Source organism: Saccopteryx bilineata, chromosome 1 (assembly GCF_036850765.1).
Source record: "Saccopteryx bilineata isolate mSacBil1 chromosome 1, mSacBil1_pri_phased_curated, whole genome shotgun sequence".
NCBI classification, from domain to species: Eukaryota; Metazoa; Chordata; class Mammalia; order Chiroptera; family Emballonuridae; genus Saccopteryx; species Saccopteryx bilineata.
Genome location: NC_089490.1, coordinates 110,395,504 through 110,455,367, shown reverse-complemented (window position 1 = coordinate 110,455,367; position 59,864 = coordinate 110,395,504). Strand labels below are relative to the sequence as shown.

At 34.2% G+C, this 59,864-nt stretch overlaps 1 protein-coding gene, 1 long non-coding RNA gene and 1 pseudogene across 2 annotated transcripts; 1 reads left to right on the top strand and 2 right to left on the bottom strand.

Moving 5' to 3' along the window:
* Positions 1-16,484: 16,484 nt before the first annotated feature.
* Positions 16,485-28,817, bottom strand: LOC136320025 (uncharacterized). Its single transcript, XR_010728253.1, has 7 exons — positions 28,728-28,817; positions 26,278-26,445; positions 24,784-24,858; positions 24,383-24,476; positions 23,452-23,529; positions 17,964-18,077; positions 16,485-16,607 (listed from the first exon to the last, which is right to left on the bottom strand). It is a non-coding gene; the product is annotated as an uncharacterized lncRNA (long non-coding RNA).
* Positions 28,818-33,829: 5,012 nt separating this feature from the next.
* Positions 33,830-34,155, bottom strand: LOC136320024 (transcription initiation factor IIA subunit 2 pseudogene; annotated as a pseudogene).
* Positions 34,156-41,190: 7,035 nt separating this feature from the next.
* On the top strand, positions 41,191-49,125 carry LOC136320023 (C-type lectin domain family 9 member A-like). The gene is made up of 8 exons (XM_066253173.1): positions 41,191-41,342; positions 41,724-41,846; positions 43,672-43,770; positions 44,877-44,996; positions 46,043-46,114; positions 46,257-46,408; positions 47,218-47,321; positions 48,744-49,125. The coding sequence occupies exons 1-8, from the start codon at positions 41,309-41,311 to the stop codon at positions 48,862-48,864; spliced, it is 825 nt and encodes a 274-aa protein (XP_066109270.1). The 5' UTR covers positions 41,191-41,308; the 3' UTR covers positions 48,865-49,125.
* The last annotated feature ends 10,739 nt before the right edge of the window (positions 49,126-59,864 follow it).

The following is a 59,864-nucleotide window of genomic DNA, read 5'->3' as shown; positions in this document are numbered from 1 at the left end:
ATTCTGTTCCTCACGTCACATTGTTTATTGGATTCCTCAAATGAGTGAAGTCAGGCCCTGGCCGGTTGGCTCAGTGGTAGAGCGTCGGCCTGGTGTGCAGAAGTCCCAGGTTCGATTCCCGGCCAGGGCACATAGGAGAAGCGCCCATCTGCTTCTCCACCCCTCCCTCTCTCCTTCCTCTCTGTCTCTCTCTTCCCCTCCTGCAGCGAGGCTCCATTGGAGCAAAGATGACCCGGGCACTGGAGATGGCTCCTTGGCCTCTGCCCCAGGCGCTAGCGTGGCTCTGGTCGCAGCAGAGCGAAGCCTGGAGGGGCAGAGCATCGCCCCCTGGTGGGCAGAGCGTCGACCCCTGGTGGGCGTGCAGGCTGGATCCCCCTTGGGTGCATGCGGGAGTCTGTCTGACTGTCTCTCCCAGTGTCCAGCTTCAGAAAAAAAAAAAAATGAGTGAGGTCATATGATATTTTTCTTTCTCTGCCTGGCTTATTTCACTTAACATAATAGTTTCCAGGTCTATCCTTGTTGTCACAAAAGATAAGATTTCCTTCTTTTTCATGGCCCCATAGTTTTCCATTTTATATATGTACCACTGCTTCTTAATCCACTCGTCCATTGATGGATACTAGGGCTGTTTCCAGATCTTTGCTATTGTAAACAATGCTGCCATAATCATGGGGGTGCATTTCTTCTTTTGAATCAGTGATATGGTGTTTTTGGAATACATTCCTAAAAATGGGATGGCTGGGTCAAAAGGCAGTTTCACTTTTAATTTTTTGAGGAATCTCCATACTCTTTTCCACAGTGGCTGCACCAGTCTGCATTCCCACCAGCAATGCAGGAAGGTTCCCTTTTCCCCACACTCTCTCCAGCACTTATTATGTGTTGTTTTGTTAATGAGTGCCATTCTGAGTGGTGTGAGATGATATCTCATTGTGGTTTTAATTTTCATTTCTCTAAATGTTAGTGATGTTGAACATTTTTTCATCTGCCTATTGGCCATCTGTATGTCCTCTTTGGAGAAGTGTCTATTCATTACTTCTGCCCGTTTTTTGATTGGATTGTTTATCATCCTGGTGTTAAGTTTTACAAGTTCTTTATAAATTTTGGTTATTAACCCCTTATCAGACATATTTTCAAATATGTTCTCCTATTGTGTGTTTTGTCTTTTTACTCTGTTCAAATTGTCTTTAGCTGTGCAAAAGATTTTTATTTTGATATAGTCTCATTTGTTTATCCTGTCTTTTATTTCATTTACCCATGGAAATAAATCAGCAAATATATTGCTGCAAGAGATGTCAGAGCGCTTACTGCCTATGTTTTCTTCTAAGATGCTTATGGTTTCACAGCTTACATGTAAGTCTTTTATCCAATTTGAGTTTTGTTTTGTTTTTCGAGGATGGTATAAGTTGGTGGTCTAGTTTCATTTTTTTACAGGTAGCTGTCCAATTTTTCCAATACCATTTTTCAAAAGGCTGTCTTTACTCCATTATATGCTCTTACCTCCTTTGTCAAATATCAATTGTCCATAATAGTGTGGGTTTCTTTCTAGATTCTCTGTTCTGTTTCATTGATCTATATGCTTGTTCTTATGCCAGTACAAAGTATTTTGAGTACAATGGCCTTGTAGTATGACTTGATATCAGGTAGTGTGATACCTCCCACTTTATTCTTTCTTTTTTCAGGATTGTTGATGCTATTCGTGTTCTTTTTCGTTCCATATAAATTTTTGCAATATTTGTTCTATATCTTTCACATATGCCATTGGTATTTTAGTAGAAATTGCATTGAATTTATAGATTGCCTTGGGTAATATAGACATTTTAATGAGGTATATTCTTCCTATCCATGAACAAGGTATATTCTTCTAATTGTTTATATCTTCCTTGTATTCTTTGATAGATGCTTTATAATTTTCCAAGTTCAAATGCTCTACCTCTTTGGTTAAATTTACACCTAGGTACTGTATTTTTTTGTGTGTTGCAATGGTGAAGGGGATTGTTTCCTTAATTCATTTTTCAGACAGTTTATTTTTGGTGTATAAAAATGGCACTGATTTCTGAATATTAATGTTTTATCTTGCCACCTTGCTTAATTCATTTATCATATCTAGTCATTTTTTGACTGAGACTTTAGGATTTTCTATGTACAGTATCATATCATCAGCAAATAGATAGTTTTACTTTTTCTTTTCCAAGTTTGATGCCTTTTATTTATTCTTCTTGTCTTTGTGCTGTGGCTAGGACTTCCAGAACTATGTTGAATAAGAGTGCCTTGTTCCTGATCTTAAGGGGATTGCTTTTAATTTTTGCCCATTGAGTATAATGTTGTCCCTGGGTTTGTCATTGATGGCCTTTATCATGTTGAGGTATGTTCCTTGTATTCCTACTTTGCTGAGAATTTTTATCATAAATGGGTGCTGGATTTTATCAAATGCTTTTTCTGCATCTATTGATATTATCATGTGATTTTTCTTCTTTCTTCTGTTTATATGATGAATCACATTGATTGATTTTCGAATATTGTACCAGCCTTACCAACCCAGAATAAATCCCACTTGATCATAATGTATGATTTTTTCATGTATGACTGCATCTAGTTTGCTAATATTTTGTTGAGAATTTGAGCATCTAAGTTCATCAGGGATATTGGCCTATAGTTTTCTTTCTTTGTAGTGTTTTTACCTGGTTATGGAATGAGGATTATGTTTGCCTCATAAAAGGAACTAGGAAGTCTTCCCTCTTCTTGCATTTTTTGAAATAGCTTGAGAAGGATTGGTGTTAGGTTTTCTTTGAATATTTGAAAAAATTTGCCTGTGAAGACATCTGGTCCAGGACTTTTGTTTGCTGAGAGTTTTTTGTTAAATGTTTCAATTTCATTTGTTGTAATTGGTCTGTTTAGGTTTTCTCATTTTTCCAGATTGAGTTTTAGAAGATTATATGTTTCTAGAAATTTATCCATTTTGCCTTGGTTGTCCAATTTTTTGGCATACAGATCTTTGTAGTATTTTGTTAAAATCCTTTGTATTTCTGTGGTGTCAGTTGTTACTTCTCCACTTTCATTTCTAATTTATTTTTTGAATCCTCTCTCTTTTTTTTCTTGATGTGTCTGGTTAAAGATTCATCAATCTTGTTTACCTTTTCAACGTACCAGCTCTTGGTTTCATTGATCTTCTGTATTGTTTTTTTAGCCTCTATGGCATTTATTTTTTTGCTCTGATCTTTATTATTTCCTTCTCCATCCTCTGGGCTTTATTGTTGTTTGTTTTTCTAGTTCTTTTAGATGCAGGGTTCAGTTGTTTATTTGAGCTTTTTGTTGCTTCTTGACATATTCCTGTAATGCTATAAACTTCCATCAGGACTGCTTTTGCTGTGTCCCATAAATTTTGAATTGTTTTATGTTCATTTTCATTTGTTTCAAGACAATTTTTTATTTTTTCCTTGATCTCATTGTTAACCCATTTGTTATTTAATAACATGCTATTTAGCCTCCAAGTGATTGAATGTTTTTCAGTTTTTCTATTGTAGTTGATTTCTAGTTTCATTCTATTGTGATCAGAGAAAACGCTTGATATGATTTCAAACTTCTTAAATTTATTGAGACTCATTTTGTGTCCTAATATGTGGTCTATCCTAGAGATTATACCATGAGCACTTGAATGTTTTTCTTCTTCTTTGGGGTGAAAGGTTCTAAAGATATCTATTAAATCCAGTTGATCTAGTGTGTCATTTTAAGCTGCTGTTTCTTTGTTAATATTTTTATCTGGAGGATCTACCTATTGATGTCAGTGGGTTATTAAAATCCCATACTATTATAGTATTATTGTTGATCTCACCCTTTATGTCCATCAAAATCTGCTTTATATATTTAGGTGCTCCTATGTTAGGCGCATAAATATTTACAATGGTTATATCCTCCTATTGTATTGCTCCATTTATCATAACGTAGTGACCTTCTTTATACCTTACCCGAGCCTTTGTTTTAAAGTCTATTCTGTCAGATAAGAAGTATTGCAACACCAGCTTTTTTTTTATTTCTATTTGTATGAAATACTGTTTTATATCCCTTCACTTTTAGTTTATATGTATCTTTTTATTCTGAGTTAGGTCTCTTGTAGACAGCATATGTATGGGTTCTGTTTTCTTATCCATGCAGCTACCCGTTGTCTTTTGATTGGAGCATTTAATCTTTTTACATTTAAGGTTATTATTGATATGGAGTTGTTTATTGCTATTTTATTCTTTAAGTCAACAATCATCTTTTTCTCGTTTTTTTTTTTTTTTTTATTTGCTCTCTTAACAGTATGCCCCTTAACATTTCTTGCAGTACATTTTTGGTTGTAGTAAATTCTTTGATTGTTTTTTCTGTCTGGAAAGCTTTTTATTTTTTCTTCAATTTTTAATGATAGCTTTGCTGGATAAAGAAGTTTTGATTGTAGGTTCTTGCTTTGCATCACTTTAAATATTTCTTTCCAATCACTCAATATTTCTTAAGGCCCTTCTGGCCTCAAGTGTTTCTGTTGAGAAGTAGGATGTCATCCTTATGGGGGCCCCTCTGTAGGTAATTAACTGCTTTTCTCTTGCAACTTTTAGAATTGTTTCTTGGTCTCTTAATTCTGACACTTTAATTATGATGTGTCTCACTATAGGCCTCCTTCGGTTCCTCTTTAATGGAACTCTCTGTGCTTTTTGAACTTGTGTGACTTTTCATTCATCAATTTAGAGAAATTTTCAGCTATAATTTCTTCAAACAGGTTCTTTATTTCTTGTTCTTTCTCTTCTCCTTCAGGAACCGCTATGATGTGGATGTTGTTTCTCTTCATGTTGTCACAGAGCTCTCTTAGTTTCCTCAGACTTTTTGAGCCTGTTTTCTTTCTGCTGCTTTGCTTCCATACTTTTGTTTATCTTGTCCTCTAAATCACTGATTTGACACTTGCTTCATTCAGCTTGCTATTAATTCCTTCTAGTGCAGTCTTCATTTCTGATATTGTATTTGTCATGTCTGACTGTTTTTTTTTTTAATGATTTCAATGTCCTTTTTAATGCTTGCTGTCTCTTTATTTAGGTGCTCATATGGCCATACATTGTTGCTCTAAGATCCTTGAGCATCCTAAAAATCATTGTTTTAAACTCTGCACCTTGTAATTTGGTTTCTTCCATCTCATTCAGTTCTTTTTCTGGGAATTATTTTGTTGATTCATTTGGATTATATTTCTATGTCAGCCCATTTTGTCTGTATTAGGTAGTGCTTTCTGACTTTGAAATTTTTGTGTGGTCTTTATCAAGAAGATGGGCTGAGTGGTACTGTCCACCAGGCCACTTGTTTTTCTTCTTTTAGGAATGCTTCTTGAAGGTACTATTTTCCCTCTTGTTTTATGTTAGTATTAGATGCAGTTGGTCATTTCATGAGTACATTTATCCCTCCAGGCTGGCTGAGTCTAAAGGCCAACTTAAATTATGCGTATTACACACTGTGCACTATCTGTCCTATGGGTCGTATTTATTCTCCACAATGTCTGGTGCTTGCTAGACTCCACCTTTGAGTATGTTACTTGTGTAGGTAGTGTTGTCTGTCACCCACTACCAGTAGTGTTGACTCTAATTCCTCTTGGTTGGTTTCAGCTGTTGTTGGTAACCCACTGTGGGCTACAAGTCTGCAGCTACTGCACATTTTGGTGTTTGTGTATGATTTTCTGTATCTGGGTACTGTGGGAGCAACCGACCTTTGTATAAGGATCAGCTTTCTCCTACTTAGGGATGATAACAGCTTCTTAAAAGCCCCATGCTCTGTGAGATTTGTCTCCACTGTTCAGCTCATCCTTCCTTTCTTGCAGCTGCCTGATATTCCCAGAGATTCTTTCTAGTAGGATTGTAGTGTGGGCTTAGATTGGCCTCACTCAAACAACTCCTCTAAAGATTGCATGCTTAGTTGTTTTAAGGCAGCTCAGGTTGTAAATAAAACATTTGTGGTCCCATATTTCAGGAGTCTCTTTGTCAGGAGCTCAGTAATGAGAATGTGGTCCTCACTCCAGATCTTTATCTCTCAACCACTGCTGGACACTCAAATTTTATTTCTCACCAATAAGGTGAGCAGCAGGTTCAGACTGAGTGTGGCTCACAACCCATTATGCAGAAGTTTTTTTAGCTGTTGAGACCCCAGTCTCAGGGAGAAGCCTGAGAAAGTCCTTTCCTGGGGCTAACTCTGCCCCTCCCAAAGGTGCCTAAGCTCTTTGACCTGATCCATCAGTAGACTCATAGGAACCTACACTTTAAATGTCCAAACTTGAAGCCTCTCTTCCTTCCCCTTGAGGACTCTAGCCTTAGAGGACAGAATATCCAGTGCCCAGGATGGTTGAGTATGAAGCTCTTCCCTTTCCAATGCACATGAGCCACTGTGCTGGTGCTGATAGGAGAGAGTGGAACTCTCCTTAGCTGGACCTGGTGTGAGGAGCTTTTCCTTAGCATACCTCTCTAGTAAGGGTTGTTACGTCCTGTACCAATGCTTTTTACAGCTGGTCTCTATATGTACCAGCCCTGGGCCTCCTAAGCAGGAACCCAGTGCAGACCAGTGGGAAAAACTGCCTGTGATGGGCCTTCAGCAACGTTCTTGGAGCACAGTCAATTCAGAGTTTGTGGCTGCTTCTGCTGTACCCAGATGTACATGGAAGTACTAAACTGCAGTCCTTGGATGACTTTTACCCACTTTGGTCCTTAGGGAAATTCCGATCAAACGGCCAAGTTTCCCTGAGTCTCATCACCTGCAGCCTGTCTGCTGGCTGCTTGTTGGGCTCATTCACTGAAAAAAACCTGTGGGAGAGTCTAGAGTCTGCAGCAATTCTGGGATTAAGAAGGGTGGTGGGTGTGATCTGCCCCTTGGCCCCAGGTGTCAGTCTGTCTAGACTTTTCTCAGACCCTAGTAAAGTGTGGCTCCAGGAGTCCAGTTGATATGGCCTCTGAGACCCAGAAGTATACTCTGTCCCTTCTCTGGACAGTTTCAGCTGAGTTTCTTGTGAGATGGAAGCACCAGTCATAGATTCAGGAGAGTATGGTGGGAAGATCCAGTCTCAACACCAGAAAACTAAGTCACTGATGCCACCCCCTGTTTCCTGGCCTCTCAGAACAACCTGTCACTATCCCCGGGGTAGGAGAAACTCCCGAGGGCAAAGCAGCTGCTGTTCCCTAGGCTGATGCCACACAAAGGGGATGCTGCCCAAGAAAGATGGTCACTGGAGTACTGGAGAATGATTCAGCATAGGGGTTCTTGTGGCCATCCCCACATGTCTCTCCCTAGGCCTCCCACTTTACACTCTCCTTCTGCAACTCCAGTCCTCTCAGCTTTCTCTCACCAGAGCCCTGGGTATGTGTCTTAGAACGAGGTTTTATGTGCAGTCCCTTTAAACAGAGTCCGCATCAGAGAGGTGTGTCTCTTTCTCCCAGACAGAAATCCTGTTCTTTTCTCAGGTAAATGCTGTCTGGACACCTCTTCTTGGCTCTGGGGCTCTAGGGTGGGCCTATGGGTCAGGAGCTGAGGACCCACACCTCTCATGGCAATCCATCCTGCCGTGAGAGTCCCTCCGGGCTTTCTACTAATTTCGGTGTGGCTTCTTCAGTGATCCTTGGTTATAGATTCCTCTCAGTTTAGTCCAAAGTTGGTTTTTCAAGATGACTCTTCTTAAAGTAAATTGTAATACAACTGTTAGGATTTGGTAGTTGGAACATCCACCTACTTCATCGCCATCTTTCTTCTCTAATCAACTGATTTTCCACAAGGGTATTAACAGTAAATGATGGAATGCTTTTCTCAGGGGAATGTAATCAAGTTGTGTGCCCCTTAGAGCAGCTTAGGTCTAGTAGTCCTCTCTCCTTCCTCCTCCAGCCTCTGGTTGGTGAAGTAGTCCACAATCTTAAGAGTTATTATCACAAACAAAACATATATATACATATACATATTTGGTCTCTATGTGACATGACAACTGTTACCAAATTTATTGTGGTAATCATTTCACAATATTAGGTCATTATTCTGTACACCTTAAACTTGTAAAGTTTTGTATGTCAATTATATCACAATGAAACGGGGGGAAAAAAAGGAGAACAATTGAAACCATCAAAGCAAAAATATCTCAGAAAGTAATGAGTCTTGAAAATGATGTGGAGAAATTGAAACCAGTGTGTAATGCTAGTGAAGGGTGGGGTGTTACAGCTGCTGTGAAAAACAGTATGGTTGTTCCTCAAAAAAGAGCTACCATATGATTCAACAATTTCTTTATTCATATGTATTCAAAGGAATTTAAATCCTGAACTGATGTTTGTACATCATGTTTATAGCAGCATTGTTCACATTAGGCAAAAAGTGGAATCAATCCAGGTCTCCATTTGTAAATGAATGGGTAAGCAAAAAGTAGTATGTACATACAATGAAATATTTATCCTTATATAGAATGGAAATTCAGACATATGCTAGAATGTGGATGAAACTTTAGGACATTATGTTATTTGAAATAGGCCAATCAAAGACAAACATAATTTATTTTCACTTCCATGAAGTGTCTGCAGTAGTCAAATTCAGTGAGAGAGAAAGTAGAACGGTAGTTTCTGAGGACTCTGGCAAAAGGTTAAGTGGGAATTATTGCAGTTTCAGTTTTGCAAGATAATATTGGAGATTAATTGCACAATAATGTGAATATAGGTAACACTAATGAACTTTTTACTTAAAAGTATTAAAGATGCTAAATTTTCTGTTATGCCTGTTTTACAATGACTAAAAATTAAACAAACAAAACTAATAAAATCTAAGTAATAGGTCCATTGATTGTTCTAATGGTAATTTCCTAGTCTTTATATTATCGCACATTTTATATGTAAGTGTCATGCAAATGTTCAAAGTTATATATGATATTACCTTTGTGGAAATCTAGGTGTAAGATACAGGGGATTTCTCTGTCCTATATTTACAAAATCTTGTGAGTCTATGATATTTCAAAACAAATAAACAGAGAAAGCTCAAAAAAACACTAAAAAATTAAGGGAGATATTTAAATTATATATAACAAAAACAACAATAAAAGGACTGTATTTAGATTTTTTTTTGTATTTCTCTGAAGCTGGAAATGGGGAGAGACAGTCAGACTCCTGCATGCGCCGGACCAGGATCCATCCGGCACGCCCACCAGAGGGCGACACTCTGCCCACCAGGGGACGACGCTCTGCCCCTCCGGGGCGTCGCTCTGTCTCGACCAGAGCCACTCTAGCGCCTGGGGCAAAGGCCAAGGAGCCATCCCCAGCGCCCAGGCCATCTTTGCTCCAAGGGAGCCTCGGCTGCGGGAGGGGAAGAGAGAGACAGAGAGGAAGGTGGGGGGGGTGGAGAAACAGATGGGCGCTTCTCCTGTGTGCCCTGGCCGGGAATTGAAGCCGGGACTTCTGCACGCCAGGCCAACGCTCTACCACTGAGCCAACCGTCCAAGGCCTGTATTTAGATTTTTAAGAAACTTTTTAAATGTAATAATATAAAAGACAACTTGAATGCTAAAAAAACCCCAGACCAATTGTAAGGATAAGCAATTTCACCTATTGACAGAGATGTTTATTGCAGCAGTATTGGTAGAGAAAAATCAGAAATACTTGAGATGTCTCAGAGCAGAGAAACAAATGAACTCTTTTGAATTTCATACAAAGGAACTCTGAATTGAGCTTAAAATGAAGTTCTAAATTCACTTGCATCAATATGGGTAGAAGTTGGGAGACATAATGCTGAATAAAATAACAACACAGATAGTGCGTAGTGATAATGATCATTTAGATATTCTTCTATTGAATATCGCTCATTCATAATTATGTCATATAATTCAATACATAGTAGTACACATGTAGTCTGGAATATATGAGTTCTTAATATGTATTCAAATATGAAATCATGAACAAAGATACATATAAACTTCAAGATACAAGTTGTACATGTATCAGAAAGTGAATGGGCTTGGAGAGGAGTACAGTGTCCTTCTTAATGATATCTGGATCTGAAGCAAATAGATAAAATATCAGTATTTATTATATTTTTAAAGTTAGTTCCTTGTGTCTGTTATAATGTTTTATGTACTTTAGAACTATTTTTAAAATAAAATATAACCTTGATAGAACTGAAAAGAAAAATTGAGAAATCCACAATAGTAGAAGACTTAAACCCTCTTTTAGTAACCAATAGCATATATAGTCATAAATTACTAAGGATATTGAAGAGTTGAACAAATCAATTATCTCAGCTTCCACCCTGAATAACTAGAAAAAGAAAAAACAACAACCAAATCATGCAAAGTGAGGAAATAACAAAATTAAGAAGAAAAAATAGTAAAATTGGAAATAAAAAGATAAAAAAACTAAATGTAAAATAAGTGTTTAAGGCAGTGATTCTCAAAGTGTGCGCGAGGGCACACTGGTGCACCCTAGAAGATTTCTAGGTGCTCCATATGGTATTCCAGAAATATGTGCCTGTTGGGGACCAAAAAACCAACAAGGCTTTTGGAGTTTAGATTTTTGGGGACATAGGTGTGGGGAATTGGCTGTAAGCTGACAGTCTTCCTAACAGCTCACCTCACTTGCCTGATTAGGTTGCAAAAGGCTGTTAAGCTGTGATGCTGGATTGTTTACACTAACCCCATATTCCACGGAAAGACTGGATGGAGGCAAGTTTCTTCTATCCTATGTTTGGTGTCAAGTTAAGATGATATATATGGTGAGGGTTTTCTGTACTCAACACAATTAAGAGTAAAAAAGAGAGGAAATCTTTAATGTATTTATGAGAAAATGAGAGTTTGCCTTTCAAATATATGCCCAAACATTAAGGAAATCATTAGGACACATCAATTTCATGTTTCTCATAACACAAGAATGAAAAAACTTAACACATTCTCACTGGGACCTGCTGAATTTACTAAATCTTACTAAGAATGTGTGTGTGTGTGTGTGTGTGTATATATATATATATATATATATATAACATTTTTGTCATTTAAAAATTTTTTAACCCCTTTTTTTGAATTTTAAAAAGCGTAACTCAAAAAATGTAACATAAAAATGTTTTTTAATGTCAGAATAATTTTAATTTTGTCATATTTATTTTGTTTAATTACCATAAAAGCACACTTGGACTTATATTTTTTCTTTAATATTTGACTTATGATAACATATTTCTCAGAAATTTGTATATAGTGTGCCTACAATTATTTGTAGGATTTTAAATGTGCCCCGACTTCAAAGTGTTTGAGAACAACTGGTTTAAGGAGTGAGGTGTCCAGCTCCACTTTCTTGAAGCATGAGTAACTACCTGATGAAGAATTTTTCAGCACAAGAGATTTGTCTCATCTCCCTTATTTATTTATTTATTTATTTATTTATTTATTTATTTATTTATCAATCATTATATACTCTTATGGATTCACTGAAACTTTTTTATTTTGAGTTAGAATTCAATGATGCATTATTTGTTGCTCAAATTGTTTTAGCTTTGGCTACGGGAAATTTTTACCTGCTTGTCATATCTTTTTTTTTTTTTTTACAGAGTCAGATTGAGTCAGAGAGAGGGACAGACAGACAGGAAGGGTGAAAGATGAGAAGTATCAATCATCAGTTTTTTTGTTGTGACACCTTAGTTGTTCATTGCCTGCTTTCTCATATGTGCCTTGACTGTGGACCTTCAGCAGACCAAGTAACCCCTTGCTCAAGCCAGTGTCCTTGGGTCCAAGCTGGTGAGCTTTGCTCCAACCAGATGAGCCCATGCTCAATCTGGTGACCTCGGGGTCTTGAACCTTGGTCCTCCGCATCCCAGTCCGACATTCTATCCACTGCGCCACCACCTGGTCAGGCGCCATATCCCTTTGACACAGGCCGTCACGTTAGGCACTTCCTATTGTCTAGCACCACAGAATACTCCAGGCTCACCTTGTACGTTTCCTACCCCCATCTTAAAATCAGCCATTTCTCCAGCAGCCCTTGTTACTTTTACTAGGGATTGGAATTATAATCAAAATATGGCCTCTAGGGAAACTTTACTTTTTTGGGAAAAAAATTAAAACACTTTTGAGAAAACACGAAGTACTGTATTGTAGTTCAACTTACTATAAAATATGCTGTACACCTGAATCTAATACAAGATAATATTGTATGTAAACTCTACTTGAAAAAAGATTAAAAAAATCAAATAGACCCAGACTCATAGAGAACAGGTTTGTTGTTGTTGGTGGTGGCTGGGTGAGGGAGGTAAAGGTATTGAGAAAAAGGAAAAAAAAAGAGAAAAAACTCACAAACACTGACAACTGTGTGCTGACTGCTGGAGAGAGGTGGAGTTGAGGTCAGTGGAGGAGGTACGGGGTGATAAGTGGTGATTGATGAACTGAGGCTAGACTTGCGGTGGTGCACATACAATACTGTATACAGATGATGTGTTGTAGAATTGTGCACCTGAAACCTGCATAATTTTGTTAACGCAATAAATTCAATGAAAAGGGAAATATTTTTTAGTACAAAATTTTTAAAAGATTTTTACACGCAGCACCCACCTGTCCCAGACATGAATGTAGATTGTATCATATTGAGTTGTACAATTGAAAAATGTATATTTTGGAGAACCAATTCAATGAAATAAATTAACAAATAAAATAAAATAAGTATATAAAATTGAAGTAAACACACAAAGACTTATTATAAATTCACAAAATAATCAAGATCTCGGTGAAAGAAGATAAATACCAGTCAATGAAGCCGAATAGAAATTTGAAATAGATTCATCAACATATAATCAGTTGATTTCTGACAAAAATGCCATGATATTTCAATAGAATAATAGTGTTGTTTTAAAAAGTGGTGCTGAAATAGTCATCTATATACAAATTTTTCTTAAAAAGAAGTCAACCTGTACTTGCATCATATACAGAAATGAACATGAAATGAAGTATAGAATTTAATGTTAACTTTAACTTTTAGAAGAGAACATAGGACAAAAAGTTTCAACCTCTGGTTAATTTAAAATTTTTTAGGACAGAAAATAACTCCTTAAACCTTGTTATAAAGAATGAATTAAGAAAATGAAAGATAAAATTGAAAGACAATATAATAATATTTATAAAACATGTCTGATAAAATATCAGTACTCAAAATATATAAAAAAATTTATAACTCAATAATAACATAACAAACAACCCAAATAAATAAAAAATATTTTAATTAACATTATATTATAGAAGATATGTGGTTGACAAAAAACACATGAAAAGATGATTAGCAACATTTATTTTTATTAGAGAAATACAAATTAAAAATCACCATTAAATTATACTACACTCTTATTGAAATGATTTTTAAAACTGACAATATTGAATTCTGGAAACGTGCAAGCAAATGGAACTTTTATACACTGCTGATGGTACTGTCACTTTGCAAAAACAGCATTATAATTTTCCTACTAAGAAGAAAACTAAGACTCCGAAGTTCAAACTTGCCAGAGAACACATATTCATTGTGGTGCAGATCTTAAACTCATATCTAATTTAAAATACTATTCTCTTTCTAGTATACTCTACTATCATTGTCTGAAAAAGTAAGGAATGAAACAAATGCATACACCCTCACAGAATAATAACTTTAATGACAGTTGGCAATAATTCCCAGCCGCAAAGTGCATTACAGTGACTGAATTTGTAGGACTGCTTGAGAAGTCTGTGTGAGTTGCAGGCATAGGGTATACAGAACTATGCTTCCTAACCTCCATCAGAAGCACTCACACTCTTTTACCCCACCAACCTGTGCTCATGCTCATTGTCAATTGGCGGTCTTCACAGGAGAGGGGCAGATGTATGGGTCTGACATAACTCTTCATGATGTACCAATTATTCCAGCCTCAAATCAAGCAGAGGCTAAACTACTGGTACAGCCCAGAAAATCAAAGATATCTGAAATGAAACAGAAACCCTAGAACTTCCAAGAGTCTTCTGTTGTTTTTGTTGTGTTCTCATTGTTAGGTCACAAGACAACCAATTTTCTTCTCACAGATACAGTGCGAGCGTTTGTAACATTCAGAAATAACAATCTTCCCTTCTGTTGTCATCCTTGCACAGTTTCCTGTCTTAGAATCTTCAAAATTGCTTAACATAAAATAGAAGCATATAAATGATGTAAAACATTCATTCACTATTGCAGACACAATAAAAGATATTCACCAAAGTTAAGGTGGTAGGTTTTTTTTACTTTATAGACATTACCTCTCGGTGCCTTAGGGTCTCTGAAAGAGTACCTTAAGAGAAATATAAGCATGAAGTTGAAAAAGCTGCAAAGACTTTTTCTCTCCATTTATTCATTTACTGAGTGTAAGTCGTTATGATATGTGTGTACATGTATGTACATATATATGTATGTATACATGCTTATATATATGTGCATTTTTCCTTGTACACTTTCAGAAATGTAAACCAGAATCTGTGATTATAGAAATTCTTACTTTGCTTCTATTCTAGAGACTTACATTTTGTTAAATGGTAGTGACCCATCTTCCCACATCAATTGACTGCTGATTCCTTTACGGTACAACCCAATCCAAGAGAGAGAGTGAAATTGACTTTGAATGAACTTCTGTTATAAAAGAAATATGTTTTGTTAGTAAGAATCCTGTTATAATTCTAAAATAAAGATAATCTTGTTGATATTTTTATTATTGTGAAAAACCAAAAATATAGAGATCATCTTCATCCTGATCTTATTTAAATTGTAAAATAATGGAAGCTCAGCTGTTGGTATTTTTTTAAATATAGAGGTATAATTGTGACAAAAAAACTACTGTCTTAATTTACGTATGTTTATTTAGAATTACTGAAATTTTTTAATTTGCTTTCAATACTATGGCTGTAGCTTAAAAATGAGGTCTGAGGAAAGTCTGATTTCTGCTTTGGGCTCCAGGTGTGAAAGCTCACACTTTTCACTCCTTTTCTAATATTTCTGTAAGAATTCAGGGTGGGTTTAGTATAGTTATATAAGTATTTCTAAAAATCTGGTCACCATTCATGTAAATCTTATATATTTTTATCTCTAAAATGTCATCAATTTATGATAAACAGAGATAGTATTGAAATATCACATTTGCTCCCTTACCAGGCCATTTGTTTTAAGGTTTATCTTTTTATTAATTTTTGAGAGAGAGGAAGGAAGAGAGACACACACAGACAGGATAATTGATTTATTCTTGTATGTGCCCTGACCCAGGGATTGGACCAACAACCTCTGTACTTCGGGAGGATGCTCCAACCAATCGGTCTATCTGGAGCTTGGCCAATTTTCAATGTATATATTTTTATATAAGCTTTTTACCTTGTCAGTAAGCAAAATGGATTTTTAAAAATTTGTTTCATTAACAGCAATTGTAATTTTCTGGTTAAAAATGGAAATATATTGATATAAGAGTTTATATTAATTTTAGGTGTATAATGTAGTAAGCTCCTATTTGTACATATACAAAATGATCACCACATTGTCTAGGTAACATCTATTGCCATACAGGCAGTTATCTGTTATACTAAAAATAAGATTAATTCAGACTCTGCAAATGTTTATTTTCTGGATTCAAATTTTTCTTTGTTTTCTGGATGGTTTTTAAGTTTATATTCTTTTATAGTGACTCTTGAGTTGTTGAAAGCCATAAATATGGATAATTGGATTATCCAATCACAAAGAGTGATTCTAGTGTCTTTATCTTTGACAGAATATTTAAAAATTAATCTTGACATGGACTATTAAGATATATTGCTTTTTTCAGAAATAATAGTAGATTAATTTTGTATTCAAAGCAAAATAAAATGATAAAGATTATGAAATAATTCAGTTCAGTTTTCTTTGGAAGTTAGTCTGTATTAAATTTTAATAGGATTTAGAAATAATTGACCATGAACTTTAAATTCATATTGTTTTTCTTTTTACCTCTAACTCAGTGGTAATGTTTATAACTTTTTTAAGTGGTAAGATGATTTTTTTCAGAGAAGCTGAAGCTAAATTTCTATAAAATTATCAATATAAGACATACAATTTTTCTTCATAAAATAACATATTTTAAGGCTAATATTTTTCTAACAGCATTATTTTTGACTTTATATTTGCTCTCTTGTGGAAATTCTACTTATGGAGGAGTTAGATGAATTAAATACAATTCTAATTTAATTTCCATTTGTATTTCTGACTTTAACATAAGCACTTTGGATCTGAGTCATGTTACTAACGTACATAGTGCTGAAACACTCAAATATTGTGAGGCATTGAGATTTAGCCAATAACTAATGGCTAAATAAATACAGGTGAGAAAAGATAGGTTTATAGTTTTGTATATGAAAAACCATTTCCTTGTATTTTATTTATTAATTATTGTATTAGTTATTTGTATTACAACTAAAGCTACTTTTGCCCACCCCTGTACGGTGTGAGGTGGAAAACAAAGATATACATCACCATTTCTTTTTCATCGTGTGGAGTCCATTTCATTGCAGAATTTCTTACTATCTTCAAAGTTCTTAAGTTCATCCGAAAAATAGTAACAACTGTTTCTACCACATGACCATTTATAGTCACACGTCCTGCTCTTATTTCCTTGAAAACAAAAGATATTGCCAGACCAGTTAGTGTGTCTCCTGAAAGGATGTGGAGATGTTGAGAAATCCTACTTAGTCCTTCTAAAACCATTTGCTTTATGAGACTGATAAGTTTCTTTCAGATTACTAAAAAATGCCCTTGCCTGGTTATTACTTATATTTCTTCAAGTCTATGCATAATATTATTACAAATTTTAAAGAAATTTTCTAAGAAGATTGATATTTTTCCTCACAACTCAAACTGAAAGAACTTTACAATAAGATGTGCTTCTTTGTACTATCTAGCCTAATGATTCTCTCTCTCTCTCTCTCTCTCTCTCTTTTAGCAAGAGAGACAGAGAAAGAGAAAAAGAGAGAGAGAGGAACAAAGGAGGGAGAGATAAGAACAGAGAGACGAGAAGGGAGAGAGTTGAGAAACATCAATTCTTCACTGCAGCATCTTAGTTGTTCTTTGATTACTTTCTCATATGTGCCTTTACCGGGGGGGGCTACAGCAGATGAAGTGACTCCTTGCTCCAGCCAGCAACCTTGGAATCAAACAAGTGACCTTGGGCTTCATGCCAGTGACCTTTAGGTTCAAGCTAGTGACCATGGGGTCATGTCTATGATCCCACACTAAAGCCAGCCACCCTGTGTTCAAGCCAGCGACCTTGGGGTTTCAAACTTGGATCCTTTGCATCCCAAGCCGTTGCTCTATCTTCTGTGCCACCACTTGGTCAGGCTAGACCAGTGATTTTCAACCGCAATGGCAGACTGGGATGTCATAAGAAATTTTAAAACATGCAGCACTTGACTATTTATTCAGGAGCACTGGCCTCTTTTCCCTTAGATTGTCAGGTAAAAAAATGTCAGCTAACAAAACAATAGCTGTATGGTGTGAATGAATCAAAATTATACTTAAGTTTTTTTTGTCAGATTGACAATAATATATTTTTTGAAGTGCTGCCAAATTTTGGTAATCACCTTATGTGTGTCATGTGTAGAAAAGGTTGAAAATTACTGCTTTTGACTGAATAAAATCTGTAGGTACAGAGACAATCTAAACTTAGTACCTGATCTACATACCCATAATAGGTCCTAATAATGAGTACAGGATCTGGTAAATAAAACCTAGGTTTTTTGTTTGTTTTTCTGTTGAACTGGTACTAATTTTAAAAATATAATACTATGCATATAGAAAAATCTAACCTCAAGGACAGGCTGATTTATTTTTGTTCAATTAAATAAAGAAGAAATTTGGATTCCATAATTTGTTTATTCTATAAGAATATTCAATTTAAGCAGAATATCAGATGATTTAGCAAAATTGAGAAACAATTGTTGGTCTCAGTCTTCAATCCATTTACCTGCATACCTGTGTTAGGTGGTTCCTCTTTGGGAGTTAGGTTTTTAAATGTGGAATTGTCTTCCTTTATTCTGCAGTCCAATGGCGATTTCTGTGTTTGGCATTTCTGATGAGCCTGGAAAACTTTACTCAACATCATTAGCTCAAGGAGAATATAACATGGTGTTGAATAAAAAGCAGCATTTTAATTTTAATATATTAGTCCATGGTGAAGAGTAAGGGGTATTTTTTTTGTGCCCACTTTAGGCATTACCTCTCAGCATATGATTTACACAGACATCTATCATTTGTTGAAAATACATTAATTAATGAAAACACTTTTTAGTGAACCTTGATGACAGAACAATGAATTATGCAAAGATTCTGTCCTCAAGAAATTCACTCATTGCGATGCTCAGAGTGAGCAGTTAGAGTACTATGTGATGGGTGATACAAAGAATATTGAGTGTTGCTGCTAGAACTCAGCAGAGAGTTGAATGACTAAATGGAACGTCTAGAATATTGTGATGCAATCAGCAAGACTTCACATATTAATGTCTATCTTATACTTGTCTTTTCTTTATGGATGAAAGAAAGGCAAAAAAGTGAAAAAGACACCAAAATTCTAGTTTGCTGCAATAGTTTTCTAAAGTAACAAATGGAGTAAACATAAAATATTAAAGTAATGTAATCCAAAGTTATTCAGTACATCAAAAGATAGGTTTCATATAAGGGATTTTAGGGAGATAAGAATGGAAATACAAACAAATATCATTCATAAAACGATCAGGTTTTACTCTAAAAAGCACATTAAAATTAAAAATACACAATGCCCCTCACAGAATGGTGGCATGATAAGCTTAGCAAAACAGCCAATTTGAAATCAACCATTATGAAAAGAAACAAAACAAAACCTTTAATATATTTAAAACTTGTCTTAAAGGTATATTTTAAATTAAGAAATAGCTACTAAATCATGATAAGAACAGTAAGAGTCTGTAAAACTTGAGTCATAACCTGTTCTCTTACCCCACCTGAGGTCAACATCATGCAGTATACACTATAAGTGGTTGTCACCAGGAAAAGTAAGCTCCTCTTCCTCTCAGGTCGCAGTCTATGATATCTCTACATAGACATCATGAGCTAAGGCTATCTCTCCAGCATTTTTTATTCTTTCTAGTTCTATGTTGCACATGTTAAATTCTAGGCAATGCGGCTATGGGATTGGGGCTCCTCTCCTCCACCCAACCCATACCTATAGAGTAGAGAGGAGCTCCCTCGGTTGGAGTAGGTCAAGAATATTGGAGTGACCTGTGGTGGTGCAGTGGATAAAGCGTCGACCTGGAAATGCTGAGGTCGCCGGTTCGAAACCCTGGGCTTGCCTGGTCAAGGCACATATGGTAGTTGATGCTTCCAGCTCCTCCCCCCTTCTCTCTCTCTCTCTCTCTCTCTCTCTCTCTCTCTCTGTCTCTCCCTCTCCTCTCTAAAATGAATAAATAAAAAAAAAGTAAAAATAAAAAAAAAATTAAAAAAAAAAAAAAAAGAATATTGGAGCGTTGTTTGTTCTCATCTGAGCTCACATTCCAGACTACCTCTCAATAGGAGAAAGGCAAGCCGAAAAAACCAGAGGTTACTCTGCCTTCCTTCCATGACCTGGCTCATAAAGCAAAGGTGTTACCCAGAAAAGTGGGCCACTGTCTCTGTTTCAAGCATGTCATTAGACAAGGATCTCCAAATTTTCCCAAAGGAACTAATTTTATTTGATCTGGAAAGTTCAAACCTAAGGATGCTCTTGAAAACTATGGACACTGAAGGGACTGTGTTGGAGGTGGGCCATGAAGAATAGGGAATGGTTGTAAACAGCTAAGAAGAGGTTTCTACCTACATGAAATCAATCATTTTAAAAATAGTTGAGTCAATTTATCGGATAGAACGGAAGACATAGCTAAAAAAAAGCCTTCTTGGGGTGAGTACAAATGTCAAAGACTGGTCTCAAATACTACCCCGGAAAAAAAGACAGGCCAAATTAGATTAGACTTTGGGGGAGTTCATTCCTCAGAACATCGTCAAAAACTAGAGTCATCAGCCAGCAATTAGTAGAGTCTAACAGATGGCTGTGATACCAACACAAGCAGGTATCTTAACCATCTTAAGTGAGATCGGGGAAAGACAGAGTCAAAGAAGACTTTGCTAAAATCACTGTCATCTCTGGGCAATTGTGCACATGCTCAAAGCTATATCTTCTGGTTGAAAGGCTGAATGCTCTTCCCTTAATATTAGAAACAAGATGACAATATGCATGTCACCACTTTTATTCAACATGGAATTTAAGGGTGTTAATTAGTTAAATTATCCAAGAAATGACATAAAACTATCCAGATAGTCTACGGAGAAAATCTGAAAACATTCACTAAAAACTTCTAAGAGCTAGTGAACTACAATGCTACATGGTGTAAGAGCAATATAGAAATATAACCATATTTCTTTATACTAACAGCAATGTTAAATTAAATTAAGAGAAAATATTTATAATAGCATAAAAATAATAGAATACTCAGAAATAAATTTTAAATAGGTGGTGTAAAAATCTACTCTTAAAAATTAAACGACTTTGGAGAAATATTAAAGAACTGAATAAATGGAAAAATGGCTCATATTCACCTCATATCACTTAACAAACATTAACTCAAAAGTGATCATACATGCAAATGTGAAAACTAAAAGTATAAATATTTTAGAAGAGATGTGTAAACTCTTGTGATCCTAAATTAGGCAATGACTTCTTAGATATAACACTGAAAGTACAAGTAAGAAAAGAAAAAAAGATATATTGCACTTCAAAATTTCAAAGGTTTGTATATCAAAATTTACCAGCAAAAGAGTAAAAATGTAACTAAAATGATGGGAAAATATTTGCAAATCACATATCTGATAAGGGGATAATATACAATTTAATTCTATATACACAATAAAATATTTTTTTGGCAATTTAAAGGAATATCGGACTGATATATTCCATCTCAGATGAACCATGGGAACTTTATATTAACTGAAAGGATTAGATTGTCGAAAGACATTTTATTATATGATTTTATTTTTATAGAAAGTGTAGAATTGTATAGTAGGAATACTATATTTCATAATCATTACACATGCAGACATCAAAGAGCTTGGTTTGCAAACCAGGAAGCTTAGATCCAAGGTCATTAAACAGGATGGTGCTCTTTAAAGTTATACACAGAGAACTATAAATACTCACTGACTGTGATTGACTCTAGCTTCCTTTAATGCAAGACTTCTTAATTATTTTTAATTACCCACAATGTCTAACATGAATAGCAAATAATCTAGAGCTGTGGTTCTCAATTGGGGGTGATTTTATCCTCCAGAGGGCACTGGCAATATCTGGAAACTTTTTAGATGTAACTGCTCTCATCTAGTGAGATAAGTTCAGGGATGCTGTTAAATATCCTATAATGCATGAAACAACATCCCTAACAAAGAATTACCCCACCACCTACCTTATGACCCAGCAATCCCTCTACTGGGTATATACCCCAAAAACTCAGAAACATTGATATGTAAAGACACATGCAGCCCCATGTTCATTGCAGCATTGTTCACAGTGGCCAGGACATGGAAACAACCAAAAAGCCCGTCAATAGATGACTGGATAAAGAAGATGTGGCACATATACACTATGGAATACTACTTAGCCATAAGAAATGATGACATCGGAACATTTACAGCAAAATGGTGGGATCTTGATAACATTATACGAAGTGAAATAAGTAAATCAGAAAAAAACAGGAACTGCATTATTCCATACGTAGGTGGGACATAAAAGTGAGACTAAGAGGCATTGATTAGAGTGTGGTGGTTACAGGGGGAGGGGGGAGAGAGAGAGGGAAAGGGGGAGGGGGAGGGGCACAAAGAAAACTAGATAGAAGGTGACAGAAGACAATCTGACTTTGGGTGATGGGTATGCAACATAATTGAACGACAAGATTACCTGGACATGTTATCTTTGTTTTTTTTTTAATTTTTAAATTTTTTAATTTTTTTTGTATTTTTCTGAAGCTGGAAACGGGGAGAAACAGTCAGACAGACTCCCGCATGCACCCGACCCACCCGGCACGCCCACCAGGGGGCGATGCTCTGCCCCTCCGGGGCGTCGCTTTGCTGTGACCAGAGCCACTTTAGCGCCTGGGGCAGAGGCCAAGGAGCCATCCCCAGTGCCCGGGCCATCTTTGCTCCAGTGGAGCCTTCGCTGCGAGAGGGGAAGAGAGAGACAGAAAGGAAGGAGAGGGGGAGGGGTGGAGAAGCAGATGGGCGCTTCTCCTGTGTGCCATGGCCCGGAATTGAACCTGGGACCTCTGCATGCCAGGCTGACGCTCTACCACTGAGCCAACTGGCCAGGGCCTGGATATGTTATCTTTGAATATATGTATCCTGATTTATTGATGTCGCTCCATTAAAAAAATAAAATTATTAAAAAAAAAAAGAATCACCCCACCAAAATATCAATAGCACTGAAGTTCAGAAACTATAATCTAGAGGAAAACTTGTGAGATGAAAATAATAAAAAGTGATAAAATGGGTTTTAGGAAGAAAGAACTAACATCTAGTTAAGGAACTAGAAAATATGTCATGGAGGATTTTGAAAAGTCATCCATATTTTATAAAACGGGTATGAAATGCATAGGCAGAGATGGGCTGTAGGCAGAAGGCTGTCCAGCGAAGGGAACAGCATGAGCAAATGTGCCAGGTAAAGAAGCTTAGAGAACGTGCGGGAACCAGCGGGTGATCTAGAATAAGTTGAAGCTAATTAAAACATGAGTAAAACTTAAAATTGTTTGGTTTAAATTAGATTATGATTATAAAAGCAAATATAAGTAGGGGAGTTTTAACATAATTCAGTGGAGAATGAAAAAACCATTAATGATTTCTTGGCATTTTAAGGACATGATCAGAAATATATCTGGAGAAGTTTTTGTGCCAATGTCAATAGGATTTTGAAGTCCGTTGATGTTAGGACTCATTAGGAAGCAATTACAATATTATAAAAGAAAAACATATTGAACTGAATTAGGCATTTATAAGAATAAATAATTAGAAAAGTAAATCTGAGCTGCAAAATAAAGATTCCAAGAGGACTTGATAGTAATTAAAAAATGTCAGAGAGGAGAGAGAAAGTTAATGTGCACACAGCATGATCAACCAGCAGCAAGTGCTCATTATACCTTCCCTGGCAATATCCTGGATACAATTCAGGCATTATATGTAAAAAACAAAAAACAAGAACAAACAAAAACACACACAAACAAAAAACAGCAGAAGCTTTTAATGAACTTTGAAATGGCGAAATGATTACATTCGTGATGAAGGCAGAAGGAGGGGTTTCCTCGGTAGAAATGGAGATCATGGCTATGGAACTAGTAGGAAAGAAATACTAGTAAAAATAGTGACTCCTAAGAAAAAGATAATTGATTTAGGCCCCAGGTCTTGTTTAACTTACCCATGAATCCCAAGATTCCAGTTGTTAAAACGAGAAAGAAACAGAGGATTCCAAGAATGAGGCACCAGGTAAATAGAACTGAAGGGAGGAAAAGAGAGATTGAGGAACTCAGCAAATAGAGGACTGAATTAAAGAGGAGAGTTTACAAAGAGACTCCATAATTTAAAAACCTTACCTTTTGAATGTCTTCAGATTTGAAATCATAATTTAAATTGAATACTGACCAATTGGAACCAACAATAGACTGAGAATTAGATGCCTGGGTTCTGCTTTCGATTCTATCCCTGTGTTCTCTTGAGGAAATCATTTATTCTAACTTTACCAAAATAATCCCCTAATTTATCTCAATGATTTATGAATACAAAGAAATATTAGATCTATGTACTTGGTTTTAAAAATGTAAATATACTTTTAAATAGGTCATTCTTATTTATTCCCAATCAAAAGATATATATTATTTTGGAGATATCATATGCTTGCATACACATAACAATTTTCTCATTGGAGCCTTTCTCACTAGTGTCCTTCAACAGTAAGATTAACCACAGCTATTGCAGAGAAGAAATTATAATCCTACCTTTGTATCAGATCATGTTCACTAAGTATTGTTTCTTGAAACTTTGTAGAATGAGTGATAGCAATATCAGGAGAGTCACAATTGTTTCCAAAGAAGTTGAAAAGAAACACTTTTCCTGCTTACTCAGTAATGCATGTGTGTGTACAGAACTCAAACTACATTCATTCTCTGGATATTTAATTTTCAATACTGCTTTTTCTGAAGGAGTTTAAATTATAAAATATGATTTAGAAAACCTTATGAAACTGGAACACTAATTCAGAACAGAATTTTCTGCCACATTTTACTTGAATTATGTACACATAGGCTCTGCAATTTGAGGACATATAAGCTGTTCCTCTACATAAACTCTACCTTTTTCTTTAGATGATCGAGGTCTTGTTATCTTCGTCTGACTGGACTGTGAAGCAGATGTTTTCACATCTGAATAAATATGCTGCTCTTTTATCTCTGGAGATTAAAACAGAGATGTGGTTACTGCTTCATAGTCACGCTATTTCTCACAAAGCATTAGGCTATTAATATGTGTGAATAGAATTGACAAAAGATTTTATTTCTCAAATAAAAGAAATCTATGTAATTTTTTTTCTTCTTCCTAGGTAACGTCCATTGGGTAAATCTTTTAAATGACAAAATCTGAAAAATAAGTTAGATATAATATGTCATGTGGTAAATTATGATGAAAATCTTTAGAGAAATGATTTAACAAAGAATAGAAAATTATATCAAGATTCAATAGGAATGGAAAATAATACTCACTTTTTTTTGTTTCTGCTTCTTAGAAGGAAGATATTTTACATCTGCATATGTTAAATTTTTTTCATTCATTTCTGAAAAATTTTAAGATACAAATATAAAAGGCACAAATTGACAGTCTTTTTCTTTTTTTTTCTGTTTTCAGGTTCTATCCTTTCTAGGTTCTCTATACATAATTATATTATATTTCATGTCATATAACTATTGATGAATGATTTTACCTTTGTCATTTTTTTCAAGAAAAATTTTTACAATCGGTTATTTTCTTTCCCTTTTTTAAAATAATCAGTTACTCTCTCTCTTTAGATACTTGGATATTGACATTTTGCTTGCTACACCTGGACTTCTCCAAACATAAAATTTAATTTTAAAAGGTTAAAAATGCTATGATTTATGAAATTTTTATACTACACTTAAAAATTGTCCATGTCCAGAAAAGTACCAAGTAAAATTTTATGAGTCATTTGTATTTAAAGTTATATCATGTTACATATGGATTATTATAAAATTTCTCCTTCATGAGTTCTCCTGATACATTTTTTTAAAATTTATCTTCACTTTTGTAGACTCATAGGCAATTTGCTTCCTATAATCTCCTAAAGATTTTTGCCATCTCTATCTACTAACATGGCGTTAGAAATGAATTCCTTACAAATGGATGCAAATTGGTTAATGGGTACTCCTATTGGGTGAGTTGAGGTATGCCATAAATTTGAAGGCATATGCTAAAAGCAACTAATTACCTTGAAATATTGATATTACTTGCAAATTAAAAGTAAATTAACTTGTTTTAAGTACTTTAAATATTATTTAAATATACAGAAATTTATATGGAATAGAATTCTGATTACAGAAAAAGTTTAAACATTCTTATGTCCACTAGTTACCCATGTACCATCAATTTAAACCCTTTTTGCATATTTTTATTTGCTCAGCATCATGCTCCATTGTTATATTTTATGAATAACAAATATATAAACTTCGGTGTGTTTATAATATTCACTATGACATTTAATTATTTCACACAAGATAACGTATCATAAGAAAACAGAAATATATTTATAATGCCTTTAAAAATCCTTTACCTCATCTGGAATATATCAAGAATGTGGACATGTATCACATAAATAGCAAAGTTTAGAGACAGATGTAATTTAGAGAATCAAAATAATAATAATTGATTACATAATTACTTAATTACCCATATCCTGTCCTCAATGATATGCTCTTTCTACACATTTGTTAATCCAACAGATATATTGAAATATTTGTTAACAAAACTATATTCAACGTTAAACCAAGAAAACTTCATAGGAAGTAATTCACTTGCAAAACAATTTTTAAATCTGAATTGCTCAGCTCATGTGCCTGCAAGAATGAATGTAACAGATTTCAAAAAAATATATATTCTTTTTGCTCTGTAAATGCAATCAAGTGGCACTGATAACAACGAGAGGTGCTGAGCCTACAGCTGTAGAGATAGTTGGTGATACCTGTGTCAGTGTGGGAGAATTGTTGATGGCAGCGGAGTCTGGTCCAGATGGAAGAGGTGGCCCTGCAAGCAGATGGACTGGATGTGGGTGAGCTGGAGCACAAGGCGATTCTTTTGCGCTCCCTTTCTTATCTGCTCTTGTTACCCATGAGCCTTCAGTACTGGTCAGCTACACAAGATGTGAGAAAACAGTTCATATTTAATCTTCAGATTTCACCATCTGCATCCTTTCTCATGGAAGAAGGCAGTTATTTTTTAACAGAGGAGATGAGTGGGAAAATTAACTTAAAGGTTGTGCCGATTTTGCATAGAATACAAAGTGGACATTAAAAAAAAAAGATCACTATCACCACTATGACAACCACCACCAAATAGCCAAATAGTAAGAATCTAAATATAATCTCTATTTCAGAAAATAATGTTATGGGCTTTCAATGGAAATTGTACTTTATGAGAATTTTGCATTCATCTTGTAAACTACTATAATATTAGCTAAGTAAAAATACATGAACACTAATAGTTTCCCCACATTCATCTGAAAAAAGTTTGAATAATAAAATTTAAGGTCTTGAGCTTTATTGGAGTGAAAGCCACTCGAGCCCTGGTTCTTTTAAAACATATCTAAAACATTTGCTTTATTTTTTGAAACAGTTTTCTATAATATTTTCATAGTCTCTTTTTCAGTTTATTCCAGTATAAATAAAATATACTTAGACAAATCTTCAGGCTTTAATGATTTTTGGTTCCCTTCCCCTCTAGTCTGTGTTCTAATTACAAAAAACAGAAATATATTAGCTTTCTCTTCAGTAGTCTGATATCACATTGCCCATGGTGTAATGGGTGAACCATGACTATGTGGTTGAAATACATAGATCTTATCTCAGTAGAAAAAGATTGAAATAGTTTTACCTGTTTCCACCATTCAATAGAATGAAAACACAGTGAAGAAATATATTTCAATTGTGGATTTAATTTATTCAAAAAAAAAACATTTGAGTTGGCACATTTGCAAAATTTTTTCATTGGGTTCTAGAATAGAGAAATGATGATTAACCGGAAATTGATTTTGATGTAAAAATACATTTTTATAGAAATGATAAAACAGAATGAGTGTAATCCAAAGATTACCACAGGGTGTGAAAGAGTAATGTTTTTATGTTCTGGCTATATGCCCTTATTGGTTTTGTGTGGTCATTTCTCATTTTGTTCTTCTCTCTCCCACTGCTAGAGTTCACTGAGAAACAGGCATCTGGAAAGCTCAACACTTAACACGGTTGTGATTGGAATATGAGAGCTTGAAAGTATTCGCTTAGACTCTAGCTTCTCACATTTGTGAACCCGTCAAGTTTTCTTCAGATCTTCCTAGTACTACTTTCTCCACTTGATCATAAAGTTGTCTCTGATCTACTTCTTGATTCTTTTTTCACTATTATACTTTTGAACAGCAATTTATCTTTTCAAAACAATGATATAATGTAATAATTATTTTCAGCATAAAACACATCTGCTCCATTATTATAAATATTTCACTAATTTTTAAATCTTTCACAATCAACAGAATCGACTATGATTATGTCACTGTACAAATTAGCTTCTCCAATTTTAAAATATTAATTCACTCAAATTATTGAACACTTGGCAAGATGTCAACATTGTGTTAAGCATTTGCAGGTATTACCTCATTTAATCCTGAAATAGTTTTAAATTTATAAAAAAATAATAACACATTTTATTATTAGATAATAATACTAACTAATAGGTATTGTTAACATTTTGTTCGGTGTCCTTCTATCTTAATTTCAATACAAACATGTATATAAACACAAAAACATCCAAAACTTACTGTACACTGTAGAGTATGTTCATTTCATGTAAGACTCAATTATCCTTCAGTCGTTAGCACCATGACCAAAAAGCAATCTTCAAGGACTCAGAATTCAAAATACAGAAAGGAGAAGAATGCTAAGAAAATATTATCTCTGAGAACAGAATATATATCATCTCTGAAGTATACAATATTTTTGAGAAAGAGAGAGGAAGGAAGAGAGGGACAGGAAGGGAGATAGAGAGGGAGAGGGAGAGAGAGAAACATCACCTTTTTGTTCCACCTACTTGTCAACTGATTGACTGAAGTATAATTCTATTTAAAAGTATTTTTTGTGTACTTTATTTTTCAAAAGTTTTTTTAAGCTTTATTTCTCTGACTTAAAAATTAAGAATTCATTTTTATTTTCTAACTTCCTTTATACACTAAACACTAAAAAGTGTAAGTTCATTTTTCTTTCTGTCCCATCTAATATTTCATAATTTGAGCTAATAAGTTACAACTATTAGTATTCAGTATTTTGCCTTTTTTTTAAGTGAAGGAGAGAGACAGATAGGAGTAGAGAGATGAGAAGCATCCATTTGTAGCTGCTTTACTTTAGTTCATTGATTGTTTCTCATGCTTACGTTAACTGGGGCGCCAAGGGAGGGGGCTCCAGCTGAGCCAGTGAATCAATCCTTGCTCAAGCTAGCAACTTTAGGATCAAACCTGTAACCTTTGAATTCAAACCAGTGACGTTGGGTTCAAGACAGCTACCATGCTCAAGTCAGCACCCCTGTGCTCAAGCTAGCGAGCCTGTGCTGAAACCAGATGAGCCCGCATTCAAGCCAATGACCTTGGGGATTCAAAGCTGAGACCTCAGTGCCTCTGGTCAACGTTCTATTGTGCCACTATAGGTCAGACAATATTTTGCTTTTAATGAAAGAAATGCTTTTTACCATGTAAGCAGCATTACATCGAATTTTAACACAATAGTCACTCACTAAAATGTTTTAATATCAGTCAACAGAAAATTCTCTCTGACCTTTTGAAAATTGGTGATAAACCAATATATATATTTTGAATATATATATTTTTTGATAAAATATATATATTTTTTGAAATGATTAATAGAGTTAGGTGTTACAAGTTGTTGCATAAAGTATAGTCTTTAAATGTAATTTAAAAACTAAATTCATATTTTAGAGTAATTTTGATTTACAGAGAAGTTGCACAGATAGTACATAAAGTTTACTTACAGTCTTCATCTAATTTCCCTTAATGTAATCTTACATTACTATAGTAAAACCCAAATTACTAAACAAAGGTACATTAATAATAGTAAAACTAAAAATAAAATAAAATAAAAAAATAATAGTAAAACTACAGCTTTTAATAGGATTTTATTACTTTTTCCACTCAAGTCCTTTTTCTTTTTAAAGATTCAATTCAGGAAACAATGTGACATTTAGTTATTATGTCTTCTTTATTCTGTGACACCTTCTGTCCTTACTTGTGATGAGGTTTTATGTAAAATGGCTCAATTTTTTAATTTTTATTCATCCTGATGTGTTTCTCATGTTTAGACTGCAGATATGGGCTTCTAGAAACACTGTTACAAAGATGAAAGCACCCAACTGATAGTTTTATCAGGATTGCAGGGACCCACATGGCATTGGAGGTGATATTAACCTGATCATTTGGTTAGTATAGGCCAGTTTTTTCCATGGTAAAGATACCATTTTCTGCTTTCTTTACTCTGTTTTTTGGAGGAAAGCCATCAAGTTCAGCCCACCCTGATTAGGCTTAAATTTTCCTCCTAAAGAGGGAATATTTTAAAATCTTCTGTAAAGATTTGTCTTTTCTCTCCCATTTAAAAAATTATTCAATTATTTAACCATAACAGTATGGGCTCACAAATATTAACTTTATACCTAAATTATAATCCAATACTCCTTTATTTATTTTGTTGCTTAAATTGTTCTAGCATGGGCCATTTGGAGGTCTTTCAGGTTAGCACCTTTGTGTCTTTGGCATGCCCCGATCTTTTTATTTTTTGAGTACTTCTTTACCTTCTGGCATTTAATATGGTCTGAGCCCATCCAGTGTCTTCTCTGCTGTGTCATTTATTTCTCTAAGGAGCTCCAGTTCCTTTTACTGGTGAATAGTATTAGAAACCATGTTCTGGGGGCCGGGTATGTTGGATGCTCCTGGGACTTCATTGATTCTAGGATCGTTATGCAAACAGAGCCAGGTGATACTAAGCCATGTAGCACACACATATATATTTGTTTATGTATAATCTATTGCATATATATTAAGCTAAACATGAGCTCATACAGATATTTCTTACTCTAATCCAGTAGCATTAGATTTATTCAAACCTTCTTTCATTGTTATTTGTAACTTGCCTCTGAAAGTGTTAAACCTAGTATACATGTAAATCAGTTTCAGAAGTTTTAAACCATACCATCATGTGAAACAAACTGACCAAATAGAGTAGTGTTTATGTTCTTTTTCTAGACTTTTCCAACTTGTGACCTTACAAATTTCCAGTCAAATGCCAGTTTCCAAAACTATTTCGGTCAGTTTTTATATTTTTTCACCACCTTCAGTAGAGTTGCATTATATGTTTGTATATATATTCACAGTCTGCTTGATGTGATACCCTGACATCTCGATTAGTACACAATTCTGTGGACTTTAACAATGTATAGAATCATGTACCTACTAGCCCAGTGTAGTCAACCTTTTTATACCTACCGCCCACTTTTGTATCTGTTAGTAGTAAAATTTTCTAACCGCCCACCAATTCCACAGTAATGGGGATTTATAAAGTTGGGAAGTAACTTTAATTTATAAAATTTATAAAGCAGAGTTACAGCAAGTTAAAGCATATAATAATAATTACTTACCAAGTACTTTATATAGGATTTCGTTAAACTTTGGCACAATAAATCCTTATAAAACAACCTACTATAGTTAAATCTATCTTTTTATTTATACTTTGGTTGCTCTGCTACTGCCCACTGTGAGAGCTGGAATGCCCACTAGTGGGTGGTTGGGACCAGGTTGACTACCACTGTACTAGCTTGTAGGATACTGAGTAGTCCTTTTACCACAAAAGTTCCCTGTGCTCCCACTTTGTATTTAATCATTTTTCCCTCCTCTAACGCCTGGTAATTTCTGTTTTCTGTCTCTATAGTTTTGTTTTTTGCAGAGGTCATATGAATGAAATCATAAAATATTTATTCTTTCATTTAATTTAGTAAAATCACATGATTTATTCCTGTTGTGTGAATCAAGAACCCATTTTATAAAAATAAATTTATTTTGGAAAACTACATAACATAGAATTTACCAGTGTAACCATTTTTAAGTGTGTAAGTTAGTGGCTTTAATTAAGTACAGTAACAATGTGGTATAACTATCACCTCTATCCATTTACAGAACTTTTTAAAAATCATCCTAAACAGTCACTCTATTTTCATTAAACAATTACTACCATGTTTTTTCTTCCCAGTCCCTGGTAACCAGTATTCTATTTTCTGTTGCTATAATTTGCCTATATTTTCTGCCTTTATTGAATTCCAGATACTTAATATAACTAGAATGATATATTTTTCTGTTTCTTCTAGCTTATTTTGCTCAGCATATTTTCATTGGTCATCCCTGTAGTAGCATGAATCAGAAGTTCATTCCTTTTTACTGATGAAGAATGTCCTATTCTATATATATATATATATATATATATATATATAGTACATTTTGTTTATTCATTCATAAAAACAAAATGTTGGTACTTCAATTGTTTCCATCTTTTGGAATAATGCTGCAATGTGTATTTGGTGTACAAACATCTGTTAGAGTTCCTGCTTATAATTTTTTGCTATATACTTTATATTTTTATAGACTTGCAGGAACATATGGCAATATCTATGAGTAATTGACAAGTAGTAGTTTTTATACGGGCTGCATCATTTTACATTTCTCTCTCTCTCTCTCTCTCTCTCTCTCTCTTTTGCCTTATGATAGACTCCCTCATGTGCCCCACCAGGATCCAACCAGCAAGGGGGTTATGCTTTGCGTATCTGAGGCCACTGCTCCGTTGCAACTGGAGCTAGGTTTTAGTGTTCGAGGGCGAGGCCATGGAGCCATCCTCAGTACCCAGGGCCAACTTGCTCCAATTGAGCAATAGCTGCAAAAGGAGAAGAGAGAGATAGAGATAGAGATGGAGAGAGAGAAGCGAGAGCGGGAGGCGTGGAGAAGCAGATCGGTGCTTCTCCCGTGTGCCCTGACTGGGAATCAAACCTGTGACATCCACACGCAGGCCGATGCTCTGCCACTGAGCAAAGCTGCCAGGGCTTTACATTTCTTCCAGCAACGCACAAGAGTTTCAATTTTACATTTTTGCCACCATTTATTTTATTTTAATAGTAACCATCTTAATGGGTGTGCAATGGCATCTCATTACAATTTTGATTTGCATTTCCCTAATAACTAATGATGTTGACTAATGACTAATGATCATATTTGTATATCTTCTTTATTTTTAAAAAAGATTTTATTTATTGATTTTATAGAGAGAGGAGAGGGTGGGGAGAGAGAAGTATCAACTCATAGTTGCTTCCCTTTAGTTGTTCATTGTTTGTTTGTTGTATGTTTCTTGATCGGGAAAGTCCAGGGTTTTTAACTGGCAATCTCAGCATTCCAGACCTATGCTCTATCCGCTGTGCTACCACAGATCAGCAATTTGTATATCTTCTTTAGGTAGTGTATATTCAAGTCCTTTGCTTAGTTTTGAATTGAGCTGCTTTTTGTTGAGTTGTAAAAGTACCTTATATATTCTGGATGCCAAACTCTTAGCAGATACATGATTTGCAAATGTTTTCTTCCATTTGAATACTCTTTAGCATTTCTGTATAAGGGCTTATGTTGACAAACCCTCAGCTTTTAAAATCTGGGAATGGGTAAATTTCTTCCTCTTTTTTTAAAAGAGAATAAAGCCAGATTTATACTTTTAGATCGACATTTTCTATCAGCCCTTTAAATCTGTCATCCCAGTGCTTTCTGGCCATAAAGTTTATGATGATAAATTGGCTGACAACCTTATTGAGAATCGCTTGTGCATGATGTATAATTTCCCTCTTGCGCCTTCAAGATACTCCATTGTCTTTGCCTTTCAACAATTTTATTTCAATGGGGATTGGTGTGGCTTTCTCTGAGTCTTTCCTACTTAGATATTATTCAGCTTGAATTTGTAGATTTTCATTTTAATCAGATTTGAAAATTTTTCAGTCATTATGTCTTCAAATTATCTTTCTGTGTTTTTTTTTCTTTCTCTCTTTTATCTTCTTAGACTCTCATAATGCATATTATATCTATTTGATGATACCCCACAAGTTCTATTTTATTTTTACTATTTTTTTTCTATTTCTCCAATTTATAATTTCAATAATTCTGGGTTGGGTTTTTTTTTGAGTTTTAATATGTGTTTATTAAAAACATTATCAGGAGGACAATGATGTTTGATTTTTCTTTAAAAAAATGTTCTTTTTCTTCATGCTGTATAATAAAGGTAATGCAAGAGGCTAAGGAGTTATGGGCTTCCTACCTGATCCTTTAACTGTATAGCACAGTGTAGTCATTTCTGCAATGCTAGAATAAATAAAAATGTCTCTCTTATGCTTCTCTTTAAAAAGTGATGAATAATGACAGAAAATAGCATAACAAAACTATCTTTTTCTATTCATTTTGTGGTATTAGAGCCAGTAGTTTTACCATCACATTCTACAATTTTTACTTATCCACTTTAATAACTTGTCACCTCTCTAAATTTAACATCATTCAATACGGAAGTCCACACATTACCACAGAATCTGTACATATTTAGAGAGCCCCTGAAATTGGCTCTGTTCCTGATCCTCTGAGCCAATACTGTATCTATAACCTTATTTAACTGAAAGAGAATTTGAAGGGCAAGTTGCGGGGTGATCTGTTGAGACTGTATGAGCTCATTGAGGCTTACTTGTAGACTGTTTCCAAAGTGGTATTTCTGTGTAACTGATATTCCATGGCTGAGACGGAAGAAACCATTTTTCTTGTTCAGTCTTGCATTGATGTCCTATGAGGAAGGCACTCCCTGCTGCTGCGTAGCCCACTGAAGCAGAATGGTCAGGAGCACAGCAGGATGTACCAACCACCTCTCCCCTACTGCCTGTTCCACAGCCGCAGGAAAAAAACAACTCAATAATTCTGTTTCTAAGTTCACCAGTTATTTCTTATGCCTGTTCATCTGTGTTGTTGAAATTTTCCAGTGAATTTACCATTTCAGTTATTTGAATTCCAGTTCCAGAATTATAGTTTGGTCTCTTATTATAATTTTTGTCTCTTTATTGATATTCTCATTTTGTCATATGTAATTTTCTGATTTCTTTTAGTTTTTTTTTTTTACTGTTGTTATTCTTGTTTGTCTCTCTTGAGCATATTTAAGACAGTTGTATTAAAATCTTTAGTTATTAAATCTGATTTCTAGGCTTCCTCACATTCTCTGTCAACTTAGTTTCTATTAAAAGGCCACATTTTCCTGTCTCATTGTATGCCTTGTGCTTTTTTTTGTTGTTGAAAACTAAGCATCTGATTATAACAATGTAGCAAATCTAAAAACCATATTATTTCCATTCCCCAGGGTTTGTTGAGGGTTTTTTTTACATATATATTATTAAAGATAGTCCATTTTTAAGTGAATTTTCCTAACTATTTTTGCAAAAAATATTCCTTGTCATGTCTGGTTACTGAAGTCTAGTCTCTGTTCATTTAGTTTGTGTCAGTTAATATTTTGAAAAGATTTTCTTTAATACCAAGACCTAAAGAAACAAACAAGACAAAACACACACACACAAACCTACCAACACACTCAAGAAAGACAGAAGACAATCAAAAAGAACACCAACCAGCCATTAGCCTTTGTTGATTGGCTTTGTGCTGGGACACTCCTTAAATACTTGGTAATTATTGTTCTGAACTAGGAATAGGACTAAGTTTAATGTTTAAGGTCTTTTTGGTTTGTTGCTAAGGATGTGTCTTGTTCTGAGCATTCACATCGCTTTCTAAATACTTCTAAACTCATGGCTGCTTTTCATTTTCCATAGAATCTTACCCTAGCTTTTTCTACAGGCTTCAGGCATTCTCTTGTATGTCTTGACCTGCAATATCTTGCTTCGGGGTTCTTTGTGTCTTAGTACACCTTATAGATTTTATAAACACTGACCATTACTTTCCCTGCCAGAGTTCTGAGTTAGTGGAACAGAGATAAATGCTCTGCATCACTCCTTCATGAATTCTCCAGACAGGTTGGCACTGTTATGCACGATAATTTGTAAATATTGTTTGTTTTTCTCCCTCTGGTTTGAAAAATGCAACTAGTATTAGACTGCCACCATTTGAAGATCAAGACCACAGCTATATTAGAGAGGGAGGAATATGGGCAAGTAAAAATGTACAAACTTTCCTTTGACTTTGAGAGTGGCTTTCTCATGATTGGGCATTGGCTTGCTTGCTCTAAAATGTTAGACTGTTTTTCAGAGCTCCAACAAAATTGGATCTGCCAGAATCGGCTTGTTTTCAATGCTGCTGTGGGAGAGTGGAGCTTGGAACTTAAAATTGAATTGCAGTAGTATACATCTTTTCTGGTTCTTTCTCAGTTCTTAAAATGCATAGTAGAAATTATGTATAGCATAATTATAATAAGTTCCACATTTGCTATAGAGGAATTCAAATTTAATCTGTTTCTTATTCTGTTTTTCTCCTCTTTCTCTCCAGATCCATTTTGTATTTTTATGTCCACATGTGGAGAAAGTCAATTCAGTGGCACATTTTAGTATCTCAAATGTTTAGTTGAAAATAAGTGGCATACACAGGTTTTGCATTGCATAGCAGCTTTTATGTTTAGTCAATATTACTATGATGCTTGTGGTGGTAGGCATTGAAAAGGAAAAATAGAAAAAACTTCTATGCTCCAGAGTTACAGTTTTACTTTTCAAGTTAGAATTTCACAATACCTTTAGGACATTATGGATATATGGGGAGAGCATTATACTGAGTGAAATAAACCAGTCAGAGAAAGACAATTATCATATGATTTCACTCTTATGTGTACTCTAATGAACAAAATGAACTAACACCCAAAATAGAGATAGACGTATGTATAGAGAGCAAGCTGACAGCTGTTAATTGGTGGGGCAGAGTGAGGGAGGTGGAGGAATAGAGAAAAATGGATGAAAAAAAGAGGAAAAACTTGTGGACACAGATAGCAATGTGGTGATTGCGGGGGAAGGGAGGGGGGAGTGGAGGAGGGTATGGGAGGACAAATGGCGAGGATGAAGACTTGACTTGAGGAGATTAACACACAATGTGCTGTACAGAGATGTCTTGTATAATTGGGCACCTGAATCCCATGTAATAATGTTAACCAGTGTCGCCCCAGTAAATTCAATTAAAAAATAAATTATTGCTTTAAAAGAATTTTACAGTACCTGGAATATGTTATATATAAATCTCTTAAGAATGTAATACAAGAGAAAAACAACAGGTCAATCTGGTCTATTGTTTGTTTAAGACAAAATGTCTAAGCAATGATCCCTGACTAATAGTAATCTCAAAAATATGTTCAGTTTTGTTTTGATACGTGTGTGTAGGAAGCAGGAATTTTTGTTAAAAGCAACTCCAGTGTTTTATGTATAACATTAATGAAAAATATTTGTTTGCAGAGTTTGCTTAATAAACCATACTTTTTAAGTTCCAGTGAAACCAACAAAAAAGAAATAAGTGCACATCCATACAATTTTGCGATTGAAGTCAGTGTTAAAATGTAAATAAAATGTTGGAAGCGTCCTCAGAGACTGTGTTGTTTGTATTATTTTCCTCTAATTTATATACTGTTCCTTGTAAAGAGAGGAAAACCAGAATCATTGCATTTCTTAATATAACCAAACTTATTTAGTATCTGCAAATAGCAACTGACTTATAAAACTGAATCTCTCAGAGCTATATATAGAGTTTGTATGATGATCCAACTTTGTTAACTCCAGCTATGTGGACTTCAACACTGGTTTTCTGAAACAATATGGCATTTTTTTAAAATTATACTGTAAAATCTTCAATTCAGTTAAGTCAATAAAACCTTAGATTTTCAAGTTGAAGTGAGGAAATTCTACTGTAGGACATAAGGCTGTATAAAGTTTGAACAAAAAGATTAATAGTGATGACATTCTTAAATAAATATAAGTAACAATTATTAAATTTAGAAAGGTAAATGGAGAGCAAGGATACATTTTTTATGTGTCTATCATTTCTAAATTAAAAAGGAAAAATACATTAACAGTAGAAAAAATTTTAAATAATAGCCTGTACTGATATGAAAATGAAAGATGATGAAGAAAAGATATCATATTTTTCTATTTTATTTAACAATTTTTAGTATTTTGCGTTGTTCTATATTCTTACAAATGTAAAGCATATTCTTTATTGAAAAAATTTAAATGATGCATTAAAATAAAAAAAAAGACAGTAGTCATGCACAGTGGCATCTACTGCTAACACTTTAAAAATATACAATTCCATTTTCTTTCTATGGTGGTATGATTTTTAAGTTACACATTTCTATTTATTCAGCTTTATTGAAGTATAATTGACAAATAAAATTGTTAGATATTTAAATTTTTACCTTGTGACTATTGGATAAGGTGAAAGGATACTTCCCATCTACTGATTAGCGTTTCCATCATACTTTATATATATTTTGAGGGGTTAGGTGGGAATGAGAACACTGAAGTTCTACTTTCTTAGCAAATTTCAATTACACAACACAATGTTATCAACTGCAGTCCCTTGTTTTGTGAATAATAGACCCTCAGACTTTATTCATCTCAGAATTGAAAATTGGTATCTTTTGACCAACATTTTCCGCTTTCTTTCCCTCATGAAAACCACTTTCTACTCTGTTTCCATGAATTTGACTTCTTTAAAAAAAGATTTTTTTTTAAATGACACCATGCAGTATTTGGTTTTCTTTATCTGGTTTATTTTACACTTAACATTAATGCCCTCATGATCCATTTGTGTTGTCACAAATGGCAGGATTTCCTTCTTTTGAATGGCTTTATAATATTCCATTGTGAGTGTGTGTGTGTGTGTGTGCGTGCATGTGTGTGTGTGTATAAATGTATACATATACTTTTGGAAGGTGGGTGACATTCACTCCCTCCCCCCCATAAATGTATATAAATATTGTTTCTATTTCTTGTCTAGTGAGACTAATGCAGCCTGAGCATGAGATTGCAGATATCTATGGGAGATCCCCTTTTCATTTTCTTTGGATATATAACCAGAAGTGGAATTGTTGGATTATATAGTAGCTCTAATTTTAATTTTTTGAAGAATCTCCATACTGTTTTCCACAGTGGCTGCACCAGTTTACATTTCCATTAACAGTGCAAAAGGGTTCCTTTTTCTCCAAGCCCTCGTCAACATCTGTTATTGTTATCTCTTTGCTTTTTCTTAATAGCCATTCTAACAAGGGTGAGATGCTATGTCATGGTGATTTTTGATTTATTTTTTCTTATTGATAACTGATATTAAGTTGTTGAACAACTTTTCATGTATCTGTTGGCATTTGTATATTTTCTTTGGAAAAATGTTTCTTCAGTTCTTCTGCCATTTTATTAGTCAGATATTTTCTGCTATTGAGTTGTATGAATTTTAAAAATATTATATTTTGAATATTAACCTTTTATCAGATATATAATTTTTTAAATATTTCTTTCTTTGTATTTTTCCAAAGTGAGAAGCAGGGGATGCAGGGGCGGGGGAAGTCAGACAGACTCCTGCATGTGCCCGACTGGGATCCATCTGGCATGCCCACTAGGAGGTGATGCTCTGCTTATTTGGGGCGTTGCTCTGCTGCAACCAGAGCCATTCTAGTGCCTGAGGCAGAGGCCATGGAGCCATCCTCAGTGCCTGGGTCAACTTTGCTCCAATGGAGTTTTGGCTGCAGGAGGTGAAAAGAGAGAGAGAGAGAAAGGAGAGGGGGAAGGGTGGAGAAGCAGAAGGGCGCTTCTCCTGTGTGCCCTGGCCGGGAATCGACCCGGGACTTCCACACATGGGGTTGACGCTCTACTGATGAGCCAACTGGCCAGGACCCTAAAATGTTTTTTCTTATTTTATAGGTTGGCTTTTTATTTTGTTGATGGTTTTCTTTACTGTGCAGCTTTTTAGTGAGATGTAGGCTTTTTATTCAATTAATTTGTCTACATGAACATATATCTATGTCACAGAGTAATCTTCAACATAGTGATTATATAGTATTTCATTATATTAATGGAAAATTAACTAACACCTCATTTATGGATGCACATCTTTTCTAGTAATCTGGTCCTTGGAAACAGTACTGCTATAAGCATTCTCTGTGATAAAGTTTTCCTACAACATGAATTTTTTCTTTTTGCCGAGTCACTCCTTTTGCTTTTACTTTCCTATCTCTGTTAGAATTTCTATAAAAACTGATAATTGTAATACATATATATATGCTTATAAAATGAAGGAAATATAAATCAATTTTTACTCTACAGTCCCACTTACCTATGATCATCGACATAAACAATTTTCTATACTAATATGAATTAAACATATTTGCACATATTGTTTTTTCTTCTTTATCATTTTCTCTTTCTCTTGTTCCTTTTTAATTTCCCTCCTGTTTTCCTTTTTTATATGCTATTAAATGTGTTCAATATAGTATGCAATTTGTTCTTTATTTCCTTAAACAACAAAACAGATAGAATCTTCCTTCTAGTTCATTCTTTATAGAATTCTCTCTTTAAAATGCATAGCTATTTAATTATCCAAGTAAAGAGGTGGTTAATTATATCATAAGGCTACACAATAAATCAATTTATTTTATTCTACTAGAATGGATGCATCTATGAATGTGATATAGGATACTTCCATATAATATTTTTTCATATTTTGATTATAAGTGATGTTCAATTATTAATGATTAATACCCCCTCATTTATCTGAATCCTGACCCACTTTGATGTAATCATATCTTTAAATATGGAATAAATAAGTTAAGAAAGAAAAAAATTATTTATAATACAGGCAGAAGATAAAATGGAATATATATTTTTTATTAAATTCTTTCTCTTTTTATTTTATTAAATCCCTGACTTTACTGAGTTCTTTGAGTGAACAGTGCTGATCTAATATTCTTTCTATTTAACCAACCTTTATTTTATATATTAAAAGATAAAATGTGATATATATTACTTGTAAGACCACTTGATATGTACTGGACATAAAAGAATGGAAAACATATGATAATTGTTTCTACTTGTGGTATCTGTGTGGTTTCAACCAGACTGGCTCAAGCATACATTAGTTTCTATGAGGTTATGACCCCAATGAGAAAGAGTCATATATCTATTTTTGTTTATGTACACTATCTATTTCTATCCACTGCAAATACTGAGCTTCTTCATGTTAGTTCAATAAATAGCAAAAATAGATTGTTGGTGGCTACCCACACATATTTCTGTGAATAGAACTTTTTAATTGAATATAGTTAGGGTTGCAATATTAACAAAACACCTTAAGCCAAACTGTCAGTGGATGGATATATAAATTTTATTATGAAATTTTTATTCTCAGATGCCATTTCTTATAAGATATCATTTAAATCTACCTTTGATTAATCCATATCTGTTTTCTTCCCCAGTGTTCTTCTTTTTATTATTAATCTGGTTATCTAGACTCTAGATTCCATATACTTGATGTTTTCCTTCACTATATTCTCAATTCTCACGAGAATATTCACTTTACACTATTCAATTACAATTTTGTTATGAGATTGGTGTTTCTTAACTTGTTTCCAGAGTGATGGAGTGTTACTTGCACAAACTAGATGCTATTAATAAGCTTGTTGTACACAATTTTTATTGTTGTAAACCTACTAGAAATATGTCCAGTAATTGATTCACATGTCCTCTGTGGTTTTTACCAAAGTAAGTTAGTATCATACAATTGTACATAGTTACCACACTTTAGGCCAGGTCTGGACTTCTCATCAACTCTAGGGGGATAGTGACAGCAATATTCTTCACTCACCTACCATCACCTCTGAAGGCTCCCCTTCACCATTCAGCCAGAGAAATAATCCAAAGGCTCCATAATGTCAAGTGCTTCAGACTCTGAACAGCCTCCAGGTGCTCTTTTAATTTAAACCTCTTTTGCCATTTTACTAACTAAATATTTATTTATCATCAATGTTGGTTATGTTTATAGCAAGGACATAAATGTCAAATACTTTCTTTAGTATTTCACAGGCATGGCTGAAAGAGTACTTTTACCTAAAATTAACAAACAATTCTGTATTTCTTGGCTATATATGAAGTTTAACCAATCAATTTAAGTAGTTTTAGAAAAGCTGGATGGGCTGTTGGGTGGAAATGTGATTTGAGTGTTTGAGTTTACTGCTCCTACATTTGTATTTCTATCTTTAAAGATAGTAATAATCTCTTAATTTGAATTCTAATCTCATTTGCTTTACCAGGTTATATATTAATTATATAATTTCTATGTTAAAGAAATCACAGAGCAGACAGAGATGATTCCTATTGTGGACTTGGAATCACCCCTCGCTCTTCCTCTTCCTCCTCCTCCTCCAGAGGATGAATGGGGCCCGATTCCCGAGGGCCCCAACGTGGACGGTAAAGTGTACATACTCAATAATTTTATTATTTATATTTTCTCTGTGTTATCTTAAGGGACCTCATCCCTTGGTTTTACTGTTCTCCAAGTGCTTACTATTTGGATATTTTAAAATTTAGAGAAAATATAGAGGTTAAAATTTTTTCAAAACGTGTATGGAAGTAAAACAAGAACATTTTATCACAGAGATGTTTGATCATTGTATATATATAGTAAGAAGCAGTAGTGTGATCCAAACAATTTAACAACCAGCTCTCTGCCTTTATGACCATTTTAAATATAAAAAAACAATATACCAAAAGGTAGTTTATTATTTCATGCACTTAATACTTAATAGAACAATACAAGAGGTACACAAAACACTATAGATTGTTATAAGAGTTTTAAAATATTAATAAAAATATTAAATAATTCCTGAAAAAAGCAATAAAACTTATTTAAAATATTTCCATATTGCTTCTCCATTGGTGTCCTCACTTGCAGTTTTTTCACCTGTGGATGGACTGAACATTACTATGGGAGCTTAGAATATGCTGTTGAGCAGATGAACATTACAAAAGGAATGTAAATTTGTGATTTTCACATTGGGAAGCTTCCCAGGCGCCCACTTTAGAAAGAACCCTGATCACAAGTGCCATTTTAACAACTGGTTTGCCGAACTCAACAAAAAAATATCGGTTCTGTTGAACTGGTGATAACCGGTTGAATCCCACCACTGTTAAGAAGCATATTTAAGGATAGAAGAAGCCAGTTTTACAAATTTGGACCAGTTTTCTCATGTGAAAGTGAGACACTTAGATGCACTGAAGGTATAAATTTCAGCAAAATTGTAAAAAGAAAAAAAGGAATTACATTACTACATGACTGTCACCTTTTGATCATAATTAAATTTCACATTGTTTAGTAGAGCAGGGTCTCTCAGTTTCACATTGCTGACATTATGGGATAGAAAGAATTCTATCTTAATACTAGAATGAATTTCACATAATTTAGTATTTCCCTCATATAATGATACTAATGAGGATAATGTAATCTCAACTGAAATTTTATACCTAGTGTTTAAGGATATTTAATAATATCTATATGTGAAATTTTTATCTGTGTGGGAAGTCCTCAAGACCACACTCATGTTTAATGATTCTCTAAAAGAACTCATAGGACTGGGCATACAGTTTTCTTAAGCTGAGATTTATGGCAGCAGAATTGCAAAAGCAAAACCACCAAAGGGAAAAGGTATATGAAGTGAAGTTGTGGGGAGACCAGGCTCAAGTTATAAGGACCCTCTCCCAGCAGAGTCACACAGGTCATGTGAATTTCCTCAACAACAACTTATGGCAATGCCTGTCAAATGTTGCTCACCAAGGAACTCACTGGAGAATCAGTGTTCAGGGTGCTGACTGGGGGCTGATCACCTAGGCAGCTCCTGGTTGGCATGTAACAAAGTTTCAGTCATCTAGAATGAAAACATGTGTTTATCACAAAGTATAATATATGGTTTGCAGAAACAGTTTAGGCCCAGTGAGCCACTCTTACCAGGTCATTGTTGTGGGAACGCCCCTGAAATCTAAGTTTCCACATGCCAGCCAAGGCAGTCTTATAAGCAGGCCTTGTAGGACAGTAGCCAGGTTCATTCTTTTCCTCACCTCCTTTTAAATAGTTTTTATGTTTTTCATTCAACCTAATAGTTTATAATAAATCACACACTGGATTTTATCATTCATAAAATTGAGGATATTTTAAAAACAATAATAAGTGAAAAATAATGACATTAATTTTCAAATAACTGGAGCTGACACTATCTCTGATTTTCATTCTGTTTCTTAGCTTTTACCTTTCCCTATTCACTATGTGAAATAATTCTTGTGATCCTGGGAATCTTCAGTCTGCTGCTCTTGATGTTATGTGGATTCCTTGGATATCAGTGTAAGTTTCATTACTGTATTTCCCCATATCAAGATGCACCCTTTTTCGAAAAATTTGGAGTCTAAAACCTGAGTGCGTCTTATACAGTGCTTGTAGATATTTTTACTTGCTTTTCACACTTGTTGTGGAGTTGTATGAATTTTATGATGAATAAAACTTGAGTTCAATAACTTTATGTAACACAGTTGTTGTTGTTTTCTTTAATTTAGGGCCCCAATATCAAGATGTGTCTTATACATGGGAGCATCTTATCATGGGGAAATATAGTAATTATTGGGAGTGGGTATGAAAATTAATAGCCTATTTGTCAAATTGTCATACTTCTTTAAACCATTTTCAGATAGTAGTTTTTGGTAGATGTATTATTGCCATGCTGAATAAAAAAAAGAGAAATGGCATGAAAATATCACAACTTTTAACTATATGAATGAATTTAATTTTGTGAGCTCTCAAGTGTACATTTTTTTCTAGGGAGGATATATTATTGCAATACTCCATAAGATATTGATAGTAATGATTAAGTATTATGATTATTTTGAAAATTATAACTTACTAAGAAATTTACCTCAATGAATTTGCTGTTGTCTTTACTCTGAAAATAGAAAACTTCTTTGACAATTTGTTCAAATTATTCACGTGGCCAGCAGCTTATATTAAATCAATAGAATGCTTTTATTTTTAAAATCATTTGCTATCTGTTATTTTAAAATAGTAAGTTGTCTTTGATGACATTAGTTTGAAATTCAAAAATTTAGACTTTTGTTTAGGAAGTGAAATTCTACCAATTAAATCAACCAGTCATAAAAACAAAAGATTTGGGACAATTGTTATTGTTTTTGTTTGTTTTAATTGCATTGAACCATTTTTAAATGATAGAAACACTTTGAAACATAAGAAATTATGAGAATATTACAGATTTAGACTAGACTTTAGAAATAATAGTGAATAAATTAAAATACACTTAGCTAAATTTTTTTTCTAGTTTTGAAAACATTTATAGGGGAATTTATTAAAGAGAAAACTAAAATTTAAACTTCATAGTCTAATACAGTACTGTTTCATAATGGAGGATGTACTTTATATGTATTTGGGATTCTTATTCTTAGACTTTCAAAGTGTTCAGGCATCAGAGATCAAGATGAAGAACCTTAATCAGTGGGTTGAGTATTTCCAAAACAAAACAGAAAACTTTCTTCAGATTCAAGAAGTTCTTGAACAAAATAAAGGTAATATCAGAACTAGAATAAATTACTTTTACAGAATGCTAGATTGTTTTTCTTGTGTCAGCCCTCAAATTGTTGTTTTCACTGTGGAATAAGAAACTCTCTAGTATAGCAACATGATGTCTTCTTCCCTCTTTAATTCTTCATTCCATCTTCTGAAACTCAGTCTTGTATTTACCATAGTATCTTCCTATATTAATTTATTGGTCAATAATTCATTTATTTATCCCATTTATTCAGTGAACACTAGATGCCAACCACTAGGCTGGTAATCAAAAATAAATATAATATGAACTCTGCCCTTGGGAGGCTTAGAGAAAACATATAAGCCAGAAATAAAGTGTCAAGGTGAGTAGTAAAAGTTTATGCAAGATATTCAGGGACCATAAAAGTAGAACTTAAATATCTGAAAAGCAATCATGTTTTCATTATATACAAAGTAATTAGAAAATTTTTTTATGATAATTAAATTATAATATAAAAGCAGTCTATGTTTATGATAAATAAATACTTTGCAAAGACCTTGCATTAAAATGTTATTTTTTCATGTGATGTATTAAACTTATATTGAACAATTAAATGAACTATTTGAGTCTATTTTAATGACTTATCATGTCACAAAACTAGTTTAGTTTTGTTTTAATTGAGATAAGATTAACATATAATGTGCAAGTTTGAGGGTACGATATGTCGGTTTGATATATATTGCAATATGAGTCCTACAGCAGTGTTGCCTAACACCTTCATCCTGTCACGTAACTGTCATTTTCTTTTTGTGTTGAGAACACGTAAGATCTAGTCTCTTAACAACCTTGAGTTTATAGTACTGTACTGTTGCTTGTAATCACTATGTTTGTGCATTTTAAAAGGCTGGTATCTAAGCAATCAATTATTTCCACCAGAGATGAAACTAACTCAGTAGGGAAGGGAACTGGACTAAAATTATTTGCGTATTTTGCCACTTGATCATTATTATGACTCTTGAAATGGTGAAAAAAATCAGATGTAACGTGTTCCTATCTAATGACAAGTCTCTTTGTCCTCTACAGCAACGATCAAGTGGCTCAGAAAGCAGAATGAGTATCTCACTGAGGCTTTACAAGGACTCAATGCGAAACAAGGTAATTTAGAAGTGAGATAATTCTGAGTTGTTGACAGTTCTTAATAACAGTCTCATTCTTTTAAGAGGGAAAAGCTATGAAGCAGTAAAGCCTTGTTTATGAGCATCTTTTGGCTCTCAGTGATAAATATTTTTTTTCCTAGGAGACCAGTGTGGACTTCCTCTGCATCACTGGGTGCAATATGGAGACCAGTGTTACCACCAAAGCGTGGCCATGGTTTCTTGGTTAAACTGTTCTGATCTTTGTGTTTCATTGAATGCTACATTTTTAAAGAGAGAACGGAATCAGTTGATGGTGAGATTGTATTTCATTCTTTAATTCTGAATTCAGACAAACAGCAGGTACCAGTCAAAGGAAGAGTTCAGCTACAGATCTAAAACCAGGGAAAAGGACACTTTCTCATTTAATTTTTTCCTCATCTTTCTGGTGTGCTCCACTTCAGCGTGCCACACATGCCCGCCCTGCAGAAACCTTGCATTTGTCCTCCTCTGCATGTGTTGCTCTTTCAGCTATAATCACAGCTGACTGCTTCTTCTCCTTCAGGTATTTGTTCAGTTGTCACTCTCTCAAGAAACCTAGCCAGACAGTCCTATTTAAAATTGCAACTTGTATGTCATGGCTCTTCTCCCCCACCAGATGCCCTCCTCTGTACTCTTCTCACCTTCCTCTAATTTTTTAAGAGCACTTGTCACACTTTGACATATCATATCATTCATATGTTCATTTATTTCATCAGGTCCAACCACCCCTCAGGCAGGTATTTTTCTCATTTTTACTCAATGATATATCTCAGACTCGAAGAACAGAAACAGAGTTGAATAAATAATAAAATGAGTCTTATAAAGTAATTCTTTTTTTTGCTGTAGTGTCCTCTTAAATATAAAATCTTTTATTTGTTATTTTGTTTTTTCTTTTTTATTTAATCCCTGGTTTGAGAAATGTATAGACAACAGCAGTCTAAATCTTTTTTGATATTTTATTTATCAGTAGGCATGCATAGACTGCATAGTTTTTATTATCATATTATTTATTTCTCACTTGATACAAGTTCCATATATTCAGCCTTAATATATGAATACCTTTGTGGGTTCTGGTTCCCTCAGAATATCATGAAGTTACTTGCAGTGAATCAGACTTGGCTTGGCCTCTCTTATAAGGAAGCAGACAATGGATGGAAGTGGGAGGACGGCTCCTCTCCTTCTGGCCTGTAAGTACATAATTCAGTTCCTTATTATTTGTGTGTGTGTGTGTGTGTGTGTGTGTGTGTGTGTGTGTTTTTCTGAAGTTGGAAACGGGGAGGCAGTCAGGCAGACTCCCGCATGCGCCCGACCGGGATCCACCAGGGGGCGATGCTCTGCCCATCTTGGGGCCTCGCTCTGCCGCTACTAGAGCCATTCTAGCGCCTGAGGCAGAGGCCTTGGAGCCATCCTCAGCACCTGGGCCAACTTTGCTCCAATGGAGCCTTGGCTGCGGGAGGGGAAGAGAGAGACAGAGCGAAAGGAGAGGGGGAGGGGTGGAAAAGCAGATGGGCACTTCTCCTGTGTGCCCTGGCCAGGAATCAAACCTGGGACTCCTGCATGCCAGGCCGATGCTCTACCACTGAGCCAACTGGCCAGGGCCAGTTCCTTATTTCTTTTGCAGTGTTTTTTTGCTTGAAGAATTGAAAAAAATAGAGATGATTACTGGGGACAGAATTTAGGCCTTTTTATTCCTTGCTCTCATTATTTCATATTATATTTTAGCATGTTATAAATTAGAAAGTCATTTAGTCATTTTTCATAATTTGTATATGTATGCCTCTAATATTAGATGCTCTGATGATTACTATCTTAGATAATAAATATTATATAGGGATGACCCTGATTATATATAAATTTGGAACATCTTTAGTATAGAATTGCTGGTCCTAAGCCAAAGAATTGGGCCTAAAAGTTTCAAGAACATATTGTGAAATTGTTATTCAGAAACATTGCATTAGACAACTATGACAATTAAATTAATCAGTGATTTTATCACTCCATGACAATCTTATAATATATCAAAGTTTTGATAATTTTGATAGCTGATTATTTTAATTTTGTTCTCAGGTTATTTTCTGATGTTTAGTGAGGCTGTTTTACATGCACACACACATATACAGGGTAGGAAAAAGTAAGTTTATAGTTTTTTATATGGAAAAAGACATGCAGGTTATGATTATTACAATAGTTTTATATTCTCCGTTTTGTGTACTTACAGTTGTGAACCTACTGTTGCCCAACCCTGTATGTTATCAACACATACCTATATAGTATTCTAAGCTTCATGAGTAATTTTGGCTGACTTTTGTATCTAATGTAATGTATTCACAAGCTAACTTTCCTTTCTTGGTCATGCATTATTTATCAATAGTAGTTTCTGTCGTGCTGATCTGTACTTAAAGATCATTTTATAATCCAGGTTGTCCAAGCACTTACATGTCTGTCTCATCTCTCCTATAAATGTGTCAGTTCTTTAAAAAGAGGGAGAAAGCCTTTACTCCCCCACAACTCCTGGTATAATACATTTCACATAGTATGTTCTTAAATAATGCTATTTAATCTGAATACAGTGCGTATGGCCAGTGACTTGTGTTTTTTTTATTTCTCAGGGGTTTACCAGAACCAAGTGTGGATTTCCAGGGGAAATGTGTGTATGTAAACGCAGGCACCATTGGGACTGATAACTGCACCAGGTCCTCCTCATGCCTGTGTGAGAAGGCTGTCAACTAATTAGGCAGAAGAAGAATGTGAAAGAACAGCTAGGTTGTTTTAATCCCAGTATTTAAGATTCAAGATCTGCCTGTCTTTAGTCTTGTCTACTATTATTTCAAATTTTTCTTGTCTTTTTTTCCCATGGCAGAAAGAAATAAATTAGTTTATGATTAAAGGACACAAGATATATGATTATAGAAAAAAAATAACATGGTAGCCCCCAAAACTTAGAAGTGTCAGAACTTCTTTGATTTTGTGAAAATTGTATAATAGTTAATAAACATGCTATTTGTCATAAATAATCTTGGGTCTTTTTATATTTAAAAATGTATTCATTTAGAATTGTGAGTTCATGGAAACAAGCCTTCAGAACAAATGTAATCAAAGAAATAAATGATAAATAACATTTACAAAGAATGACAAACATAAAGAAATATGAATAGTTACATGAAGCAAAAATTAAAAACACAAATTCAACTAAAACAAATTTCTGAGGCAATTTATCAAATTGTTTTCAGAAATCTTCCTAGCAGATTGAAATGTCAGTTTTACTTACATCTTTAATCCCTTATTTTCATCTTAATAGAAAAGATATATTTCTTGTGAGAGGCTACTTTTGAATGGACTTAATCCATCTCCTACTTCCATTTTGTTTCAACTTTTTATTACCCCCTCACATACAGGCAACCACTTCCACTTAAAATGCCTTACTTACCTTTAATACATTAATATAACCATGCATTGCTCTCCATCCATTAATCTTATGGCCTCTTTCACCCCTTTTATGAGTTTTTCTTCAAAGTAAACGTACTTGCGCAAAGAGTCGACACTGGTTATACAGGTTCTCACTTTCCAATCATTATTCAGAATATTGTTACAGGTCTTACCTTTTTCCTCTTTATTGAAACCGCTTTTGTGTTTGCTCAGGTAGTTTAATTCATAAATTCAGTTTATGTTAATGCTTAAACTACCAAAAGTTTACTGTTGCATTTTTGACATTATTATTATTACATCATCATTATTGTCATTGAACACAGTATTATTTTGCTTTCTGCAGTTTGTCTTTCTTGGTTTTCTTTTGACCATTCTCATCCAATAGACTATCTTATTTGTGAAATTTTCTCTAATTGCTTTCTTATATTTTTTAGCTTGAATGTTTCATTAAAGAATATTTATTTCACTTAGGATGATATTTCATTTATTGACACAGGTTCAGCAAAGAAACTTTTGGTGTATAAGAGACGAGACCAACCCTAGACTCAATATCTTTTATTTCACTTCCTATATGCTTGACGTTCCGCAAGTTATTCTACATCCATGAGTCTCAGATTCTTAATTCATAAGATTGGGATGATAATAGCTATAACTCATAGATGTTTGCAGATTAATTTGGATAGGATGTTTGAAGCATTTAGAAGAATTACTAGAACACAGTAAATGTTCAATAGGTGTTTGCTATTGTTTTTATATGAGAAGAAAAGTTTTAAGCTCTTTGTAAACTGTAAAACACTATATGATTTAAAAGTATTCTTAATATATACGATGATGGTACAATGTAGAAATTTTAGTGATTGAAATGCTTGCTATTTATAAATATCACATTAAATTTTTTACCTCTTTATCTGCCTCCCCTTTTATGTCTTTCACTCCTACCTATTCTCTTATTTTTTTAAAATTATCTATATTCTTTTATTTACTGTCTTTTTTTCTTTTACTTACTCTTCATGTCAGGTAGACTTTATTTATCACAAGTGACAAAAACAAGGTTCAATCTAGCTTGGGTATAATGGGAAAACTTTTGGAAATACACTTGATGATTATATATAAGTGAAGGAAACTTTGACTTGACAAACCATAAGAAAGGTAATGATACAGCTTAGCTACAGGGAAACCAGGAGCTAAGAGCTTGAACTCTACCAGAATTCTCTGTTGCTTTTTTCTGCTTTTTCTTTTCAGTTTGGGATTTATTATTTTTTTATGAATTTAGATTTCTTTCATTTAATAGAAAACATGGACAACATTCTCATTTGATAGCATCTATCAATGAGAGATTCTTCTCATTTAGAGTCACATGAGAAAAATAATAAATAATAAAATGTTAAGAAAGAGCTTAGCCCTAAAAAAATTATGGCTACATCAGCCATAGCTATATGTATTGGAGGGCAAGAAGTTCTTAGGGAATGGATGTGTGCTGGCTGACAATAGCATAAAACCCCTTACAATTATATACTATTTTCCTTATACAAATGTGCCAAAAATCAAATACATTCTTCAAGGAAACCTCGAAATTTTTGAAAAGTAAATAAAATAATAATTAGCATATATTTAAAATTTACATGGTGTTACCCAGGTCAGATAGCTTGGTTGGTTAGAGTTGCATCCTCATGTGTAAAGTTTGCTGGTTGATCCTTAGTCAGAGCACATACAGGAACAGATAGATGTTTCTGTCTGTCTATCTCCTTTCTCACTATATAATCAATAAATAAAGAATTTGAAATATACTTGGTGTCAAGTGCTGTTATAACTGATTTACATGTATTAATCAATTCAGTTCTGAAGATAATTCTATCAGTATATTGCAATATTTTGTACAAAAGAGAACTGGTTAACTGTTCAAGTATCATAAAACTTGCTAGTAACAGAGCTAGAATTTGAACTCAGATATCTTAGTATCAATGTCCACACCTTGAATCACACTAACATGTATATCTGCTCACATACCTACTCAAAAAAAATTGAGGTTAAGTATAATATGCCATTTAATGGCAGGTAAGATCATACTGGAAGCCTTAGAAAGCAGTGAATATAAATTTTTAATGATTCCATATTTGATACAAACTAATGAGGAATTCAGAAGATGACTCAGGCTTTTGCAGTTTTGCAAAATTGCAGTAATATTTTAAGAACATGTTCTCTAGAGATTACATGTAAAGAGACACAACTCAGACCTAAGTGTGAATTAGGACAGGCATTCTAGTGGATTTATGCCTATAAATATACCTCGATATATAGCAGAAAACCTCAATTGTTTTTTTAATATGTGGCAAGTCAGGTTCCTAGGGAAATATTATTTGAAACAAAGACTGTTCTCATTAAAAGTCCTCTTGGGATCAACACTTTTTGGGAGGGAAGACAGTTTTAGACAGAAAAAGCTGTGATGAACTGACTACTCAGTTTTAGGCAACATCATAAGGATCTCAATAGCTAAGAAAGTCCTTCAGAGTAATCCCAAATTGGGGTGTGGGTTGTTTCTTTATACCTCTTGTGTCACCTAAGCATGGGATGGTGTGGCCATAAAAAGGGTAACGATCTTGGTGAGGCAGATGTCTTAAACTGGGGACAATGTCTCTGGACTGAGACCTAAAAGCTCTCATGTGTCAGCATTCTTAGCATTTGTGGAAGTTAGTACTGTAGACATAAAGGGGAATCAGGATACACTACCACACTTATAACAGAATAAAGAGAAGCTCAAACCTGAAGGACTGAGTTGGAATTAGGCAGAAGAAACTTGATGTTATAGAGAAAATAGCATATGTAAATGACATAAGGAAGTGGTTGAACCGATTTTGGCTGAAATACAATGTAAGTAAAGACTGAAAAGCATTAAAGAACCACTTATGGTTTCATATTGTTTAGGAATTTGTGCTTAACATGGTGGAAATCTATTCAAGTATTTTAAGCGAAGAATATTTAATCATATTTGTGATGTATGAAGATCTCAACTGCTGTGATATGAGCAATGACTGGTCTGGGATTAATGTTGGAGACTGAGAGTAGTAAAGAATGTATTACAGTGATCAGAAAGAGAGTTGTTGGAAAATAAAAAAAGAGTGAGAGAATTATGAATTGAATTGGGAGGAGTCAATTTATATTCTAGGGTGCTTAGACACTGCCCATTGTACAAAAAGGAATACTCAGTAATCATTCAACTCCTAGTGAAAGGTGGTAAAATATACAGGGACACTTTTATTACCCACTTGAATCAGACATCTAGATTAGTGGATCACATCCAGTGATATGGGTGGGCAGCCATTTGGCTCATGACTCCATTCAGGAGAGATCACAGAAGAAAAGAAAGTTTATAGAAGTCCAAAATAGTAAGATTTGGGCATAGTAAATTTGATATATATGTGAACTATACAGCTGATTATATGCTCTGAAAAAAAGAACCTGGTTTGTTTCATGAAACAAAGTGCTGAGATCCTGTTTTATAAACTCCTACTTTTCAACTCACATGCATATAATCAACATAGAACAAATATATAGCTTGAATAAAAATGCTCAAAGTATAATTTGTCTAGCAAGTAAACTATTTTCACCAGTAAAAAGAGGGTTTTTAGATATTCCCTAATGAAATAGAAGCAAATGAGAAAAGGGCACTTTTGAAAAGTCTCCTCTGATTCATTCAGAATGATGTTGACCTTAGGGCCTCCCATCCTATTTGAATGCTGGACAGGTTTTGTTGTAAAGAAGAAATGGCAAGAAATTTCTGAAGATATCAAAGAGAAAGATAAGGTTTATTTCATCCTGGGGTAGTGGCAATGCTTTGAAAAAATCCAAACTGAATATGGTTTTTGAAATCTACTTTAACCCTGATGATGTTGTTTATTTGCAGAAAGAGAAATCCTCTGCAGGGGAATTCCAGTCATTTTATTCATATCATTTCTGAGTGGTTTTAATGAAAAAGCATCAACAGGGCAACATCAAAGATAAGGGAAAGTTTACAAGTCAGGTTTCTCATTCTCACACAATCATTAAATAGAAACAAAAAGTAAGGACATCTAGAAGATTAAAACACCAGACAAGAAGTTGGTTTTGAGATAACAATCTATGTTTTAAAAATAATCCACATTTGTCAGTGAAGTTCTGAAAGTGTCAGAGTTTCATAAAATACTTTTGCCTAAATACAAAATTTATTTACAATCTCTTGTCTCATGTTGACTTATTTCATTACTAGATTACAGACTTAAGGTTAGAAGATGGTTACTGTGTTATGAGTATTATTGTATATTATCATAGCTTTAGAGCAAGTCAAAAAATAATTTACATTTCTTAGTTCCTGAAAAATAACTATCTTTCCCCGAGATTGAGTGACATACACTGAAACAATAATGGAGACTGTGGAATACAATGCACAGTTTGACTTTGTTAATTAACTTTTGCATTTCACAAAAAAAAAAAAATAAATAAATAAAAGGGGAGGGGAAATTTTTCTTTCTAAATCCTAGCATTAAAATAGAGTTAGCTAATTAAATGCTTCCCCTGGGACTTGCCGTGTAAGATGACATATTTACAGGGGGTTATGTGAATGTCTTTGGGAGCCATTTACTCTGTCCTCTTTGTGGGAGAATTTTGGAACTCTGTTCTATGACCTGCTTCTCACCCTGGACAAAATTTTGAGCATAGGTCTGATGCTAATGTGCTGACGTCCAGTGACACTTTGCTCTAGAAGCCAGTGCTTAGCAGATGGAAGGATAGCAGCATCAGGTTGACTCTTCCTATTGTCAATTTATTTTGTACAGACATTGTTTTTAATGGGATGTCAATAGCAGCTGTATTGGCAATACTATACAGACACAATTTAGAACTGGAAATGTCCTAACAAATTATAACAAATATACTTTATTTTATATCTTCTTGGCTCTTCATCTTTTCATCTGAGCTATATGGAATTCATATTCTTTAACCAAATTTAATGTTACTATTATATTGTTTCAAGATCACATTTTTTTAAATTAATTTTTCAACAAATACTAATTGAGCCTCTCCTTTATGCTGAGCAGTCTTCTAGAATCCAAAAATATATAAATGGACAGAACTAAAAAGTCACTGTCCACATGGAGTGGTTTTATAGTGTAAAAAATGCAGACAGTGAATGAATAAATTACATATGTGATATAAACAATTACAAGTGCTAGTGAGAAAAATAAAGCAGTGAAGGGTGTCAAGTCGCCAAAGGAGGGATGCACAAGGCCTGGTGAGTTTTATAAGAAATTTATTATGCATCTGGGAAGAGATAGGCTGAGACCCAAGTGGTGTCCGCAGTCAGAGGAAGAGAAGCCTTAGCGGATATAAGATGGGGTTTGGTGGTACTTCCCACAGCAGGGCCAAACTTCTGCTACCTGAGGGTGTTAAACAACGGGGAGAGGAGGTGGTGCTAAGTAGCAGAATGTTCAGATAAATGGTAGGGTTTGTGTGGGGGGGTGTTAACTGGCAGGATGTCTGAGGGTTGGGCAGAGGAAAAATATCAATCAGGATTGCTCCAGTGGAGAGCTGGGAGGGGGAGACTGCCCAGGCACCGGGTCACCTAAAGTTCAACGTGGTTGGTTGAGGTTTCAGTAGGGGGCCCTGGACCGGAACCTAACAAAGGGTATTTTGCAGTTGAAGGAGGGACTGCATGTTTAAATAAAGCAGTCAGGGTGTGCCTTAGCTAATCCATGTTAAATTCTGTTTTCATTTTGATAATTAAATAAATTTTCACATTCTTTTTTATTTTTATTATTTCTTATTTTTTCTGTTGTTAAATGCCTTCTTGACAGTATAATTATTCATTATTAATAAAACACATGAAAAACTAATAGAACTGTAATTTATGCATAAAAGATTAAAATAACTTACTGAAGTTAAACAGTTTGTAGAAAAGTAGAACATTGATAACATTCTACTTCTCTGTTTTATTGTTGTTACTTCATGACACAAAGGCCATGAGTAAGGAAAAACAAGGCAGGGATGGTTACTGTTTCCTTCATGACATCAAAAGTGGGTAGAGAGCCCGTCTAAAAAATATTGATAGAGAGATAATGACAGTTATCTAAATCCAAATTTCCTAATATAACCTAAAATGTATATTTATGACATAAAAAATAAACACAAAATTTACACAAATTTAGTATGACCAGGAGCCAGAAAACATCAAAACTTCAAAATACCTGTAAATAGAAATATAACTACCAATTTCTAGTGTAGTTATTTCTAAGCAACCTTTTATGAAGCTCTAGAGAAAACTGGGTACTTGTCCAGGAAAAGAAAGATCACATTCATTGTGAAAATCCTAAAAAAAGAATTCTAGTTGATGTGGGGCTGGAAACAAGAAAAAGACTTCCAAGTGCATTTTAGAGTCTTACTCTTTAAGAGTCAGTCTCGGGAAGGAAACACTGGGGAGAAAGAAAGGCTGAGGACAGAAGAAGCCCATCTAGAACCTGCGCAGTGAAGGGAAAATAAGCAAGTATATGTGTGTAAAGTAGGGAGGGAATTAGGGTGTGTTAGACAAACTTGACATTTTAAAAAACACCTTCCTTCCTCTCTCCAAAATCCACTTAAGAGGCTGCATTGCAATATCTTGACAGAAGAGGCCACTCTTGACCTAGGAATCTAACAGTAGCCACCTGCACTCCGAGTCCACAAAAACTATTTCTCACCTAATTAAGATATAGGAAGAACACAGAAAAGGACAATTGATGCCAAGAAAAAAATCAAAACAAAAAATGAGTAGTTAAAAATATGTATATCTTTATACATTATCCTGGAAAACACTGTGAAAAAAACCAAACTCTATATAGAAAAACTTGAAATTCTTCAAAATTTCAGAAACTTCAAAAAATCTAAAACTTTGCCAGAAATCTGGGTTCCTACCTCACGAAAATTGACAAAGAAGTAATTTGAAATATAGACCCTTCATCTCGTTCTGTGTCTTATTCTGTTTTTGATCTTAACTTTAAAATTATTTTTCTTATATTTGACTGGCAAGTTGCAATGTTATTATTAGCACATAATAAATATTACTTATTCTCTTGAAGTTAGTATTCAATATAAAACAAAAGTCCATACTTGTGACAATAAAAATATTTGGGTAGCTTTCTTTATGAGATAGAATGGAGTTGTTCATAACTGATGCAGATTTTTCTCAAGAAAATGTAAGTATGCAGAAAAATTGCCAAAGAAAAATTCATATGGAAACATTAGCCAACTATCAAACTAAAACTGGAAAATTTCCAAATTTTTTCTGAGAGTACTGAATATATACAATGTTCAGGTGGCAGAAAATTGCAGGTTTATTAACTTCAAGAAACAATGAAATATGTAGTGTGAAAGGAAAAAAAGAAATTTCAGGAGGGACTTCGGAAAAGAAAAGTCATAGAATGGGTGTGCCAAAAAATACATTACTATAATCACCTTACTTTTTTGCTAAACACATAACTATCTATACAGGTGCAGAGAAGAGCGGACGGAGGCCAGTGAAAAAAGGGGACCCTGTAAGCTGAAAGCACTAAGTGGAATTTCCGTTGTTGGCCAATACAATGGAGAACAAGTTTGGAGTTTGACTACAGCCATGTTTACTGACCCATGAACAAAAATTATTCTTTAGAGGAACACAGTAGAATCCAGAGTTTTGAAAATATATTGTTTATGATATCCAGTGTTCAATAAATGTCATTAGCTATGCAAAAAAACAAGAAAATAAAATCCATATTTTATTTTATTTTTTAAGTGAGAGGAGAGGAGATAGTGAGACAGACTTCTGCATGTGCCCTGACCAAGATTCACCTGGCAACCCCAGTCTGGGATTGATGCTCAGACCAACCAAGCTATCCTCAGTTCCAGGGCCACACTCGAACCTATGGAGCCACTGGCTGAGAGAGGGCAGGGAGAGAAGCAGATGGTCTCTTCTCATGTGTGCCCTGACAGGGATTGAGCCTGGGATGTTCATACGATAGCCTGGTGTTCTATCCACGGAGCAAACCAGCCAGAGCCTGAAATCCATATTTTAAGTATAAATTAACCAACAGAGCCCAATCCCTAGGTGAACCAGATGTTGCAATTAACAGTCAAGGCTTTTAAAGCAGCTTTTATACATATACTCGAAAAGTATACGCTTATAATGTTTATACAGTAAGAGGATATCAGCAGAGAAAGAGAAACTTTAAATTAAATAACTTAAAATTATAAGCTATAATAAACAACTGAAATGAAATATTTTTTGAAGGATTAAGCAACAGATTAGAGATGCCAGAAATTTAAGTAAATGAACTTTTAAGTCTATGTGACTGCATCAAGCTTCAAAATTATTTGTAATTAAAATATTTTGAACTGAATAGGAAATAAAAATAGAATGTAATGAACATTTGTGGAATGCAGGTAAAGTAGTACTTAGAAATTTAAAACTTCATATGTTTTTAAGAGAAAATAAGTTTTCATATCAGTTAATTATAAGCTTCCACTTAAGAAATAATGAAGTATAGAAAATGAAATATAAAACAATGTAGAAAGGAACTAATTAAGATAAGAGTAGAAATAAAACAAAAACATAAAATGAAAATCAGTAAACCAAAGCCAGTTTTTAAAAAGAATAAGAACATTGATAAAGCTCTAGGTAGATTGCCTAAGAGAGAGAAAAGAGAAAATCAGAAATGAAAAAGACATAGCTATAGATTCCACAAATATTAAAATAAAATAATATTTGTTAAAAAATAATGAACCATACAGGTAGATCCTTCCCAACCAGAAATATCTATTCTGTTTCATTAATATATTACATCTACTCTTATGCTAATAGCCACACTGTCTTGATGTAATCTATAATTATTGCCTTTCATTTTTGATGTCAGTAATTTGTGTCTTCTCTTTTGCTTGATTAGCATGACTAGAATTTTATCTATTTTAATGATATTTTTAAAGAGCCAGGTTTTGGTTTCACTTATTTTTTCTCTTTTGCTTTCTGTTTTCAATTATAATTATTTCTGCTCTAATTTTTATATATTTGCTTTAGGCTTAAATTACTCTTCTTACTCAAAGCTAGGATTTTAGATATTTTTATTTTTCTATTGTATGCAGACAATGCAAAATTTTTTCCCATAAGCACTGCTTTTTCTATACCTCACAAATTTTGATAAATATTTTTTCATATAGTTTAAAATATATTTTATTTTCTCTTTAAACTTCTTCCTTTATGCATTTGTTCTTATAACAGTCTTGTTTAATCTTCAATTATTTGGAGATTTTTCAGCTGTCTTTTATGACTGATTTTTATATTAATTCCATTGTGGTCTATGAAAATACTTTGTATAACTTTCATTTGTTTAAAGTTGTTAAAGTATATTTTATAAATGTAAATATAGTTTATCTTGAAGAATTTTCCATGCAAGTTTGAGAAGTATATATATTCTGCTATTGTTGGATGAATTATTCTAAAAATGTAAAGCAAAGGAGACATTTATTTGAGTTACATCTTAAATATTATTTTGTACTTTTCTATATGTGGTTCAGAAAAATAGAAGTTCTAGAAAATAGCATTAATCCTATACCATATATTTATTCACTGAATTCACATTAATTGAATTCACATTTGTGGTTAGTTACTTTGTTAGTCTTAGAATTGGGAGGATAAGTAAACAATTCATCAAGATACTTGTTGTTTATGAGGGAGCAAGACACAGACATTACAAAGCAGAGAAATGTGACAACAGTAAAGGTGAGCCTAGGTTGTGTTAAAAAGATGTAAAATAGGCCTCATACTGCCATGAGCCAGTGTGGCTAGTAATTCCAGGTCCTGAGTGGGAACGGCATAGAATTAAGAAAATAGGCTTAGAGAAAAAAGAAGATGGGATCGGGAGACCTCTGCAATGCTGATGGCAAGAACAGAACGCTGTCAACACCCACTTACTGCTTTATTTATAGGGCAAAATGGGCCATTAGCAAATCAAAGAAATCTCTGATCACATTTCCAAGGCAACTCAAGAATTCTACCAAGTGCAGAAAACTCCCACCATACATAACATCTTAACTTCACAAGGCGAAGGATAAAAGAAAACTTGCCTCCAGTCTTTCCAGGGACATGGGGGGCAGGATGAGTATAAACAATCCAGCAGCATAGCAAAATAGCCTTTAACAACTTCACAGAACAAGTGAGGTGGGCGGTTGGGCAGACTGTCAGTTTACTGCCAGTTCCCCACACCTCTGTCCCCCAAAAATCTAAACTGCAAAGACCCTGTTGGCTTTCAGTCCCCAACATCATACAAATG

Bases quoted from the DNA above. Each gene is read 5' to 3' on its own strand.
- LOC136320023 (XM_066253173.1), top strand. From the start codon at position 41,309: ATGTCAAGTGCTTCAGACTCTGAACAGCCTCCAG. The intron at 41,847-43,671 runs GTAAAGTGTACA...TCTGTTTCTTAG, and splicing joins CGAGGGCCCCAACGTGGACG to CTTTTACCTTTCCCTATTCA. The intron at 43,771-44,876 runs GTAAGTTTCATT...TCTTATTCTTAG, and splicing joins TGGATTCCTTGGATATCAGT to ACTTTCAAAGTGTTCAGGCA.